Source organism: Pygocentrus nattereri, chromosome 6 (assembly GCF_015220715.1).
Source record: "Pygocentrus nattereri isolate fPygNat1 chromosome 6, fPygNat1.pri, whole genome shotgun sequence".
NCBI lineage: Eukaryota > Metazoa > Chordata > Actinopteri > Characiformes > Serrasalmidae > Pygocentrus > Pygocentrus nattereri.
This window is the reverse complement of record NC_051216.1, coordinates 451,694-523,782: the sequence shown is the minus strand read 5'-3', so window position 1 is coordinate 523,782 and position 72,089 is coordinate 451,694. Positions and strand designations below refer to the sequence as shown.

The 72,089-nt window shown below is 45.2% G+C and overlaps 1 protein-coding gene across 6 annotated transcripts; it reads right to left on the bottom strand.

Annotated features, from left to right (window-relative positions):
• Positions 1-29,753: 29,753 nt before the first annotated feature.
• Positions 29,754-69,222, bottom strand: LOC119263631 (sialoadhesin-like). 6 transcript variants are annotated; one of them, XM_037539466.1, is made up of 10 exons: positions 68,931-69,222; positions 64,323-64,562; positions 60,244-60,585; positions 59,756-59,977; positions 59,094-59,333; positions 58,682-58,772; positions 58,536-58,572; positions 54,208-54,282; positions 53,284-53,358; positions 29,754-30,296 (listed from the first exon to the last, which is right to left on the bottom strand). In XM_037539466.1, the coding sequence occupies exons 1-10, from the start codon at positions 68,986-68,988 to the stop codon at positions 30,147-30,149; spliced, it is 1,530 nt and encodes a 509-aa protein (XP_037395363.1). In that variant the 5' UTR covers positions 68,989-69,222; the 3' UTR covers positions 29,754-30,146. The 6 variants fall into 6 exon arrangements, with proteins under 6 accessions (XP_037395363.1, XP_037395365.1, XP_037395361.1 ...); XM_037539468.1 differs by having other exon boundaries at positions 29,754-30,280; positions 68,931-69,216; XM_037539464.1 differs by having other exon boundaries at positions 53,284-53,361; positions 68,931-69,214.
• Positions 69,223-72,089: the final 2,867 nt, after the last annotated feature.

Sequence of the window (72,089 nt, the reverse complement as noted above, 5' to 3'; positions counted from 1 at the left end):
AGTGGTTCTAGCTAACGTTAGCTAACACACCTGGATTCGTGTTAATTAACCTCCCTAACCTACAGTGGTTCTAGCTAACGTTAGCTAACACACCTGGAGTCATGGACAGAATGAGCTCCATATGGACGACAACAGAGTTGACCCTGTGCTTGTGGATGGGCTGAAAAGCGGTCTTCTAGCTGCCGCAACAGCCCTATACACTCTCAGAACATCAGGAGATGGTTCTTCTGTGTTGGAATGAATCTGATCTCCACCTGATATGATGCAAACTTGATAACTCTTATAGTGAGTGGAAGTGGTGCACCTGATCGTCCGTGTAGCGGGAGCAGGGTTGCCAGACAACTTCATAAGGAATGTTGCAGATGGCGAATTCAAAACGCTCTTCAAGAACCAAGACTCGAAAATATAAGCTACCATGAATGTATGGGAATATCTAAACATTAAAAGCACACATAAAGATACATAATTCTGTTTACTCTCATCCATTCTCATTTTATTATGAAAACCTTACCATTTTAAGCAGGTTGCAAACTTGGCAACCTTGGGTCTGTGGAGAGACTCCCACTAGCAGTGACAATGGGCACTATTGGATAGATTTAAACAAACACATTACTGACTCATTTGAATATATTTTTACTAGTAAAAATCCAATTCTTGAAATCCAGAATTGAATTTTTACTAGTGAAAATCAAATTTTAACATGTACTAATTTCATTTTTGCTAGTCAGAATTTAATTTCTACATGTGAAAATTTGATTTCTGACTAGTAAAAATGTTTCCCTCATTAAAATGAATGGGGAAACTCATGAATTATCACTAGTAAGAATTAAAATTTTACTAGTAAGAATTTTATTATTCCTAGTAAAAATTTAAATTTTACATGTGAAATATAATTTTTTACTATTAACAATTAGATTTTTACTAGTAATAATTACATTTTTACTAGTTATAATTATATTTTCACATGTGTAAATTTTATTCTTGATAACAAAAATTGGATTTCTACATGTAAGAATTGAATTTTTACTAGTGAAAATAATTTTCACATGTTCAAATTGAATTCCTGATATCAACTCTGACTCTCTGACTCGTGTACACTGCCAGTTTGGCCTGACCAAGAATAAAATTCAGTAACGGGCACTTGAACCTCTCCTTCTGGACATATTTAAAACCAAGGATAAGAGCCCCACTTAAAATAAAAAGAATAAGGCAGAAAAAGCCGCGTGGTACAACGATAAAACCCGGACCTTAAAACAAACAGCTCAGAAATTAGAGCGGAAATGGCGTCAAACCAAGCTGGAAGTGTTCCGCTCTGCCTGGAAGGACGGCCTTATAGAGGATAGAAATGCTCTCACTGAAGCTCGCTCAGCATATCTGGCCTCGCTGATCGAGAATAATAAGTATAATCCTAGAGTTCTGTTTAATGTGATTTCCCAAATCACACAAAATCAGGCAGGTACTGAACCAGAAATCCCAGCAACTCTCACCAGTGAAGTTTTTATGGACTTCTTTAATAATAAAATTGAAAATATTAGACAACAAATTCAACCCACAGTATCAAATTCAAATCCAGCTTGGCTGCCATCTGACTTGGCTGATATAGAACAAAACACAGCTGTAGAAAAGAATCTGGAAACCTTTTACCCCCTCCCACAGCTGGAGCTAGAGAAGATTATCTCCTCTGCAAATTGCACAACCTGCACACTCGATGCAATTCCATAAAAATTACTCAAAGAAGTCCTGCCAGTTATTATAAACCCTCTCTCAACTATTGTAAACTCGTCCCTTAGTCTGGGCCATGTACCCAAAGCTTTTAAACTAGCAGTTATCAAACCTCTGATCAAGAAACCAAATCTTGATGTCGCCGTTTTGTCCAATTACAGGCCTGTTTCTAACTTACCGTTTATATCTAAGATCTTAGAAAAAGCTGTGGCCCAACAACTTAGTTCATATCTACACAAGAACCATATGAAAAATTTCAGTCTGGATTCAGGCCACACCACAGCACTGAGACGCTCTAGATAAGATAACTAATGATCTTCTTCTTGCCTCTGATCAAGGCTACATATCTCTCTTAGTGCTACTTGACCTCAGCGTGGCTTTCGATACAGTAGACCACAATATTCTCCTAGAAAGGTTAGAAAACATGGTTGGAGTCACAGGGACGGCCCTATCATGGTTCAGATCTTACCTATCAGAACGTTATCAGTTCGTCAGGGTAAACAATTTATCTTCCACTTATTCAAAAGTGAGATTTGGAGTTCCGCAGGGCTCTATATTAGGACCTTTATTATTTACCCTATACATGTTACCGTTAGGCACAGTCATAAGTAACCATGGCGTAAACTTTCATTGTTATGCAGACGATACTCAACTGTACATATCAGCCAAACCTGATGACCAATACAGATTAAAGAAAATGGAGGACTGTGTAAAAGACGTGAAAGGCTGGATGTTACGTAACTTCCTCCTATTAAACAGTAACAAAACAGAGGTTCTCCTTCTGGGTCCAAAATTAGCAAGAAGTAAATCACCAGATTTAATCTTAAATCTCGCCGACTTTCCAGCCACACCTGGATCAGCAGCAAAAAATCTCGGCGTTATAATAGATTCAGATTTATCATTCGATCAACACACAGGCGGCATCACTAGGACAGCTTTTCTACATCTTCACAACATCGCCAAGATCAGAAATGCCCTGTCCCTGCCTGATGCAGAAACACTAGTACACGCCTTTATTACTTCTAGGCTAGACTACTGTAACGCGCTACTGTCAGGATGTACGAGCAGGAATTTAAACAAACTCCAACTAGTCCAAAACGCCGCAGCCAGGGTCCTCACTAAAACTAGAACATCTGATCATATCAGTCCAGCGCTATCATCACTTCATTGGCTGCCTATTAAATTCCGTATTGATTATAAAATCCTTTTATTGACGTATAAAGTCCTACATGGTCTCGCTCCTGAGTACCTGCAAGACCTTATTTCTCATTATGAGCCATCACGACCACTCAGATCCCAGAGCGCTGGCTTATTAATAGTCCCCAGAATTCCTAAGGCTGCAGCTGGGGGAAGAGCTTTTTCTCATAAAGCCCCCAAACTCTGGAATGATCTTCCAGAAACTGTTCGGGACTCAGACACAGTCTCAATCTTTAAGACTAGGCTGAAAACTCACTTGTTCAGTTTAGCTTTTGGTAGCTAATGTTCCCCCTAGATAAAGGCAGCAGATCCAGGGGTCCATGGACACAGGGAATTATAGTAAACTGAGACGCTGGTGCTGTCGTCCCGCTGCTCGCACGCGGTCACTCAGGCTTGTGGACGGTGGAGCGGAGGGATGCCAGACTGTCTCAGAGAGCTGCCGTGTCTGTGTGTCCTTCTGGTTCTCTCCTGTTAGTTAAGCTATCATAGTCAGATCTGCCGGAGTCGTTAGCCTCACTCTGGAAATGTTTACATTCCCTGTTTATGTACAAACGGATAGAATAAAACTAATTCCCTCTCCCTGCTTTCTTTCCAAGTATACAACCGCCCACATGTCCGGCTGGACACTGAAGGACGACTGACTGCCGAGCCCCCCTGCTACCCACTTCAGACCAGCTGCCCACGCCTCAGCTACCACCAACTACCTTGGATGAGCTGCCCACCCTACGCTGATGTTCTCATAGACTCCTAGATATTCCTAATACCAATATTACTGCTGATAATATTAGTAGTATAATCACTTGTAGGTAGTTTGACCAGAGGAGGATGGGTCCCCCCTGGTGAGCCTGGTTCCTCCCAAGGTTTCTTCCTCAGTTCTGAGGGAGTTTTTCCTTGCCACTGTTGCCCCTGGCTTGCCCACTGGGGGGTTTCTGTACATTCTTTCAATCTGTACATTCTTTGAAATCCTGTAAAGCTGCTTTGTGACAACATCCGTTGTAAAAAGCGCTATACAAATAAATTTGATTTGAAAAGCATGAGCATTAAAAATCGCATTAAAAGAAAGAAACACAGTCTTTAAAACATCAAAAAGGGGACGCAGCCTAAAACAGTGCATAAAAGCGTGAAACACTGTTTCCCTCTCAAAACAAAAAGGGCATCCTGGAGTGACCTCTGGATTTAAAACAGAAATAAACGAGTTAACAGAAACAATTCCATGTAAAACCCTCCACTGTAGATCTGCCACTCGTTTAGTTAACGGTGGTTTATACAGTGCTCCCCACTGTGGCTTCACCTCGTGAAGGTGGAGCTACACGGGACACTGATGAGGAGGCGGGGCTACACGGGAGACTGATGAGGAGGCGGAGCTATACGGGGACACTGATGAGGAGGCGGAGCTACACGGGAGACTAATGAGGAGGCGGAGCTACACGGGAGACTGATGAGGAGGCGGGGCTACACGGGGAGACTGGTGAGGAGGCGGGGCTACACGGGGAGACTGATGAGGAGGCGCGGCTACACGGGGAGACTGATGAGGAGGCGGGGCTACACGGGGAGACTGATGAGGAGGCGGGGCTACACGGGAGACTGATGAGGAGGCGGGGCTAAACAAGGAAACTGAAGAATCTCTCAGCTGTTCATTAAACAGGAAACAGAAGCTGCTTCCAAACTTTATTATCGGTGTTTTAGCAGCACATTCAGAACAACGACAGCACAGCTAGAAAAGAGTTTAAGAGGATCTACTAACCTAAACAATGAGAACAAGAGGAAAACTACAGAAAAGCAACTGAAAATATACAAACTCTACATTAATAAATCTGATTTACACAGTGACATTTTTACTCAAACTGGATCCAAATCATCTCAACTCTGTTCACACTGAGTGATCAGAACCGCCTGGTTCTGGTCCGTGTTTGGATCATCATGGTGTATAACAGCACTACAGTGAATAAAGACCCTTCATAAACAGAAGCTCCTCTGACTGATCTGAGAGAATCTCTCTGACTTTAGGAGATCATCTGATGTGTTTTGAGCTCTAGAAGCCTCTTTAATCCTCAGAAATCCTCCGTACGCCTCTTTAATGTTCTGTCCATAGAGCTGAAGCTGCAGTGGTGAATGAAGAGTAAATGAACAGCTGTTAGTTCTCGTTCTCTGGAGCTCTTCTCATCGCTGGGTGAGGACGGACAACCTGGAAAACAGGAGATCTTAGGGACTTTTATGAAGCTCAACCAGAGAATGAAGGAACACACAGAGTGCAGACTTAGTCAGAGCGTCGTAATCAGACGTCCTGGTTTCAGGGTTCAGGGCTGAGTACGTGTCACTGGGAGAGTCTCTAACAGGCTGAGGGTAAAAACACAAGCTCACAGAACTGAACGCCCCCTGCAGGCTGACTGTCAGAATCAGTGACGGGCATTTCAGTCAAATCTGATCTTCAGTCTGTAATAAAATTCTAATGTCTTTTCTACACGATTTCACCTTCAGTGGTTTAGACTACTGTAACTCTCTACCTGCAGAATCAGCTCTTCCCTTCACAGGAACTCTCGTCTTTCCCTCATTTTTTGATGTTGGTGTTTTAATGTGGATTAGAACAGAGTGAATGAGCTCAGCGCTGCTGGCTGGTTTAACTCCATTATTTTTAGATTCACCATGTGGTCTGGAGGCCATGTTTTGTCTTCACCACCAGATGGCACTATTTCATATTTTACCTTGATGATGTTCCACTAACTGGAAAAGGATGTAGCTGTAAACATAATTCATATTGATACTGTGACAATTGACCCTGATGTGAATGTAAAATGTAGAGTGGTATAAATCTAAAAACTGAACATATGAAAACACGAGCACTTCCACCACTACACCATCGTAGCGGTTTGTAAAGGTAATTATATTATGATCATGAATTATACGTCTGGTCATTGGTTTATTCTGGAGATATTTAGACCACTGCAGTCCTGGGCAGTAGAAGGCCGTGTTGAACGCTGACCGGAGCACGAACAGAAACTCATGCTGTGGCTGCCAGACTCATTACAGGCTAATAAAACTGCATCATCCCAATCTGGTGTCCATCACTGACCAGGGCGGACAAACACCCAGTAGAAGGGTCACATATGTACGTCATATCTTTGACTGCTGAGGCAGGAGTTCTTTAAAACGTCGGCTCAGATGCCGACTGGAGGCAGGAGTTCTTTAGAACATCGGCTCCGATGCCGCCTGGAGGCAGGAGTTCTTTAAAACGTCGGCTCCGATGCCGACTGGAGGCAGGAGTTCTTTAAAACGTCGGCTCCGATGCCGACTGGAGGCAGGAGTTCTTGAAAACGTCGGCTCCGATGCCGACTGGAGGCAGGAGTTCTTTAAAACGTCGGCTCCGAATGCCGACTGGAGGCAGGAGTTCTTTAAAACGTCGGCTCCGATGCCGACTGGAGGCAGGAGTTCTTTAAAACACCGGCTCCGATGCCGACTGGAGGCGGGAGTTCTTTAAAACGTCGGCTCCGATGCCGACTGGAGGCAGGAGTTCTTTAAAACACCGGCTCCGATGCCGACTGGAGGCAGGAGTTCTTTAAAACGTCGGCTCCGATGCCGACTGGAGGCAGGAGTTCTTTAAAACGTCGGCTCCGATGCCGACTGGAGGCAGGAGTTCTTTAAAACGTCGGCTCCGATGCCGACTGGAGGCAGGAGTTCTTTAGAACATCGGCTCCGATGCCGACTGGAGGCAGGATTGGATGCATTTGAAAATTAGAGGCAGCAGCTCAGCAACATGTATATTTGAGAACAAAGCTCAATAAGAAAACAGTGAAAAAGTATCCGTGGTATTTTCGGCCTGTTTCAAGCTTCACATATCAGTGATTTAGACTTGGCATCAGATGTAATTCCACAAATCTCCACAGTGAAGCCAGCAGAAATTAGTACCAGGCTAATCTGACATTATAAGGCTACTTCAAAGGGATTTCTGAAGGTGCTGCATTAAACAATGTAACGACTCCCAACTGGCAGATCTTTTTAAATTCACACCTGTTTCACAGCAGAAACTAAACTACGGAGTTGATGATTTGATCCATTAGCAGCTGAACTTCCTCCTAAACTCCACAGGCTCCAACCCGTACAGTACAGGCTCCTGCACGCTGAAATATGTTCTCTCCTGCTGTTCTAGACCAAGAGAACCAACTGCCGCTTTCTTCATCTCTGCGGGTGGTGGCCTTTGCTCCTGTTATGAATATTAAATATTACTCATGTCGTGCTGCATTTGCTGCTGGAGTGTGTCTCCAAGGTTTGACACTACACTGAGTCCTGACGTGTGACGTGCTGTGAAATGATGATCAATCTAAACACACTAATAACCACAGTAATGTTCACACACACACACACACACACACACACACAGACACACACACACACAGAGCAGACTCACAGTCAGAGTGTCGTAGTCGGAGGACCTGGCGTTGGGGTTCAGAGCCGAGTACGTGTCGTCTCCACACTTCAGAGCCTTTCAGAGAGACGAGGAGAAACAGCTTCAGTTTCTATTCAGGACCAGTCAGAGATTCTCACACAGGTACAGTGTTTAAGCTGAGGGTGCTGAAACGTTAAAGCCCCTGTCTGCTCATTTTCAGGATTTTCTTTTATGATCTAGAGTTTGTGATATTTTTATTCTGAACTGTCAGAGAAAAAGTTTCTTTAAAATTACATTTTTGCCTTTTGTCTCTGTTTGATTTGAGTTGGGTGGGACTACATTTGGCACAGCTGATCTGTCAGAGTGCCACTCAGAGTTAGTAATCAGTATTACAGGAAGAAAAGAAAAGAAAATCCAGGTCGGAGCCCCAATGAGCGTCGCCAGCGACGACAGGGGCACGGAAAAACTCCCTAAAGAGGAAGAAACCTTGAGAGGAACCAAGACTCAGAAGGGGAACCCATCCTCCTACGGTCCACACCGGATAGCAAACGTTATTAGTATAAAGTTTATAGTACAAAGTGGGAAAAGAGAAGCAGCGATTAACTTGATTAGTTTATGATTGTGCAGCAGCATCTGAGGGTGAGGAGCATCTGAGGGTGAGGAGCATCTGAGGGTGAGGACTGCACAGCGTTGTAATGCACAAAGTTCAGCGGTGGTCAAGCCGGTCCAGAAGGCTGGTGAGCAGTGGCGCCCGATCAAGGCAGAAGAGGCAACAGCATCAGACGCACAGGATGGGCAGCTGATCAGCTCAGCAGAGAAAGGAAAGAAAGACGCGGTCAGTTCTGTAGAGAGTGGCTGACCACAGAGTCAGTTCTGTAGAGAGTGGCTGACCACAGAGTCAGTTCTGTACAGAGTGGCTGACCACAGAGTCAGTTCTGTACAGAGTGACTGACCACAGAGTCAGTTCATTACAGAGTGGCTGACCACAAAGTCAGTTCTGTAGAGAGTGGCTGACCACAGAGTCAGTTCTGTAGAGAGTGGCTGACCACAGATTACAGTATAACAGGGCAGCAGAGACTCCAGCAGGTCCAGATCTGACAGGGAGACTAATCACCAAAGGCTCCACTAAACAAGTGAGTTTTTAGCCTTAACTTTAGACTTAAAGACTGAGGCTGAGTCTGAGTCCCGAACATTAACAGGAAGATTATTCCAGAGCTGGGGTGCTCTGTATGAGAAGCTCCGCCCCCTGATGGAGCTTTATTAGTTCTAGCTACCAGTAGTGAGCAGCACCTTGTGATCCAAGTAGGCGTGATGGTCCATAGTGGGAGAGAAGGTCACTCAGGTACTGAGGGGCGAGTCCGTTTAGAGCTTTATAGGTCAGTAATAGGATTTTATAATCAATGTTCTAGTGATATTAGTTACATGTGCGTTGAAGGACAGATCAGCGTCCATCACGACACCAAGATTTAACAGAGGAGCTTGAAGCAGCTGAGAGGTTGTTAAGTTTAAGTGTTGAGTTAGACAGTTTGTTTCTAGTTGCTTTTTGACCAAGAAGCAGGACCTCTGTTTCATTAGAGTTAAGTAGCAGAAAGTTACTCGACATCCAGTCTTTTATGTCTTTTACACAGTCCTCAATGTTGTCATCTGGTTTGCTTGATATATATAAGGTGTTTACTGACAATGGTGCCTAATGGTAGCACACATATTGTGAATAATAAAGGTCCTAAAACAGAGCCTTGAGGAACACCATACTTTACTTTTACAAGGACAGATGATTCGCCCTTTACATTAATGAACTGATAGCAATCAGTGAGGTAGGACCTGAACCAGGAAAGAGCTGTTCCTGTTACCTCTACAGGGTTTTCTAGTCTATCTAGTAGGATAGAGTGGTCTATTGTGTCAAATGCTGCACTAAGATCAAGGAGGACTAGCAGAGACACATTTCCTTTGTCAGAGAAAAATAAAAAGATCATTCACAGTTTTTACTAGTGCTGTTTCTGTGCTGTGATGTGGCCTAAAACCAGACTGGAATTTTTAATGTAGATGATTCCTATGAAAATAGGAGCTGAATTGTTTTACTACCACTTTTTCCAGGATCTTAGATATAAAGGGGAGATTCGAGATGGGTCTATAGTTTGATAGATCACAGGGGTTGAGGTTCGCTTTCTTAACCAGCGGTCTAATTACAATTAAAACACAATGAGGACCACAGAAATTCCTCCACTGTGTCCGCTAATCTGACCGCTGACTAATAACGGGAGCAGAGTCCAGCAGTTAGATGGTTACAGGTTATGGATATAACGTTAGTGCTGAGCGTTCAGTATCAGACATGATCCGTCTGATCTACCCATCGTCAGATAAAAGCCTGAGTTCTCCAACATGATCTGGAAATGTCATTAAATCTCTAAAATGACCAGCAGACAGTTTCTTCTCCTTTCTGCACTTTGGTCTCTCCAATTCGGAGAGCGGCTGAGTAGAGTGAAGTGGTCCGTTTTTCAGGGCGAGGGCTTAAACGTGCAGGGCTGAACTTCTGCTACTGGGTGGCTCTCTGCTCATGATTTAGTGACGCCCACAAGGCGAACAACAGTTCACAGATTGATCTGGGTCCACTGTCGAGTCTTGAGTGTCCAGTAGACAATACTCTAGCCCTAAATGATGTGGAAAAGCTGGTGCCTTTAGAACCTCCAGGCTGGACTCCTGTTACACCATTTTAGCTGGACGCTCCAACACCTTATTAAATAAGCTCCAACTGGTGCAGCTGCAAAAAACTTTGACCATATATCCCCAATCCTGTCATCCTCACACCGTCTGCCTGTTAAATTTGGTGTAGAGTATAAAATCCTTCTGATAAAGTGTGAATCATTAAATGGCCCTGCAGTATCGTAGTGAATTCATTCAGTCATATGAACCCAAAATAACGACTCGCTGACGGTTCCTCAGATTAGAAAAACCACAGCAGGGGCTCAAGCTTTTTCCTACGTATCCCCAAAATTGTGGGATCATCTCCCGACCTCTGTTCGGGACTCAGGCTGATCTGCACCTCACCATCATGAACTGACCCTCATGAACTGACCCTCCTGCTGCTGCTGCACAAACTCAGTGTATCTAATTAACCGGTGCTCCAGCTGTTTTCCCTCGTTGTGAACTATAATACTTTATACTAATGCTGCTTGCTATCCGGTGTGGTCCAGAGGAGGATGGGAGCAAAGATGTCCTGTTGGTCTCAGCTGTTTTTTCCAGCAGGCTGAGCTGCAGGCATTACACTGTACAAATGTAAACCTACTAAACACCTGGCAGGTGTGACGGCTTCAGATAGGAGTCTGTGTACAAACTACATTCCTCACTGTTTCAACATGTTTTGCCTCTTTTCTTTCAAACCATATTTACTGTGTGTAGCGCTTCAGTTCTGTCCTTCAGACTGAAGGTTCTTCTATAATGAAACGCTTATTTGAAGACGCATCACACCTAAAACTGCTGCGAGCTGCAGGTGAACAGCATTGTGGGAATGACAGACAAAGTCCTGCACATCAAATTGGAAAGGAAAGGTTGTGTTAACCTGTTGGAAGCTCTAATCTAATGTGTTTTGTTTGGGTTGATTCTCAGTACCTGAACATCTGCTCCTCCCTCTGCTCCTCTCTTCCTCCTAAACACACAGATTAAACACAGACAGGCTGTTTTAGGAGTTTCCATTTGAGGATAAAATTGAGCTCCTGATTAAAACTGCATTTCATAGTAATAACCAGCTCACTCACTGAAGACAGACAGCAGCAGTAATAAGAGACAGAACCAGAGCAGAACCGACTCCAACGGTTCCCCACACAGCAAACTGCTTCCACAGCCCAGCTGAACAGAGATGAAGAACCTTTTAGAACATTTATACAGATAAACCCTTTTAGAATAAAGTACTCTACAGCAGTTTAACTCCACCCATTCAGTCTACAGTAATATAGCCCCGCCCCTTAGGCCTACAGCAATTAAGCCCCGCCTGGTCAGGCTACAGCTGTTTTGCCCCGCCCACTCCAAAAGTGATGCGATTGCTGTTCCTGCAGAAAATCTGTAGCAGATGCTACCGACCTGTCCTGCACTGCCCTGAGGAAAAACACAAAAGGCCTGATTTCTGACTAATAGTCTGATAAAAAGGCAGCATAACATCCCATAACACACCTGATGTAAGTGTCCATTCTGATGAGTTGGATGATCCGTATGGATTCTCTGCCGTACAGTAGAAAACTCCATCTGCTCCTGCAGCTAAAGTTAAACTGGCTCCTTCTCCAAACTGTGTGATGTGTCCTCCTGTCTTCCTGAACCAGGTGTAAGAGCTGGCAGGGTTGGAGTCGCTGACACAGACCAGCGTGATGGAGCCGTTAACCTCAGTCTCAGATACAGATGGAGGTCTGGGAGAGTCTGAACGAGACAGAGACTCGACTAGTTACTGAGCTTCTTACACTCAGAGAAAAACATCATACAGAACAAACTGCTCTTACATAACACATCCAGACGGGAGGGTTCAGAGCGGCTCTGTCCGAGCTGGTTCTGAGCGGTGCAGTAGTAGAGTCCGCTGTGCTGGGAGCTGATGCTGGTGATGCTGTAACTCTGTCCTGTTCCCAGCTCTACGTCTGAGCTCTGATTAAACCAGGAGTAGGAGAGAACAGGAGGGTTTGCATCACTGCTGCAGGTCAGAGTCACTGAATCTCCCTCCACTCTCTGTCCAGGGGGAAGAATGACCGCTCTGGTGGTCTTAGGGGAGTCTGAATGGAAAGGTGATGAACATTCAGGTGTTGCGTGTATAAATCAAGCTGTTCTACAATGAAGCAGGATCACTGTTATTCTTTATTAAGTTGTTTGGTGTTTGAAAAGCTGCTGAATTTATAATTATTACGTTTATTAACACGGCGGCATAGACAGAAATGCATTTTCAGGCAGGCCTGTTAAAAAGGGCCAGTTCATGTCCCACAACGTCTCAACATCAGGATACAGCTTGTTCCTGACAGCGGTACAGTCACCCTACATATTCCAAGGCTTCTGCTCAGCAGTGATAAATAAACAATAATAAGACTTCATCAAACCATCAGACATCTTAGGCTAAAGCGTACTGCCGCAGCGGGCATGAAATATGTTCCTGAACCATTTATAGCAGTGCAAGTCTGAGGTGTCACTCAGCAAGACACCTAACCCCCAACTGCTCCCCGGGTGCCGTGGATAGGGCTGCCCACCACTCCGGGCAAGTGTGCTCACTGCCCCCTAGTGTGTGTGTATTCACTAGTGTGTATGTGGTGTATCACTTCATGGATGGGTTAAATGCGGAGGTGAAATTTCCCTGTTGGGATGAATAAGTTTCACTTAAACTTAAAAACTTAACTAGACATTTAATTTTTAAATGTCCTTTATAGCTTTTACTGTAAAAGAGCTTTGTAAGGACCAAATTCACCAAAAATCAACAATGACAAAAAATTTAATTCATTTTGGCTTTTTCAGATCTTTGTCTGTCAAAGGCAGGACTCACAGAAAACCAATCAAATTTCATCTTTAATGCAGCTTAATAAACATTCTATGGTCATTTGATTGGGTAGGTCTGCAATCGATTTGGGTGAGTCCAGGCCTGCCGCGGCCTAACAGTGGTAACGTGGCTGGTGTGGTTTTTCCGCTGGGGCGGTTCTGTTATTCCAGTCTAAATCAGAGGCCCAGTCTCATACCTGCACTCTGCTGCCTTGTTCTACCCACACTGTGTCAGTTCCACTCTTCCACATCACCTCTACTGCTTTAATACCTGCGATCCTTCACAACCTGGATTAGGACCTTCCTCACACCATCACTCGACTCGGTTCTAAAACTCTTATTCATGCAGGTTCCTCTATTCTACTTCAGTGCTATTTACTCCCTCTTGTGGAGAACCTTCAACCTGATCAGCTTAGGTGAGTGTGAGGTACAAGTTGGTCCATGAAGTGATTTACATCTAAAACTGGAGCCCCAAATGTATTAATATGCATGTTTTGTAGTTGATACACATTTAAAATGACAGACAGGCAGCATGGAGAACATGATAAAACCACCCATGACTAAACGGCTGCACAGCCCATATGACCAGCATCACCTCATCTGCTTGGAGATAAACAGCACAAGACCTACTGAGCTCCATCACAACCAGCCTGTTCAATCAGCACAGCATTCAACACCTTACACTAAATAAGAGACCAACACAAGAGAAAAGGGATTGTAGCAAAATCACACCAACATATACAGACCTTTAGCTAAAGAGTTCAAAGTTCACAACAACCAAAATCACAAATCCTCACAGCAGAAATAAACCAGATTAAAATACTACAGCATATAAAATCCCTTCAGTGTTACTGACCAGCACTGGCCTCTGTCCCATTTACACTTGATTTAATCTGCTTATCAATTAATCTTCCAGCATGAATTTTCTCCAATAGATTAAACATCAGTCCCTCAGCTGCATCAGCAGCTGTTATATTAGCTGGTTCTGCTAAATCTGGCACCAGAACCTTCTGATAGGAAAAAACGAGGCCAGTTGTTCTTAAACCAACGTGTAAATTTGGCCTATCAGCACTGACTAGACTGGTCAAGACCGTTTCCTTAAGCGTCCTGAGCCAGTGTTTCTCTGCACTGCTGACTGGCTGAGGGCAGAGCACTGAATCTGATGGAGGAGTTAGGAGTATAAAGGGTTCTGTAACCGGCGCCCAGTGACATGGACGGAGATCACGGCCACAGATCCTACAGCTGTAAACTGGACCGCCCCTCCGGTTTCACTGATCAAAGGCCTCAGTGTTTAGGAGAAAACATTGTGACTTATTTCAACACAATTATTTCTTATTTTTTGCTCACTGTAATGAAAAGGGTGGCGTTCCACTGCCCATAATGGAGGCAGCGTCTCTGAGCTCTGCTCTGATAAATCATTCCTGACCAGTGGTTCCACTGGTTAATAGTAAATAAGTTGAGTCAGATGTGCTGTAGAAGGAAAAACACCCCAAACACTGCTTAAGATTACTGAACAGATTATTAATACACGTGATAATCTGCACTCACACACTGGAGGAGAGTGGAGACGACTCCCTCTAACAGCACAGCTGTAGCTGACCGCTTCACTGACCACAGCTACAGGGCAGGAGGCAGATTCACACTCAGATACAGGCTGTCCGTTCCTGTACCAGATGTAGGTGGGGTTGTTGGGCAGAGTGCAGGTGGAGCTACAGGTCAGTGTTACTGTCTGTCCCTCTGACGCTGTGACTGCAGGACCTTCCACTTTCACCTGCAGGACTTTATCAAAAACACCTGAAATACAATAAATGAATTATAGATAAAAACATTATGCATAAAAAATTAAACAATCAAAACCACAAACTGAATTATATTAGAACTGTATAATCAGCGTCTCTCAGAGTGACTGAACATGAGTTCACTGTAATCCAGTGGAAGCTGCCAGTGAGATGATGGAGTGAGTGCAGGATGTTCTGGAGGTTCTGTTCTGTTCTGAGGGCAGATTAAAGTGAGGTCTTACAGACGGCAGGAGAGCCGAGCTCCTCGTATCCTTTCACAGCGCAGGAGTAGCTGCCAGCATCCACAGTTCTGTCTCTCAGCTCCAGTTCATTTCTGTTCTGGTCAGATACAGGCTGACCGTTCCTGTACCAGATGTAGGTGGTGGTGTTGGACAGAGTGCAGGTGGAGCTGCAGGTCAGCTTCTTTACTCCTCCATCTGTATCTGACACTGTAACCTTCAGATCTGCAGGTGATTTTAAACAAGGTTTAATAATAATAATAGTAATAATAATAATAATAATAATAATAATATTAAATTACATTTATATAGCACCTTTCACAAAGGTCACTTCATAGAGCATGGGCAAAAAAAACACTAAGCAGTGGAGGAGGAAGAAAAATGTGCATTAAACAGAAAAATCTTTAAGTCAGATTTAAAAGAGGAAAGAGAAGAGCCTCCCTGAGGGATTGAGAAAGAGAATTCCAGAGTTTTGGGCCGTGGCACTGAAGGACCTCCCTCCCAAGGTGGAAAGTCTGGTGCTGGGGCTGCAAGTAAGTTATTGCTAGAAGACCTGAGAGAGCGAGAGGGAGTGTAGGAGGTCAGCAGTTCTCTGAGGGAGGGGGGAGCAGGTTATGTAAAGCTTTGAAAGTGAGAAGTAAGATTTTAAACTTTATACGGGACGGGACCAGCAGCCGTTGTAGCTGAGACAGAACGTGGGTGATATGAGCTGAACGCTGAGTGTGGGTGAGAACTCCAGCTGCTGAGCTCTGAATGTCCTGTAGCTTTTGGTTGGACTTTACAGGGAGACCAACAAAGAGGGAGCTACAGTAGTCGATGCGGGACATGATGAAGGCCTGAAACAGAGTTTCTGCATCTTTATCGGTCAGGAACGGTCGGAGACGAGCAATGTTATGTAAATGAAAGAATGCAGTCTTGGTGAGGAATTTGATGTGCAGATCAAAATTGAGTGATGAGTCGAGTAAAACACCAAGATTTCTAATGACAGGTCATCAAATCAAATCAAATTTATTTGTATAGCGCTTTTTTACAACGGATGTTGTCACAAAGCAGCTTTACAGAGTTTCAAAAAAGAAAAAGTTTCAAGAGAACTCTAAGAATGTACAGAAACCCCCCGGTGGGCAAGCCAGAGGCAACAGTGGCAAGGAAAAACTCCCTCAGAACTGAGGAAGAAACCTTGGGAGGAACCAGGCTCACCAGGGGGGACCCATCCTCCTCTGGTCAAACTACCTACAAGTGATTTTATTACTAATATTAACAGCAGTAATATTGGTATTATGAATAACTAGGAGTCTATGAAAACATCAGCATAGGGTGGGCAGCTCATCCGAGGTAGGTGGTTGGGGCATGGGCAGCTGGTCTGAAGTAGGTAGCAGGAGGGCTTGGCAGTCGGTCGTCCTTCAGTGTCCAGCCGGTCATATGGGTGATTGTGTACTCGGAAAGATGCAGGCTTAACGAGCAGGCCATCAATACTAACTGAAAAATCGGATGACTTTGATAGTAGAGGTTTAGGGCCAGCCAGTAAGACTTCAGTTTTATCAGTGTTCAGCATGAGAAAGTTATTATGCATCCAGAGCTTTAAATCAGAAATACAGTGAATTATTGTACTGGCAGGGGAATCTGAAGGTGTGAGTGTACTGAGATATAACTGAATATCATCAGCAGAACAATGGAAGTTTAGGCCATGGCTACGAATGATCTGGCCAAGGGGTGAAATGTAAATTAGGAAAAGTAGGGGTCCAAGAACTGAGCCCTGAGGGACACCACATCTAACAGGAGAGGAGGAGGATGTCTGTGGGCCTAATGTAATAAACTGGTGTCTGTCTGTAAGATATGACCTGAACCACTGTAAGGCTGTGTCAGTGATGCCAATAGAGAAAACACGAGAAATGAGAACATCATGATTAACAGTATCAAAAGCTGCACTTAAGTCGAGGAGAAGGAGAATACGGAGTGAACCACCATCAGCAGACTGGAGAAGATCATTAACGACTGGCAGAAGAGCGGTCTCAGTGCTGTGGTGTGTACGGAAACCAGACTGGAATGGCTCATAGACGGCACTATCACTCAGAAATGTCTGGAGTTGGGAAGCGACCACTCTTTCCTTTACTTTAGCTAAAAATGGAAGGTGTGAGACGGGTCTGTAATTAGAAAGAGAAGTCGGGTCCGATTCAGGCTTCTTAAGTATCGGAGTAACAGCAGCAATTTATCACTGTAGCAACTGGGGTGTGGATTACAGATGAACAGGCCTTGAGTAGAGGGGTGGGGGCAGGATGAACAGGCCTTGAGTAGAGGGGTGGATGCAGGATGAACAGGTCTTGAGTAGAGGGGTGGGGGCAGGATGAACAGGTCTTGAGTAGAGGGGTGGGGGCAGGATGAACAGGCCTTGAGTAGATGGGTGGGGGCAGGATGAACAGGCCTTGAATAGAGGGGTGGGGGCAGGATGAACAGGCCTTGAGTAGAGGGGTGGGGGCAGGATGAACAGGCCTTGAGTAGAGGGGTGGGGCAGGATGAACAGGCCTTGAGTAGAGGGCTGGGGGCAGGATGAACAGGCCTTGAGTAGAGGGGTGGGGGCAGGATGAACAGGCCTTGAGTAGAGGGCTGGGGGCAGGATGAACAGGCCTTGAGTAGAGGGGTGGGGGCAGGATGAACAGGCCTTGAGTAGAGGGGTGGGGGCAGGATGAAGAGGCCTTGAGTAGAGGGGTGGGGGCAGGATGAACAGGCCTTGAGTAGAGGGGTGGGGGCAGGATGAACAGGCCTTGAGTAGAGGGGTGGGGGCAGGATGAACAGGCCTTGAGTAGAGGGGTGGGGGCAGGATGAAGAGGCCTTGAGTAGAGGGGTGGGGGCAGGATGAACAGGCCTTGAGTAGAGGGGTGGGGGCAGGATGAACAGGCCTTGAGTAGAGGGGTGGGGGCAGGATGAACAGGCCTTGAGTAGAGGGGTGGGGGCAGGGTCAAGCTGACAGGAGTTTAGACTTAGTGATGAGCTCAGAGACAGAAAAGGAGTCAACAGGTGTGAAACAGGTCAGCTTTGTGTTCAGAGAAGGAGAATCTATAAAGGAGAACGGCTGGGAAGCAGAAGAAAAGAGGCTGTAGATCTGATTCATTTTCTTTTCAAAGGAATATAGAAAAGCCTGACATCACTCAGGTGAATGGGGGCACGCTGATACAGGAGGATGGAGGAGTTTGTTAACGGTTTGAAAGAAAGCTTTTGGCCTAGACTCAGCATTATTTATGATGGAGTAGTAGTTGGAGCGGGCAGTGTTAAGGGCATCCCTATATTTGTGGGTGTGTTGACTGTAAAGTAGAGAGTGGACAGTAAGGCTAGTTTTTTTATAAAGGTGCTCAAGACGCCGACCAATAGCCTTCAGTACCCTTAGTTCAGGGGTGGACCAAGGACAGGAGCGGGCGGCAGGGAGGAGTCTATTCTTAAAAGGGGGAAAATCATTAAGGAGTCCAGAGACAGTGTCATTATAGAGAGAAACCATGCTCTCAGGGGATGATGGGTTATGAAGGTCAGACAGGGCTGAAGACTGAACAGATTGAGATTGACAGACCTAATATCACAATAGACAACAGGGATTTTTTCACAGGGGGAGGAGTAGAAATATGAGAAGTACATTCAATGAGCTTTTGGTCAGAGATACCAGAGACTGGACCAGAGATAGAGATGTCATTCAAACCAGTAGAGCAGAGTAAATCAAGAGTATGACCATGAGTGTGAGCTGGAAAATCAACATGCTGCACCAAGATAAAACACTCTAAAGCTGAAAGGAACTCAGATGTGGAAGAGCAATCAGTATCAACATGGATGTTGAAGTCACCAAGCACAGTTACGGCAGAGCAAAGAGGTGAGATGATTGTGAGGAGTTCATTAAGTTCAGACAAGAAGTTAGCAGCAGGTTTGGGAGGGCGATAAACTAACAGGAACAGTAAAGGTGAGGAGGAAACAACCTTCAAGGCAATATATTCAAAGGTTGTAGTACTGAACAGGGAAAGTTCTTTGACCGTTAAACCGGAATGGTGAACCACAGCCAGACCACCTCCTCTCCCTGTCAGTTGGGGTTTTGAGAGATAACTGTAGCCTGGGGGGGTCAGCATGTTTAAATGTAGGTAGTCACCGGGTTGTTGCCAGGTTTCCGAAAGAAAAAACATATCCACGTTTTTCTGGGTGATGAGGTCGTTGATTAACGAGGCTTTATTGGTTATGGATCGTGCGTTAAGATGGGCGAGGTTAAAGCAGCGACGGCTGGGAAGAGAAGGTTCAACCAGTTTTGAAAGTGGACGGAGATGGCCATGATTTACTCCACGGATGGCTTTAGTGTCATGCTGCCGAGCACGATTATATGTCCATATAGTCGGGATCCGCGCATCAGAGCCATCACAGCCAGAACTAAACGAGGGTCCTCTTTTAGAGCGCTGGATGTAACGTGGACGTCGAGCAATTCCGAGTGTCCGGCAGAGATTATATGACGCGGAATCCAAGCGCGAATGACAGTCTAGGGGTGTTAGTTCAGTTTGTGAGTATTTAAACATTTCCAGAGCGTAAAAAATAAAAATGAACAGCGCGACTCGAGGCCAAAAACAAAAGCTCTGGACACCGGCTGTGGACATGATGGAGCAGACTGAACATGCCAGAGCTCAGACCGCGCAGGTTAGCCAACCACACCCACTACACCACCAGCCAAGACTGTGAGAAGCACAAGCAGAAATGCTGCAGCTACCACAGAACAAACTGGCAACAGCAACGAAGCAAGAGGGCACAAACACACTGACCACAGGTGCGGTCACGGTGCAGGTGAAGAGGAAGAGGGCTCGTGCAGGTGAGGAGCAGGTGTGTCATAGGCTTTATCACAAAAAAAGTCCCGCAAAAAGGAAAGAAAAGAAAAACAAAACAAAACACCGGCGAGTAGCGGCAGCCAAACGCGCACAGCGTACACTCAACCAGGAACCGGAAGCAAAAATCTGTTTAGTGTTATTTTCATCTGTAGACACTCTTCCAGTTAACTCCCCTCACTGTATGTTATCTAGTAGGGGTGTGTATGGACACTCGGTTCACTGTTCCAGGGGTCAGTATCTGAACACTGAAATCACTGCTGGGGTATTTCTTACGCTGCATAATGTAAAGTCAGGGAGGAAATAATACAGGTCAACTTCCTTTTTCCTTTCCTGAGATTATCTGACTATCCACTCATTCACCCTTACAGACACTGGAATATCGGAATTAGTCAGAATGCAGGTCTTTATTATCCAGAGTTACCTGTGACGGACAGAGTGACTCCAGGTCTGCTAGAGTATCTGCCGTCAGGATGATCAGTGTAGAATCTGAAGCTGTATGTGTGAGCGTCGCTCTCTCTCAGGTCAGTGATGGTCATTCTACAGGAGTTCAGGGTCCGGCTGTACTGCACTCTCCCCTCATACTGATCAGACCGTCGTACATCCTCAGGCTCAACACCAGACTTCCACTGACTTTCAATGAACCAGAGTGATTTAGTCACTGTGAGTCCTTCAGGGTGTTTATAAGTGCAGGACAGATTAACTGATGATCCTTTCAGAGCACAGACACGTCCAGGAGTGTAGATCACAGCCCAGTCCAGTTTACCTGGAACACAGAGTCACAGTCAGGAAGGAGGAATTTTATAATATTAGAATATCAGTCTGCTACTGAGTAACAACACTATCCAGCGTTATACCCTCAGAAACAACCTTTGCTTTATAAAATGATGAATGTAGCTCTTTATAACTGTTTGAAGTCCCAGTCGTTCTGCTGTCTAACATCTCCAAAGAATGACCCTCATTAAAAGTCCATGTAGAGGTGTAACTAAAGCTCTTCCTCTCAGAAAAGCTGAGGGAACAGCAGAGAGACACTGGCAGTGAGACAGACAGAGACAGTGAGAGAGAAACGTACTACAGTAAATACACATTGCTATGACCTCAGGGAAAAGCCTGGACCCCGACTGGACTGGGAGCAGATCGGAGGAGTGAAGATGGGATTATAGACGCCCCAAACCACAGGATAATCTGGGGACATCGTTGTTTAGGATCCCTCTGATATTGGAGACCTTCTGCAATTTCAGATTTGGCCCAGTTATCCTGTAGTGTCTGTGTGGCTACCTGTCTGTCTGTGCCTGTCTGTGCCTGTCTGTCTGCCCTGTGATGGACTGGCAACCTGTCCAGGTTGAATCCTGCCTTCCACCCAATGCCAGTTGGGATGAGTTCCAGCTCCTCCGTGACCCAGAAGGATAAGCGGTTTAGACAACGTGTGCATTTTATTTTATTCACTACATTTAAATGTTCTGGGGCTTTTACCAGGGGGCGGGGCTTAGAGGAGGGCGGTCACCTGCAGTCTGTATTTGTAGCCTGATTTTGAGTGACAGGTCTTCTGAACAGCCTCTCAGCATTAACCGCCTCCAGCACGGGAGAACATGTGGTACTGAGAGCCGCTATGAGAGCTGCGCTGTTCCGATGTTGTGGACTGTGTTTTAAATTATTGATGAATCATGTTTATCAGTCTTGTGTCCAGCTGTGAAAAATGATGTCATTTGGGAAATTATATTTACAGAAATCAACAAAGTCTGTAAGATAAGATAAAAATGTCTCTTCTTTTCCATCAAACCCCTTTAAACCAGTTTATAAATCACTGCTTGTGTTGGTTTTCACCAGCTGGTCCAGCATTTCTGGATTCCCAGTCCTTCACCATCTACTCTGAAGCACTGACGCTGTGGAAACGTGTGTTTAGTGGGCTTTAACTCCGGCTGTGCTCGGCGTCTCACTCCTCCTGCAAGTTCATCAACCAGCTCATCTGAGTGTCTCTGATCATCATTTTCATCCTGCAGCTCCAAATTAATCTGAGCTCTGTACAAATTTAAGGAGCTTCAGAAGAAGAGAGATGAAATCTCCACCGGTCACTAAAGCAGCAGCTGAACTCATAATTAATCAGTTATTAATCAGCCTTTGATCAGCTGATAGCAGCAGCTGGCTAGTGCAGCATCCCATAATGCACCTTCTGTTTAATTTCCATGTGATTGATCCGGTAAAATCAATCATTTGAAATGCGGTTCTGTGTGACGTCGTGACGAGTTCTCAGGGTTCTGATCGATTTCAGTGTGTAAATCCAGACCAACGGGAACTTCATGGCTGTTTGGAGCGGAAATGGAATGACTAAGGGGGGGGGGGGGGGGGGGGGGGGGGGGGTGGGTCTGACTGTAAGGGGGGGTCTGACTGTAAAGGGGGTATGACTGGGTGTAAGGGGGGGTCTCTGGCTGTAAGGGGGGGTCTGACTGGCTGTAAGGGGGGGATCTGACTGGCTGTAAGGGGGGGGTCTGACTGGCTGTAAGGGGGGGGTCTGACTGGCTATATGGGGGAGGGTCTGACTGGCTGTATGGGGGAGAGTCTGACTGGCTGTAAAGGGGGTTCTGACTGTAAGGGGGGGTCTGACTGAACAGCACTGACCATATTAAGGTATTCCTGAGTCCATACAGTGACAGACATGATGTGGTTTATTATCACTGAGAACAATTTCCTGCGTGTGTTTTAAACATTTTATAATTTAATAGTTGGTCTCTGGAAAGTTCTGGTGAAGCTTTAAGCAGACTGAACCTCTTCATTCTGAACATCATGAACGTTTACTAGAATTAAAGGTTCTGTCTGTGTTCTGTCCGGGTCATCCTGGAAAAGCTGCTTCCAGTTATCTGAGGATTTTATTGATCAGTGATCATGAAGTATCTCAGTATCTCAGTTTGCAGTGACAGCGTTCAGATCTCGAAGAACGTTCTTCCTCAACGGAACGTCTGAAATCAGCACTGAAAGCTGCTTATTTGGTTCTGAATTTCTTCTAGAATTACTTTTCTTCAGTTTTGCTGACAGACTGACTGACACTCACACTTCTGCTGAGGGGCGGCGCGGTTCTGGACCTCACAGTATCTGTCCTGAACAGGTGAGCTGGTGGAGATGAACCAAACTGTGGCTTCATATGAACATCCTATTATTTCTCTATTCCAGGATCCTGGATATCTGTATCTGTACCAGCTGTAGTAACAGTTCCCTTCAGGCCAGCAGGTGGAGCTACAGGTCTGTTTCACCACTGTCTGTCCTGCAGGTTTACAATCCACCTTCACCTGCAGAACTGAACACACACACACACACACACACACACACACACACACACACACACACACACACACCCCATGTATCAAAATGTTGTGAAGCAGAAGTTTTATTAATGTGTTTATGAGCAGAAAAGACTTTGATCAGCAGTGTTTAACACTGTAGCTCCACTCAGAACATCAGATATCAGAGATATGAGCTTCACCTGCAGACAGTCTGAGTGGAGCCACAGTGTGAAACACTGCTGAGAACATTCAGAACATTCACTGGACAGTCAGTAAAGCTCCAGCGCTATGATTATATTTCATAGATTTCATTTCATATCAGAGAGAAAACATTTAAAGGGTCAACACACTACAAATTTCTCCTCTTCTGCTTTTCCCTCTGATGTCCACTTACACTGTTTGAGTGGATTAATGTCCCAAAACGTCTTCAGAATCTATTCATTTATAAATGTTTTGTTTAGTGACATCACAAAGAAAACGAGCAGTAAACCGGCCGCCTGTGTCGTTTATGTGGACTGTCTGCGCTGAGGAGTGAATCCTATGACCCGGTCCGGGTTCAGAGACCAGCACACGACAAAATACCAAACAAAACTACTAACGGTTTAAAAATCCAACAAACCTGAAAACAAAGACAGAAAATATTAAATCTTCCTGAACAAAAACACAAAACCCAGAGAAACAGAACCAAACCCAAACAATGGCAGCCAAACCCTCACCTGGAGAAGTTCTTACTAAAACACACTGAAAGGGGAAATATGTACAGAATATACCACAGGCTAGCGGGTTTAAATGGGCCGGGCTAAACCGGGTCAGAAGGCCGATTAGTCTGGGGCGACTGCTGTCAGGTCCAGGTTTAGAGTCACGTGGGCCTTAAACTCCACCGCTGTGTCTTCAGAAGCTGCAGTTTAAACTGAACCCAATTCCTGGGTCATTTACAAACAACATGTCTGCCACTAGATGGCGCTGTAACTCAGGTTTAACTGAGGTTCATCTTAAACCTGGAAAAACCTGGTTTAGCTGAGTTTTAGGGTGAGGTTTCTGTAGTTTGATCAGATCTTCAGCTCCGTTGTTTAATATTCCATATCTGGACTCATATTCCTCCCACTACAGTGTTTCTTCACGGCATGTTCTAATTCCACGCTGTATCCCACACCTACAGTACTGCCCTCACCTGGAGGAAGCGTTAATCACAGCAGGACTGATTAGGCGTTCCAGAACGTGCTGCTCAGAGAAGCTCCAGATGACCCGAGTTAAGGCTAGTCACTGTTTCTGACTCTGAAGGGAAATTTAATTCATTCAAATATTTATTTTTATTTCCCCTGAGAAAGAAGAACAGTGGACTATTCAGACTGAGCAGCTCAGAATGATCAGCGATGTTAAGCAGAACGCATCACCTGCAGCGCCTCCGGCCCGGGATCAGCGCCTTCGGCCCGGGGTCGGCGCCTTCGGCCAGGAACACAGAGACACAAGCAGAACACGGACAGGGAAAAGGAGCAGAGCGTAACGATGTGTTTAAGCTCCACCGCAGCGCATTTCTGTCCCCAAACTTCTGCTTTTAACTGAGGAAGATCTGAACAGCGTCTGTTCTGTCACTTAAGCTCAGTTTCTACTGACTTGCTCCGCCCTGTTAACAGAACCGAGAGCTGCTCAAAGACGTGTGAAGATGGTGGAGACCTCACAACCACAGAAGAGCTGACCTCAGTTTAAAACAGCTCCAAAGCTTTAACAGAGTTAATCACACAAATAAGCTCTGATGAAGATCTTCAGCTTAAAGCTGCAGTTAGTCTGAATGTTCTGGAAGTGTAAGAGATTATAAAACGGTATCAGTTATTAATCTTTAGCTCCTGCAGCTCTGCTGTTCGTTCTAAAGCCACTTCCTGAGACTGAATCGCGTTAAATGTATTAAAATGTTCTGAAAAACACTGAAACTGTTAAATGTTGAAGGGTTTTTAGTCTCTACACGTTAATCTGACGCAGATGTAGATCAACGCTGTGGAGCACAAACACATTAAGAGCAGAAATGGAAATAAATGGAAAGTTTACCTGCCAGTAAAATGAGGATCAGCGCTGCTGGAATATTTACTGAGCTCTGGGAAAACATGGCAGCATCGCTCTTCAGACCCAGCGGATACCTGAAGGTCCAGAAGGTCCAGAAGCTCCTCACTCTGACTCTCCTACACTTATGAACTGCTCTGATCTCAGCAGAGAGAAAGTCAGCAGAGACACTGAAGACGTGATCTGCACTGTGTGGTCTGTCGTCGCTCCTCCCCTTTCAGCTCAGAGTCGCTTCCTCTTCCACTCGACTCCCTCAGAAAGACGTCTGAGTGAGATCATTTTATTTCTGTGATTCTCTGTGAGGATCATCTCATCACGTCACATCAGAACCCACTGCCATACATTAAAGTCCAGAACGCCGCCACTTCAGAGAGGAAGGGGTCAGTTATGATAGCAGTGATATGAGATGAAGCTCCTCTTCTAAACGGCTCTATTTCTGTCCTTTTATCTCCAGAAAGGTTCATGATGTTCTAGCAGGTTTCGACTCTCCTGGGTCCTGATATTCAACTTCAAACACCTTCACCAGTTTGGTGGCCATCATAAACGCTGCTCTCTCACTGTTACAGTACAGTTCCTATTTTTTTTGCTGAGTTTAGATTAGATTCAGTTGTCACTGTGCAGAATAAGAGAAATAAAACATTTGATTTTTTGTGTTTTACTTCGGCCGTTTTCCTTTTCTTTTCTTTTTTTTCAATTCAGTAAATTACAGTAAGACAGAAACTACAGATTTTATAATTTTCTCTCAATAATCATTTTAAGGAATATTTCAAAACAGGCATTTTAGGATGTGCTTTTAATGAAAACTGGTAACTGAAACTCTGAGGACCAGCACATGAGAGATGAGCTTATCTTACACCATCAGCTGTTAGATTATATTTACACTAATGTTCGCCCTCAATCACGTGACCAACACTTCACACACGCAGAGCGGCTGCTGTGACCGTTTACCAGAAACAGACGTCTTTATTTTGGTCATTTCAGAGAATCTCATGCAGGCTACATCCATTCATGCCTAAACATCTGAACAGCAGCAAACAGCTTCTTTAATTTGGTTCCACACAACAATAGTCTGAGTGTAGAGAGCTAAAGCCAGCTTAGAGAACCTTTAGATGGGAGCAGGTTTAAAACTAAGAATCCAGACTAAAAACAGAGCCAAATGATGTTAAAACCTCCACTGTTCAAGCTCTAAACACGGTCGTCTGTTTGGTGGGAATGACCATCAGAACAAACGCTGCTCTCTCGCTGTGCATCAAGTTAAACACTAACAGTCCAGAGTTTCTGCTACCGGCTCGTTCGGTACGGCCATGGCAGTGGAGATGGACTTACATGTGTAGATAAGCAACATATGTGCTTACTGAGTTACCCCGGGTTGGGTTATGGGGTAGTTGTGCAGGGTTAGTGCCAAACGGCAGTGTTTCAAATCACCCTGGGGTCCTAACTCACTCATCATAGGGGGACTGATGCTTTGGTTTAACAGTTCTTCTTCTGGAAATGAAATCTTACACGTCTCTTCTGCCTTCAGTGTGACAAATGTGGAAGAGGTCACTCTTTACACCAAACTCTTGGTACATTTGGGTAAGTTTTGCAAATATGTCATGGCAGGGGGATCCAAGATGCCTAGGGCTCCCCGTATTTCACACCTAGCCAACGGTCATGTAGAGATGTGTGGTTATTGATGACCTACCTGCTATCCCGGCAGTTTCAGCCAGCACTGAGCGGTGGGTTTCCCCTGCTGCTGGGTCAACGAGCCGAGCCAAGTACTACAAAAGAGAGGAGGAGCTGGTGATGGAACAGAAGCTCAGAAGACCAGCACGAGAGAGATGAGCTTATCTGACATCAGCGTCTAGAACTATTAAACTAACACTGTCAGTCACATGACCGACCCTTCACACACACAGAGCCGCTGCACTCACCATTTAGCAGAAACTGTCATTTTTATTTTACGGTCAAGCTGAAGGTCATAAGCAGCCGTTCTGAGTCTGCAGGACTTTAAAACCGTCCATCATCATTCTCACATTATGAGCTGATCGGCTGTCACACTTTATTTGGTGACAGTGCAGGTGTGGAGAGTTAAAACCAGCTTAAATCACTTTAGATGCTTTTCAAAACATTCCAGCCAATAAAGAAGAACTCATTGGTTGATCACTGATCATTATGGATGACTATGGGTGTGATGAAAACCACATTAGCTGACATTAATTGTGAAGTGTGTAAAATACTGCAGTCAGTTTAAAAAGCTGCCATCAGCTCAAATAACTGCTCCTCACTTCAAGTAAGCGGGAGATGATGCAGTAATTGTAACAGGCCTAATCATCTCACAGTGGAAGCTGCTCAGCTCACTAACAGACTGCATCAGTACTAATTAGGGACGCATCGATACCGGTACTGATATCTGGTATTGGGCTGATTCTGCGCTCATTTACTCCACCTCATATAAATTCACCAATACCAACGTTCTGATACCAGCTGATCCCGTGTGCCGTGAAGTCGACATTTCCTACCAAAGTCCTTCTGAGTGACTTTACTTTTACTGTTTATTTGTATTTATAGTAATATTTTTGGTTCTTTCAGTACTAAAGTAGAATTCGGTGCTGCTGTTAAGCAAACACAGCTGTAAATAAGTACTGATCAGCTGCTTCTTCACATGGCCAATCTCTCCTTCTCCACCTTCAATTGCTTTTATTTCATGATCTCAGATGGTTCCCTGCTTCCTATGTCGTGAACTACACAGGTCTTAATGACTCCGGCATCCAAACAGTGTATAATGTCTAACAGAGCCATTTGAGATGCAGCCACACTTGCACAATTCCCTCCCGGCAGTGCACAACGTTTGTGTAGAGTCCTAATTTCATAACACACATAGTGCACTATGTAGGGAGTCAGGAGCCACTGGGGACAAAACCAGCAAACACACAATGTTGTCTGCTTTCTTACAACGTTGTGAAAATGTGGTGCTGTTTACGTTGTTTGAACAAGGTCGTCTCAACACTGTCACAGCCTAATTATTAAGTGACTCCTCCACACAGTGTCATCACTACACACACCATATAATGGAACTTATGATGGATTCTAGGAGTTCATAACAACGTTCTGACAACGATGCCACTACATTAACACTCCTTCCTAGAATGTTCTCAGATAACAGCACAACATTCTGAGGAGCTGCATTTCAACACTGTGGGCACCAACAACAGGTCGTCACAACGCAGCCACAATGTAACCGTGTGTGCAGCGATGGTGTTTGAGGGTTTATAGAAACCGCCTTCTGTGCCCTCCGAGTAATAAACACAATACACAGCAGCTACTGAGCCTCTCGACCACCGTGTCACATCATATCCAGGGCTGAGTGGGCGGGGCTGCAGCTCTGCAGCTGGACCCTTCTCTGTTCACCCAGTACTCAGTGCACAGCACATTATTCTGAGTGAATCAGCTTAGACCACGATTTCTAAAGCCACGCAGCGTCTGTCTGGATTTAGAGGACATTCAGCTACAGCTCAACCGGCCAATCAAACGACTCCAACAAGACGGAAAACTGGAAGCGTGAGCTCCTCGGATGCGTCGGCATCGGATGGGATTCCTACTGTCGCTGAAATAGACAGATGAGGATCAAAACTATGAAAGCTACTTACAGTAGAGCTTTTCTGACAGGGAACTAAACCTCCACTGCAGCGCTGCTCGATCAGAGATCACTGATGCAGCAGGACCAGATAACACACTTCGTTTAAAATAGATCGATTTTAATTCCAAATCTAATGGTTAAAGTACACGACACTCATTGACACTAACAGCCCAAGGTTTTACCTGAAGAGCTCTGTGCAGTGCAGAGTTCCACCACTGAGGGGCGCTAAAGAACACAAACTGTAAGATCCAACAAGGAGAACAGAACATTTTCCTCCACGGCTTTCAGTGGAACCGGCCTTAACCCAGTGAAACGGGTCGGTACCGTGTGGGTTTAGCGCGTTATATTAGCGTTTAGCCGAGTTAAACCCGCTTTACACTGAGCCGTCCTGCCAGGAAAGCTAACGAGGATTAGCGTGATGAGCTGCTGAGCGCTGAAACAGAGGAGGTGGTTTTCTGAGGAGAAACAGTGAAATAAACTCACCCAGATGTCCTGCTGAGCCAGGGGCTGAACTTCTGATCAACATTAGCGGGAGACTGATGAGGAGGCGGGGCTACACTGATGAGGAGGCGGAGCTACACGGGGAGACTGATGAGGAGGCGGGGCTACACGGGGAGGCGGGGCTAAACAGGGAGACTGATGAGGAGGCGGGGCTACACTGGGAGACTGATGAGGAGGCGGGGCTACACGGGGAGACTGATGAGGAGGCGGGGCTACACGGGGAGGCGGGGCTAAACAGGGAGACTGATGAGGAGGCGGGGCTACACGGGGAGGCGGGGCTAAACAGGGAGACTGATGAGGAGGCGGGGCTACACGGAGAGACTGATGAGGAGGCGGGGCTACACGGGGAGGCGGGGCTAAACAGGGAGACTGAGGAGGAGGCGGAGCTACACTGGGAGACTGATGAGGAGGCGGGGCTACACGGGGAGACTGATGAGGAGGCGGGGCTACACGGGGAGGCGGGGCTAAACAGGGAGACTGATGAGGAGGCGGGGCTACACTGGGAGACTGATGAGGAGGCGGGGCTACATGGGGAGACTGATGAGGAGGCGGGGCTACGCGGGGAGGCGGGGCTAAACAGGGAGACTGAGGAGGAGGCGGAGCTAAACCGGGACACTGAAGAATCTCTCAGCTGTTCATTAAACAGGAAACAGAAGCTGCTTCAAAACTTTATTATCGGTGTTTTAGCAGCACATTCAGAACAACGACAGCACAGCTAGAAAAGAGTTTAAGAGGATCTACTAACCTAAACAATGAGAACAAGAGGAAAACTACAGAGAAGCAACTGAAAATATACAAACTCTACATTAATAAATCTGATTTACACAGTGACATTTTTACTCAAACTGGATCCAAATCATCTCAACTCTGTTCACACTGAGCGATCAGAACCGCCTGGTTCTTGTCCGTGTTTGGATCATCATGGTGTATAACAGCACTACAGTGAATAAAGACCCTTCATAAACAGAAGCTCCTCTGCCTGATCTGAGAGAATCTCTCTGACTTTAGATCATCTGATGTGTTTCGAGCTCTAGAAGCTCTTTAATCCTCAGAAATCCTCCGTACGCCTCTTTAATGTTCTGTCCATAGAGCTGAAGCTGCAGTGGTGAATGAAGAGTAAATGAACAGCTGTTAGTTCTCGTTCTCTGGAGCTCTTCTCATCGCTGGGTGAGGACGGACAACCTGGAAAACAGGAGATCTTAGGGACTTTTATGAAGCTCAACCAGAGAATGAAGGAACACACAGAGTGCAGACTTAGTCAGAGCGTCGTAATCAGACGTCCTGGTTTCAGGGTTCAGGGCTGAGTACGTGTCACTGGGAGAGTCTCTAACAGGCTGAGGGTAAAAACACAAGCTCACAGAACTGAACGCCCCCTGCAGCCTGACTGTCAGAATCAGTGACGGGCATTTCAGTCAAATCTGATCTTCAGTCTGTAATAAAATTCTAAAGTCATTTCTACACGATTTCACCTTCAGGGGTTTAGACTACTGTAACTCTCTACCTGCAGAATCAGCTCTTCTCTTCACAGGAACTCTCGTCTTTCCCTCATTTTTTGATGTTGGTGTTTTAATGTGGATTAGAACAGAGTGAATGAGCTCAGCGCTGCTGGCTGGTTTAACTCCATTATTTTTAGTTTCACCATGTGGTCTGGAGGCCATGTTTGTCTTCACCACCAGATGGCACTATTTCATATTTTACCTTGTTGATGTTCCACTAACTGGAAAAGGATGTAGCTGTAAACATAATTCATATTGATACTGTGACAATTGACCCTGATGTGAATGTAAAATGTAGAGTGGTATAAATCTAAAAACTGAACATATGAAAACACGAGCACTTCCACCACTACACCATCGTAGCGGTTTGTAAAGGTAATTATATTATGATCATGAATTATACGTCTGGTCATTGGTTTATTCTGGAGATATTTAGACCACTGCATTCCTGGGCAGTAGAAGGCCGTGTTGAACGCTGACCGGAGCACGAACAGAAACTCATGCTGTGGCTGCCAGACTCATTACAGGCTAATAAACCTGCATCATCCCAATCTGGTGTCCATCACTGACCAGGGCGGACAAACACCCAGTAGAAGGGTCACATATGTAAGTCATATCTTTGACTGCTGAGGCAGGTGCTATGTTCTGTACCTTCTTGAAATAAGGTAAAGACGAAGGATATAACAGATAACGTGACCTCTTTATTCTTCAGCAAACAAACGCGTAACTGCAGGCGGCATGCAGCATAACTGTGTCGTCACGTGATACGCAGATCACATAAATGATGTACATCACATCCCTCCTGTTAAGAACATTGTTTATACTAGTGTGACAAACAATCAGTAGCATTTAATTTTATAAAAAAAATACAGTTTCACACGATAAACAAACGTGTGATCTCAACACCCAGAATGTTTTAATTAACAATCAGTGTATTAATTAACCTTAAGTACTGTGTTCCCAACTTTACGTGCTTTGATTGTTGCTAGGAATTTTGAGTATTTACATTTGCTCTATTAGCCTTTGAGGTGCTTTAATGGTTCTGCAAGATCTCCTGACTTCCATTTGTGTCTCTGTTTTCCCATTAATTTCAGTTACAGGTGTCTTGTGTACCGGGCTGTCTAATCTGTGGTTTGCACCCACGTTTGTTTCCTCTTCCTTATTCTGTTCTTTTTCAGGTACTTGCAGCAAATGTCTACGATTTCTCCTGTAGGTCATTCCTTCTTGTGTTTGGACCACATAGGACCTCGGAGCTACATTCTGTAGCACCTGAGCCTCTAGGCTCCAATGTTTTCCATCATGCAACCTCACTGTAAGTGCCAATTTTGATGGTATTTGAAATGTGTGTTACCTCTAGGCGCCTGTAGGTGGCAGTAGCGATTGAGATTTGGTTAATTACTGTTTGTTTGAGGATTATGTCAATAGGCACGTTCAGGAGACAAGACATGCAGTTCAAGGTGACGGAGCCTCACCTTTTCTGACCGCAGTTTTAGGATTTAGGAATTAGAAACATGAATATAAATACCTAGTTTTCAGTTTATAAGCATTTTTAATCGTTTTGTTCAGATTTCTTGTCTTTAATTTTTGAAGAAATAAAGCTTTCGTTTGGAAATCTAAAACGCGAGTTGGACTGTGAATCAAAACTGCATGTGTGGATCTTCACAAAAAAGTCAGAAAAGTGCTCCTAATGGATGAAGAAACCCCGTGGATGTCCTGAAGAGTGGATTCAGTCATCTATGTGCAAGTATTGACCACAAGTTTGGATTTTTGTCGAAGGAACAAGTAAGAAATGTGTCTGGCTTTGCTAATGGAGTTAGCCAATGACTCAGCTAAATTGTCAATACTGCTGTCTGCTAATGCTAGTTCTGAGGAATATGGAAACTTCCCTTATGGAAAATGACTACATATGACGATTATTGGAATTGTGTTTGTGGAAAAGAGGAATATCTGAGGATTTAATATGTATGAACAAAGTGATGCTGTTGTTCGTCCTAAGAGGACGTTAAAGCTAACTGCTAAAGGCATTGAACAAAAGCTTAGCATGACATTGGCAAATAGAAAATCCAAGTTTGCACACCTCTGTCGAATAATGAAGGATATTGATGTCCTAATGGAAGATGAAAATAATGCTCATACAGTTTCCCGGAAATTGTCAACAGAGTTTACAGAAGTGAACATGGAATTTTGCAGTCTGAATGAAACGGTAAAAGAATATATGTCTGAAGAGGATATGATTAAAGACCAGAAAACCTGGTATGAATCTATGACCAAACATCTTAATGGGTTTGTGAAGGATGTTGAGAGATGGTTAAAAAGAGCTGCTGAGCAAGATAAAGAAGCAAGACAGTATGATTCTGAAGTAAGCCCTGCAGATAGTGCTTCAATGGTCAGTTTATCACACAAGTTGGGTAAATCTCCTCATAGCAGAGCAGCTTCAGTTGTGTCTTCAATTGCCTCATCCACAAAGCTTAAGTACGAGGCTGAAAGAGCAGCTTTGATTGCACAGGCTACTGCATTGAAACGAAAACAAGAAATTGACAGAGAATTGGCCCAGTTGCAAGCAAAGAAAGAGGAGCTAGAATTGCAAACAGCTATTGATGCAGCAAATGCTAAAATTGCGGTGCTTGATTTACATGAGTCTGATGTGCAAGAGCAAGAACAGGGGAGGCCTCGTGTGGTGAGGAATTTGCATGCTGAAGCGGCATTCTCTGATGATTATGAGAAGGGTGAGGAAGATGATGTGGCTTTTCTTCTACAGCGACCAACAAGGCATTCTCCTCAGCCAAGGTCACATTGCTGTGTGAGTAGAAGGCAAAACGCACACAGTAATGTTGTATCTCCCCCACGCTCACATGCTGACAGTGGTCCTCATGTTGGTGGAAGACTACGTGATATACAGATTAGGGACCTGCTTGGTGTTATGAAACATCAGAATGATATCACTGAACTGCTTGTGAAACAGCAAAGGTTGTCATCCTTACCATCAGTGGACATTCCTGTTTTTAGTGGAGACCCAACTGAATACAGATTTTTTACTAAAGCTTTTGAGCATGGAATTGAAGACAGAACCTCCAGTAGTAAAGATCGTCTATTCTTTCTGGAGCAGTACACAAGCGGTCAACCCAAAGTGCTGGTACGAAGTTGTCAGCACATACATCCTGACTTAGGGTACAAAGAGGCTAAAAAGCTATTGCACCAGCATTATGGTAACGAATACACCATTGCTGTGGCATATGTGGAGAAGGCATTAAAGTGGCCCGTCTTAAAATCAGAAGACGGAGCATCTTTGACTGAATTGGCTGTTTTTCTTACAAGCTGCCTGAATACAGTGGAAGGAATGGAGTTTAAAGAAGAAATGAACAGTCCAACTAACATACGTGCAATAATAGCAAAACTCCCTTTCAGGCTGAGAGAAAGATGGAGGGGATTCGCGTGTGACATACAGGAAAGGACTGGTGTCAGAGCCAGGTTTGAAAATTTGGTGTACTTTGTGGAGAGACAGGCAAGAATAGCTACTGATCCATTATTTGGCAACATCCAAGAGCCTGTGAGTTCAAAAGACAAAGGTATAGCTAAACCTGGCCACCCACAAAGGTTCAAAGAAAAGAAAAGCACATTTGCCACAATTGCTGAACTCGTGACTGACACTAAACAGTCAATAAGCAAGGCAAACGACTTGAGTTCCTCCAGTGATAAATGTCATTTCTGTCAAAAAGAACACAAGTTGGCATCTTGTAAGTCCATTGTGCAGAAACCTCACAAAGAGAGGCTGCAATTTCTGAAGTCCAAAGGCTTATGCTTTGGTTGCCTGTTACCTGGGCATATGAGCAAAGCTTGTGAGCAGAAAATAACATGTAACAAGTGCTCATTGAAACATCCTACTATTCTGCACATAGCCAGCAAGCTTACTGGCCAAGCCGAGAATAACAAGACAGTGACTGACAGCAGTCCACCATCATTGGATAAGGAAACTTGTGGTTGCACCGGGGCCGGAGATGCAAAATGCGCCCTTGCTGTCGTCCCAGTGAAAGTTAAGTCTGAGAAAGGAACACATGTTGTGCAGACCTACGCAATTTTAGATTCAGGTAGTTCAGCTTGTTTCTGTTCTGAAGACTTGATGCGTGATCTCAATGTGACCGGAAGAAAGACCAACATCTTACTTCGCACTATGGGACAAGAAAGACCTGTTAGCACGCATGCTGTCACAGGACTGGAGATTTGTGGGTTGGAAGGTGATTCCTATGTGCCACTTCCCCAGGTGTATTCACAAAAGGAGATTCCTGTCAAGGACGACTGCATTCCTAGACAAGAAGATGTGGATAAATGGCCACACCTGAAGGAAATTCATGTCAGGAAGATTGAGGCTGGCATAGGATTATTAATAGGAACCAATGTGCCGAAGGCTTTGGAGCCATGGAAAGTTGTGAATAGTGCAGGTAATGGGCCTTATGCTATCAGAACTGTCCTTGGGTGGGTTGTAAATGGTCCTCTGCAGAAGAAGGACGAGGAATGGCCAGAAGTAGCAGTGAACAGAATTTCCGTGGCGTGTCTTGATGATCTCATACACCATCAAATAAAGCTTGACTTTCCTGAAGCTCAGCAAGCAGAGAAAATGGAAATGTCTGTAGAAGACAAACGATTCATGGATTCTGTGTCTAAGTCAGTACAGTTGATCGATGGACACTTTAGCATTGGTCTTCCCCTGAAAGCAGTGGATGCCAAGTTTCCGAACAACCGTGTGATAGCTGTGCAAAGGGCAGAACACCTGCGAAGGAAATTCATGAGAAATGAGCAGTTCTGTCAGGATTATGTCAAGTTCATGAGTGACATGCTTGAGAAGGGCTATGCAGAGAAAATTCCCGAAGATGAGGTCCACAACGACGAAGATGAAACAAGGACGTGGTACATCCCACATCACGGGGTCTACCACCCTACCAAGCATAAGATCAGGGTAGTCTTCGACTGTGCAGCCAAGTTCCAAGGAATTTCCCTGAACTCACAGCTACTTCAAGGGCCAGACCTAACCAACTCCTTGATTGGTGTCTTATTGAGGTTCAGGCAAGAACCAGTAGCCTTCATGTCAGATATAGAAGGCATGTTCCATCAGGTACGGGTCCCTGCCAAAGATGTGAACCTTTTGAGATTTCTGTGGTGGCCACAGGGGGACCACAGACAAGAATTAGAGGAACATAGGATGGTTGTGCATTTATTTGGGGCTACCTCATCCCCAAGTTGTGCTAACTATGCACTCAAGCAGTGCGCTGAGCACTTCCAAGATCAGTTCAGTGCAGAGGCATCCAAAACAGTGATGCAACACTTCTATGTCGATGACTGCCTCCGGTCAGTTGGATCCGAGGATGAAGCAGTGGCACTGATACAAGAAGTAAGAGCTCTGTGTGCTTTGGGCGGATTTAGAGTGACCAAGTGGACCTCTAATAGTCGCAAAGTCCTGGCATCAGTTCCAGAAGAGGAGAGGGACAAAGACTTACTTCCTCTAGAAAGGGCTCTAGGAGTCCAATGGTGCATTGAATCAGATGCCTTGAAGTTCAAAGTTACCATTAAGCGGAAAGTGCTCACAAGACGAGGTTTGTTGTCCATGGTTAGTTCCATCTACGACCCTCTGGGGATTCTCTCTCCCATAATCCTCCCAGTGAAAGGTATACTGCAGGAATTGAGTATGAGAAAACATGGATGGGATGATGATATGCCAGAACCCCTAGTGAAGCAGTGGGAACAATGGATAACTCACCTGCACAAGTTGTCAGAACTGGAAGTGAGGCAATGCGTTAAGACGCATGACTTTGGAGCAGTCACAGAAGCAAGACTGCATCATTTCACCGATGCTAGTGAGCGAGGTTATGGCACTTGTACTTACCTGGTCTTGAAAAATGAGAAGTATGAAGAACAGTGTTCTTTCATAATGGGAAAGGCAAGAGTTGCGCCTCTAAAACCAGTCACGATACCTAGGCTGGAGCTCACTGCAGCGACAGTAGCTGCAAAGATGGACAACATGATACGGGCCGAGCTAGATATTGACTTGGAGGAATCGGTATTCTGGACTGATAGTACCACAGTTCTTAGGTACATCCAGAATGAATCAGCAAGGTTTCGTACGTTTGTTGCCAACCGGATTACAACAATCAGAGAACAGTCCAAGGTAAGCCAATGGAGATATGTGGAATCCTTCAACAATCCAGCGGACCACGCTTCCAGGGGTTGCACAGTGGAAGCTTTCCTGAAGGCCAATATCTGGTTATAGGGGCCGGAATTCCTGCCTTCCAAAAGACAGAGTCTTACCCGATGAGCCGCCGTTTACTAATGTCGGTGTCGATTATTTTGGCCCATTTGAAATCAAGAGAGGCCGTACCATTTTGAAGAGATATGGAGTGCTTTTTACGTGTCTTGCAGTAAGAGCAGTTCATCTCGAGGTTGCAAGTTCGCTTGATACGGACTCCTGTATTCATGCCCTACGAAGATTTGTTGCTAGAAGGGGTCAAGTCAAAGTGATCAGATCGGACAACGGCACAAACTTCATCGGTGCAGAACGTGAGCTGCAACAGGCAGTACAGGAGTTAAATAAGGAACAGATTGAAGCTGAAATGGCACAAAGGAACATTAAGTGGATCTTTAACCCCCCAACAGCATCCCACCATGGCGGGGTGTGGGAACGCCAGATAAGATCAGTGCGGAAGATTCTGAATTCTGTCATGAAGCAGCAGACTTTGGATGAGGAGGGTCTGCAAACACTTGTGTGCGAGGTTGAGGCCGTCATCAATAGTCGCCCTCTCACGAAAGTGTCGGATGATCCTAACGACTTGGAGGCAATTACCCCGAACCATCTTCTCTTGATGAAGGCTAAACCTGTAATACCTCCAGGTATTTTCAATGCCAAGGATATCTACTCCAGACGCAGATGGCGCCAGGTTCAGTACATGGCAGAGTTATTTTGGAAACGCTGGACTAAGGAGTATTTGCCAGACCTGCAGCTAAGGCAAAAGTGGCTGCACCCGAGGCGTAATGTTGCAGTTGGTGACATTGTGCTGCTGATTGATGATTCTGCTCCCAGAAGTTCCTGGATCATAGGTCGAGTCATTGAGACCATCCAGGATAGTAAGGGGAGAGTTCGCCAGGTCCGACTGAAGACCAGCACGAATCTTCTCCTGAGACCGGTCACTAAGTTGTGTCTCTTACTTGAAGCGGATATGTAGCATATTGCTTGCTGTATGAGACAGTGGTAAAGACTGATCTCCAGCGGTGAGTCATGTGCTTGAACCTCTGACTCCATGTTTCAGTTTATGAAAACATATCGGACAATTGTACAATATTTGGTTGTTTTGAGCTGTTTAATAGGTTGTTTACTGCTATCATGTCTTTAGGAATTATATAGTTTAGTGTTTATGGTAATTGTTTGTTTATTTACAAGACAATTAGGGGCCGGATATGTAAGTGCCAATTTTAATGGTATTTGAAATGTGTGTTACCTCTAGGCGCCTGTAGGTGGCAGTAGCGATTGAGATTTGGTTAATTACTGTTTGTTTGAGGATTATGTCAATAGGCACGTTCAGGAGACAAGACATGCAGTTCAAGGTGACGGAGCCTCACCTTTTCTGACCGCAGTTTTAGGATTTAGGAATTAGAAACATGAATATAAATACCTAGTTTTCAGTTTATAAGCATTTTTAATCGTTTTGTTCAGATTTCTTGTCTTTAATTTTTGAAGAAATAAAGCTTTCGTTTGGAAATCTAAAACGCGAGTTGGAATGTGAATCAAAACTGCATGTGTGGATCTTCACAAAACTCACTCTGTCATTTGGTTTTAGTTCCTTTAGTTCTTTTGACCCTCCCTCTGTCATAGTATCTTTTCTGTGCGTTTTTTGCCTTCTGTTTGTCCATGACTATGTTCCTTTTTTGTACACTTTCTCTATCGAGCAGTTGGGGCATGCGGGTCCTAAGCTTTCTATTAAACAGAAGCTCTGCTGGCGACAGGCCATGTGACAAGGGAGTTGACCTGTAATTAAGCAGTGCTAAGTAAGGATCCGTTTTTGAATCCATAGCTTTCTTCAACAGCAGTTTGACTATTTTTACTCCATTTTCAATGAGCCCATTAGACTGCGGATAACGTGGGCTTGATGTCACATGACTAAACTCAAAAGTCTTAGCAAACTTATGGAACTCCACGCAGCTGAACTGCGGTCCATTATCAGTTATGACTACGTCAGGAATACCATGACGTGCAAAAAATGATTTGATGTGAGTTATAACCTGAGTTGCTGTGGTCTCTCTCAACTGCGCCATCTCAGGGTAGTGAGAGTAATAGTCTACTAGGAGTACAGAGTTTTTTCCATCAAGCTCAAACAAATCTATGCCCACCTTGCTCCATGCCCTATGCACCTCACTGTCCTCAATCCACATTGGCTCCTTGCTCTGCTTAGCCCTGTATTTCTGACAGGTTTCACAAGACCTAATGACTCTCTCAATATCTTGACCCATACCTGGCCAGTATAACACTGCTTTAGCCTGTCTCTTGGATTTCTGCATGCCAAGATGCCCCTCATGTGTTTTCAACAACATGTTATGCTGCAAGACCTTGGGAATTACAATCCTTGAGCCCTTGAATAGAACGCCATCTAACACTGACAACTCGTCTCTGTAATGGTAGTGTAAAACTTAGTGTTCGCTTCTTCACGGTCTTACCAAGACTCGGGGCTGTGGTTTAGTTCGGTTGGCGATAGGTAGCGAGGACGAGGAAACAAAGAAGAGTGAAGGACCCGGTGATTGAGTTCGGTGGAGCCACTTTTAATAAAAAACCACACAACAGCTTCGGCTACTCAGTGCTGCAGGTCTGAGAGAAAAAAACACAACCTCTCTCTACTGCGTCCTCTACACAACCTTTCCCTCTTTCTTAGCCCCACCCCCTTCACATACGTCACACCGATATCTTGCAAGGAACTAGAACTTTCACAGCTTATTCAAATAAACAATTATTGGAATCATTGCAAATTATTGCTCTTACATATACTCCCTCACCCAAAAAGAAATGTCCTCATTTCCAACACTAGCAACAATCAATCAAAGAAGAAATGAAAATGTCGCAAAAGCATAAAGTCAACAGGTAAGGGAGGAGAAAGGCCGAGATGAGGCCAATATCAACAACAAGAAAAAAAAAAAATCAGAACAATCAGATCAAAAATCAGAACGAGTAAATGTAATCAATACATATGAAAGTCTTTGAGGTGCGCAGGCACCCGACGCTGGCGGCGAGCCGAGCCCATGGGGGTAAGGGATTGGCTGGGGGATGGGTCCTGAAGGAGAAGACGGGGGCCTGGGGGAGCAGGAACAGGTTCCTGGGGGGCAGAGGTTGTGTGTGCCGGAGGGGTGTGTGTCAAGGGGCTGGGTAAAGGTGGTTGTGAGACTTCTCTGCGCGCAGAGCGTGGGAGCATGTTTGGCAGGGTCGTGAGGGGACGGGCCAGCTCTGAAGCTTCAGGTGGGTCAGGCCACAAGGGACAGATCAAAGAGGTGGGAGGGTTAGGAGGAGCGGACAGCGGAGCTCGGACAGCAGTGCCATGGGGGCCAGGGAAAAAAGGTTTCAGCCGATTGTAGTGTAGGACTTTGGGCGTATTTAGTGGACGGGCCAAGTCACGTACCCGAAAAACAACAGGCAAAGGATTTTCCGCTGACACGACTGGGCCCAAGATCTCATAAGGGCCAATCCAGCGTGGGGCAAGCTTATTACGGTGGTGGGCTGGGTCATCTACTAAAACTAAGTCACCAGGTGCATAAGTTCTATAGTTGAGATGGCGATCGTAGTACTTTCGCTGGCGCTCTTGGGCTCTGTCCCTGAAAGCCGTAGCCGATTCGTAGGCTTTCCTAAGCCGCATGCGCAGAGAAGAGGCATATGCAGCCGGAGTTGCAACTGACCCTGAGGAGACAAAATCAGGAGTGTTGAGCAAAGTGTCCACTGGGACATGGGCTTCCCGTCCATGGGCCAAGAAAAAAGGAGTAAATCCAGTACTGGCATGGACTGTGGTGTTGTAAGCCATTGCAACTTGAGGGAGATGATCATCCCACTCTTGGCCCAAGTCAAAGAGGTATTTGGCCAGTTCACCTTTCAGTGTGCGATTATAACGTTCCACTATGCCATCACATTGAGGATGGTAGGGCGACGTACGAAGCTTGTGAATTGACATCAGACTGCAAAGGTGTTTCACGAGGTCAGATTCAAATTGCCGTCCCTGATCTGAGTGCAGAGCTTCAGGGACACCATGCTGAGGGATGTATTGTTCAAAGATGCAGCGTGCCACAGAAATCGCTGTTTGAGTCTGCAGTGGGTAGAGGTTGACGAATTTTGTGTACAGGTCCATAAGAACCAATACATAACGGTTGCCTTTGGGTGACACAGGAAGTTCCGTGATATCAGCAGCCACCATTTGAAAGGGTCGGCTAGGTGAAATCGAGACCAGCGGAGCTTGGGAACTGGGAACCGGTGACCGCCGTGACTGACACGCGGCACACTGACGACAATATTGTGAGATGTCAGAGGACATGTAGGGCCAATAGAAGGAGCGCAAAGCCCTGTCCAGCGTTTTAGCCACGCCGTAATGTCCTGCTGCAGGGTGCCCATGCAAGAAACGTAGCACTTCAGGCACTAGTAGGCGAGGGACAACCACCTGGCCAAGGTGACCATTTGGAGAGGAGCAGCGTACATGCCTACATAAAAGGCCATTACATATCCTCAGACGAGGGAACTGCGACCACAACTTGCGAAGGAATGGGGATGATGTTCTGAGTTTCCAAAGGGGTGGGCGCCAGCCACGTTCCAACCAGCCAAACACCATTGCAATATCTGGGTCATTCCGTTGTTTTGTGGGGAGATCCCAATCTGCCTGAATGTGAACCAAGTTAATGGAAATGTGAGACGAGTCAGTCCCCTGCAAGTGGCAGGCTGGGGCCTGGAAATATTTCTGCCTAGAATGTTCAGGAGCTGTCTGGGTTGCCGTTGTGGCCATAGGAGGCTTCTCAGGCATGGAGGGAGAATGTATATCAGATGAAGTGTTGTGGGGGCGGCGGGACATGGAATCTGCATTGAGGTGTTTAGTGCCATCACGGTAAACTACAGTCCAGTCGTGGAGGTCCAGTTCAACAGCCCAGCGTGCACGCCTACCAGTGGGATCCTGATCCAATGGGAGCTTTTTGAGGCCCACCAATGGCTTGTGGTCTGTGATGATGGTAAATGGATGAAAAGCCAGGTAATGACGAAAGTGGCGAACAGACCAGACAATGGCGTATAGCTCGCGATCAAATGTTGACCACTTCCTTTCTGAAACTGAGAGCGTATGACTGGCATATGCAATGACATGTTCCTTTCCCGCCACCCTTTGAGACAGTACACTCCCGATGGCATGAAGGGAGGCATCCGTATACAGTAGGAAAGGAGCAGACAGATTGGGGAAGGCCAAAATGGGTGGTGAGGTCAAAGCATGTTTCAGTGTCTTGAAAGCATCAGCAGCAGCCAGAGACCAATCGAAGAGCACTCCTTTATGAGTGAGTCGATGCAAAGGTTCAGCAATGTGAGAGAAATGCTTAATAAATCTCCTATAATAGGAGCAGAGACCCAAAAAGGCTCTCACCTCTGTAGCTGAGTGAGGAACAGGCCATGACGCAACCTTTTCAGTGTTAGAGGGGTCAGGCCGAACACCTGCACTAGAGACTTGATGGCCCAAGAATGTGACTGAAGAGCAAGCAAGGTGACACTTGGATGGCTTTAATTTGAGGCCAGCAGAACGAAAACGTTGGAAAACCTCTCTCAAGTGCTGGAGATGTTGGGCAAAATCAGTACTATACACAATGATGTCATCAAGATAAATTAAACAAATATTCCAGTGGAGGCCACGGAGAACCAACTCCATCAAGCGCTGGAAGCTCGGGGGGGCATTGGAAATTCCCATAGGCATCATCCGGAAATGGAACAGCCCAGTCCCAGTAGAGAATGCCGTTTTTTCTTTGTCTCGAGGGTGAAGTGGGATCTGCCAATATCCAGCAGTGAGATCAATGGTGCTGAATACACAGGCACCAGCTAGCCTATCCAAAGTGTCATCCACACGAGGAAGTGGATGGGAATCCTTGATTGTTACTGCATTAAGTCGGCGATAATCCACACAAAACCGGTGGGTGCCATCTTTTTTCCGGACCAGCACCACCGGAGCTGACCAAGGACTATGGGATTCCTCTATGATGCCATGCTCCAAGAGCTTGTCCACTTCCTGCTGTAACAAGACCTGTGTGGCTGGAGATGCGCGGTATGGCCGCAGCTTAATGGGTTTAGCATCACCTGTGTCGATGGCATGATGGGTAAGATCAGTACGGCCATAGTCATAGGGGTGGGAGCTGAAAACATCAGCAAAATCTTTCAAAAGGGTCTCAAGTTGTGGTATTTCACTCGGAGTCAGACACGTATGAGATAGATCTACTGCCGGAGTTGGGCAACTGGAGGCGCTGGAGGTGGCAGCAACTGAGACCAAAGTGTATTCCTCTTGTGGACGGCCTGAAAGGGAAAACACCTGGCCTAATGGGCATCCACCTGCAAGGGAGACTGGTTCTGGGGAGGGGTTAACTACCCTAACTAGCCCTTGTCCATCATGAACTGTTGTGAGTGTCCTAGCAATGGCCAACGCAGAAGTCGAAGGGGGATGTGGTTCAACAATGCCTACGTAAGATTCAGCACAGGCCACCTTGGTATTTCCACAGTTAATAGAGACCGCAATCACCATTTCAGACAGAGGGGGAACAGTGACAGGGGAGGCAGCAATAGCTGCACATTGTAATGGAATAAGGTGTTGTGGGGAGGAGAAATGCACAACAGTGTCAAGTATCTGTAAATGTGCATGTGGTACTGACAGGGTGGCACTGTGTTGTGTAAGAAAGTCCCATCCTAAAATCACAGGGTGACTGGAGGTGCGCACAATGTGAAAGATATGGGACAGGGTAACATCACCAATATGCACAAGGGCCGTAATACATCCTATCATGTCCAGTAAATGTCCTGTCACTGATGAAGCCAGGACAAAGGACTTTCTGATGGGTTGAGAGGCCAGAGCAGGGATAGCCTTACAACACTCCTCAGTGATGAGGGATAGACCGGAACCAGTGTCTATCAAGGCATACTGTTCAGAGCCTGAGAGGGTAAGTCTTATGACAGGAGCAGGGAATGTGTCAACATTAGGGTCAAGGGACTGAGGAGGGGCCAACTGGGCTGGCGAAGCTGACATGTGGCCCACAATGCCAGCTTCTAATAGTTTCCCTGACGCTGGGAGGAGGAAGGGTCTACAGTATCATGTGGCATGGAAAAATGGACATGGCGTGAAGGGGAATAGTGAGAAGGGTAAGGAGGTCGATTATGTGAGGCTGAGGGTGGGGAAGGGGATGAGGAGTGTCTCGTACGTGCATACCGTGGGGCAGGGGATGGGGACCGGGCCCTATATGGCTTAGAAGTATGGGTTGTGTCAGAGGAGTGATGAACTGGGTGTGGGTGACGTTCCTGTGACGGGGAACGAGTAGGATACCTGTCATGGCGACGTCTGGGAGGAGAGAAGTCCTCCCAGTAACCTGGACGCTGGCGATGTGTGTCATAATGATGAGGAAGAGGGTGGCGTGGTCTTCGAAGGTGGGCAGAACTGTCGCCATCCAAGGTGTAACGCAGATCAGCAGGATGGCCAGTCCTCCCAGCTGATGGAGACAGATGCCGTGGTGGTGAGAGGTCATCCCGAAGAGGTTGACGCCCTCTGGTGGGAGCATGTGAAGATGTGACACAACGGTCGACGCAGCTGCAGTGATGAAGGCTCTCTCGCTCTGGATGTCGAACTGGCCAGCCATGGGTATTAGCAGAGCATGGCAGGAGCCCAGGATGAGCACAGTCTCGCAGCCCCCATGGGAACTCAGCAACCTGCTGCGCGAGTCGGTCCAGTCTACTGTCAGTCTGTTTCAGATGTGTCTGTCTCAAGTCATGCAGTTCTGCTTTCAAGTCAGCAACAGCGGCTGTTAAATCAGCAAGTGGAGACTGTAAACTGTGGCTGGCTTGTGATGTAACAGTCATTACAGGTGTATGTGAGGCAACAGTCAAGGCTAACTGCGCCCGCTCACACTGGGCTGCCACTTTCAGTGCAGCCTCTAAGGTGACTGCCCCATGTTCATGAATTTTAAGCTGAAGGGACGGGTCTAAACCAGTCACAAAACGGCGGAAAATTTCACAACTCTGTGCCTCCGGGCCATATTTTGGAAAAGCCTCAGCCACTAAGTTAGTGAGATCAGCAGCATAAACTTCGAGGGGTTCCTGGTTTCTGCGAGGGCGGGCATTTAAGTGTGTCTGAAAAGTAGCCAAAAAGGAGGTTCGCCCAAAAACAGCACTCAAGCGAGATTTAGCTTGATCATAGTCCGTTTTCACTCGCGGGGGTAAACTTTGCCAGTATGCGAATGCAGGGCCACTGAGTCTAGCAGCGAGTAGCTTTGCCTTTTCTAACTGCGCAGTGGAAACATCAAGAGCAACTTCAAATCGCTGAATCCATGAACTAAATGGCTCTAGTCCCTCGCCCGTGAACGGAGCGGGAAGTTCAATCCGAAACGGCAGTTGTGAATGCATCGCGGCGGCAGAAGCAGCAGGCTGTATCTCTTCGTCCGCCATTTCACAATGCAGAAAACAAGCAAAATACCAGCAGCTCGTAGCGTAAAAGTTTAAGCAGATGTGGAAAAAAAGTTCAACAGTCCACCTAGCAACTCTACAGTCCAACACCAAAACAAACTAAAAAAAAGTTCAATGCAATAATCGCCGGTCACCGCTGCCACCAGTGTAAAACTTAGTGTTCGCTTCTTCACGGTCTTACCAAGACTCGGGGCTGTGGTTTAGTTCGGTTGGCGATAGGTAGCGAGGACGAGGAAACAAAGAAGAGTGAAGGACCCGGTGATTGAGTTCGGTGGAGCCACTTTTAATAAAAAACCACACAACAGCTTCGGCTACTCAGTGCTGCAGGTCTGAGAGAAAAAAACACAACCTCTCTCTACTGCGTCCTCTACACAACCTTTCCCTCTTTCTTAGCCCCACCCCCTTCACATACGTCACACCGATATCTTGCAAGGAACTAGAACTTTCACAGCTTATTCAAATAAACAATTATTGGAATCATTGCAAATTATTGCTCTTACAGTAGTATGGAGCAGGTACAGACTGTACTGACCACCCCTGTGTGATTGCTTTAATGACCTGTTTCAGTGTTTCGTCCTCTGCTGTGGCTCGTGCAATCACAGTCCACATCTCATCAGAGACTGGACAGCTTTTCCTGACCAGATTTACATGTACTGTTTCATCATGCTCATAGTGTTGTACCGATACTGTGCTGTCATAAGCACATGACAATGTGTCAGCGACTAACAGTTCTTTTCCAGGTTTGTATTCTAGCTGTAGGTCGTACTTTTGCATTTTTAAGAACAATCGCTGCACCCTAGGTGGTGTGTTGGCTAAGCCTTTTTTAGCTATTGTAACAAGAGGTTTATGGTCTGTTTCTGCCCAAACTCTTCTGCCATATATAAATACATGAAACTTCTCACATCCATATGCAAGGGCTAATGCCTCCTTTTCTATCTGTGCATAGTTGCACTCTGAAGTCGTTAATGCCCTCGAGGCATATGCTATTGGGCGCCACCTTGTGCCATATTGTTGCAACAACACTGCACCTATCCCTGCTTTAGAGGCATCTGCTGAAATTTTGGTGTGACGTTTTTCATCAAAATACTTTAGGACAGGAGCTTTCATAATTAGACCTTTCAGCTCCTCAAACTCCTTCTGATGATTACTGTTCCAGCTCCACTCTGTAGTTGGGTTGCAGCGGTAACCGGTTCCACGGTATACCACGGTATTAAAATGCACGGTTATCATACCGTGGGCATTTGCTCATTACCGGTAAAACACAACCCAGCTCAGAAACTCACCCGCGCATGCGCAGCTCCGCTCCGTTTCAGTCACACAAGCACACAGCAGTGAGAATGGCAGAGAGTGCCACAGACTTAACAAATCTCCGTCCCCCTAAAAAAAAGGCTAAACTAAAGTCAGCAGTGTGGGACTACTTCGGATACCCGCCAAATGCACACGAGGATGGGAATCCGATTTGTAATCAATGTGGCAGGAAAGTGGCAGCTAAAGGAGGGAATACCTCTAACCTGTTCTCCCATTTCCGAGAACACCACCCCGCTGTGCTCGTTTATAATTTCAGTCCGACCCTAAATGCGTGAAATTTCGACTATAAAACCCATCTTTGTATTCGTGCACAGCCCACGCGTTAAGCGCCCGCAAAAGTGCTGAGTCATCCGAACTATGAGCATGCAGCTGCTGGAAGTAACGTTATGCCCGTGGCTATGAAGCGCGTGCTGTGGTGGATGCGCGTGTCCGTGTTCAGGTCCTCACAGACTAATTTGGATTTTTCCGGAGTCGGACTCAACGTGAAAGACGCCATTAATTTGCATGAGTTTATATTTAAAATCTGACGTGCCTCTATTGTGAGGATCATGTATAAAATAGATAGTCCCATCTTTCTGCAGTCTCTGGTTATATTAACTTGGCAGTAAAACGGACGTTTACAACAGTAGTTGGTCAGACACGCACACAGGCTCAGATATTAAATAATGAAATAATTAAACTTAAATAATTGTACTGAATATTTTAAATACAGGACCTTTACAGACACACACACACAATATATATATAAATATATATATATATATATATATATATATATATATATATATATATATATATATATACACACACACATACATTATATATATATATATATATATATATATATATATATATATATATATATATATATATATATATATATATATACACACATATACACATACATATATTTTTTATTATTATTATAAATATAATTGATTCATATTATTATTCTGTTATTGGTTTAGGGACAAGCTAGCTGTGCAAAGAAATTTCCTGATCCAGCTCAGCCAACTGTCACACAGTCATTTGCAAAGGGAATTAAGTTAGATCCCTCATCTAAACAAGCCCAAGAATTGAATCATGGTGTGGCGTATTTTATTGCCAAAGACATGATGCCCTTAAGAGCAGTGGAAAAACCTGGTTTCCTTCACCTGATGAAAAAAGCTGTTCCAATGTACCAGGTTCCATCAAGAACATACTTTGCCACCAGTGAAATCCCTCGCATGTACCAAGATGTGAGAGCAAGTGTTGAAGAACAGCTAAAGGAAGCTGTGTGTTACTCAGCCACCACAGACTTGTGGACCAGCAGCAGTGGAGGAGGGGAACCATTTATAAGTTTTACAGTCCACTACATCTCTTCAGACTGGCAGCTCAAGTCCCATTGTTTGGAAACTCATTTTTTCCCTGAAGACCACACCTCAGAAAACATCTCTGAAATGTTTGAAAACATGCTTCAGGAATGGAAACTTCCAAAGGAAGATCTGTGTGGAATTACCACAGATAATGCAACAAATATGAAGAAAGCCTTTTCAGACTTCCCTTGTGTTTGGCTCACTTGTTTCGGACACAATTTAAATTTGGCCGTAAACAAAGTTTTGAAGATCCAAAGGGTGGAATCTGCTGTCAGAGCATGCAGACACTTGATACAAGGTTTTTCTCGAAGTTGGAAGAAGAAAAGAGATCTCAAGAAAAAACAGGCAGACCTGGAACTCCCCGAGCATGCCCTAATCCATGATGTAATAACAAGATGGGGATCAACTTTTGATACAAAGATGAACTTTTGAGACAACAGGCCGTCTGCGCAGTACTGGCAAATGAAAGGAGTACTTGGCATCTCATGCCAAACGACTCTGACATAGCTATACTTGAGAATGTCAGCCAGCTTCTTCAGACCTTCTATGAGCTCACTGATGCTCTAGCCTCTGAGAAAAGGGTCACACTGTCCTCACTCTCACCAGTACTGGAGCACATCCGCAGTGAAATTCTCGCGGAGCAAGCTGAAGACAATGCACTCACCAGACAGATGAAGCAAGTAATGAGGGAAGACCTTGAAGTCAGATACACAGAGCGGCTGGAACGACTGCTGCAAGTATCCTGCTTTGTGGATGCTAGGTTTAAGGGAAGCTTCTCTAAAAACCTGGATGACACAGTTGAGGCATGTGTTGAAGATGCTGTAACCATTGCAACAGCAGTGTCTCCATGCCAAAAACAGCCTCAAGAAGAAAGGGAAGAAAATGAGGTAGGAGAGGGCAGCAGCAGCACCACTACTGCTACTAAGAGGAAAGGGAAAGGTCTGTCTGCGTTGCTACAACAAATAAGTTCATCCAGGCAAAACAAGGCAACCTCAGAAAATAAAAACATCCATGAAAAGGTCATGTCTGATGTCAAGACATACATGTCTCTTCCTACTATTGGAACTGATGCTGACCCTCTGGCTTGGTGGAAAATGCATGCCGAAGGAATGCCCTTTTTGGCAAAAGTGGCAAGAAAATATCTTTGTGTCCCTGCCACAAGCGAAAGAATGTTCAGTACAAGTGGACATATTCTGTCACCTCAGCGCTCAAGATTGAGCCCAGAAAAACTTGACATGCTTACGTTTCTGCATCATAATCTGGCTTGAATATTAAACACAAATGATTGCTGCAATAAAAATCTGATCTCAGGAAAACTGTTCAAGAATTCAGCTGCACTTTTTCTTTTTTTCTATAAAGACAAAGTATTTTTTCTTTCTAAAGAGACATTCATTTTTATTTAAAGATTTAGTTTTTTTCTCCTTCTAATATTGCAGTTTTTGCAAAAACAGGTGTACAGCTTTTTTTTTTAAGGAGATATTTTGTATATAATAGTTCCAGGTTTCAACTACAATAAATAGTTAATTAAACAAAAAAGACTTTCGTGGTAATTTCTTTAAGGGTCAGTGTATCTTTTAATAATATATGTAACAATCCATGATACCGTGATAACCGTGATACCGCGTATTTTCTGAGACGGTTATCATACCGTGAAAATCTCATACCGTTGCAACCCTACTCTGTAGTTTTACACAGTAGACTTCTCAACTGACTTGTGTGGCTAGTTAGGTTTGGTACAAATTTGCCTACATAGTTTACCATACCTAAAAATCTTTGAACACCCTCTTTGTCTGTTGGTGGAGGCATGTTCTTTATGGCAGCCACCTTGTTCTGATCAATTTCAACACCCTCTTGTGTTAGATTTTCACCAAGAAATGTAATTTCAGATTGTCTGTACTGACACTTGCCTGCGTTTAGCTTTAGACCACTAGTTCTAGCTGTGTCCAGTGCCATTTTCAGCCTCTGGTCATGTTCTTCAATTGTCCTGCCCCAAATCAGGATATCATCAATGTACACTTTAGTGTCTGGAATATTTTCAAAGATCTGCTGAATTGTTCTGTGAAACACTTCTGGAGAAGAAGTCAGTCCAAAAGGTAATCTTTTAAAAGAATACCTGCCAAATGGCGTATTAAAAGTACAGAGTCTGGTACTCTCTTTATCTAAAGGGATTTGCCAGAACCCTGTGGAGGCATCTAATTTTGAGAAATATTTGGCACCTGCTATATCACCAAAGATTTCTCCTCTTGTTGGCAGTTGGTAGTGTTCACGTCTCACAAATCTGTTCAATTCTTTTGGATCTATGCATAATCTTAATGAGCCATCTTTTTTCTCAACAATTACAAGTGAATGTACCCACTCAGTAGGCTCTTCCACTTTCTCTACTATGTCTAGGGCCTCTAACCTTTGCAGCTCTGCCTTCAATTTTTCTCTTAGGGCTAGTGGTACCTTTCTGGCAGCGTGAATGACTGGTCTGTTTGGCTTTTCTAGCTCTATTCTGTGTGTAACCTTGAGTTTCCCGATGCCTTGAAAAATATCTACATATGCGTCTTCTACATTTGTCTGCCTCTCTGCATCACTTTCAGTTTTCACCTCGTTTACCCGCTTCACCAGACCTAGCATCTTACATGTTTTTAACCCAATGATAGGAGGCTTGGTACCTTTCACAATCACAAATGGCACATCAAACCTCTCACCTTTTATGTACATGTGGTTGGCTAGTGTAGTGGGTAACACCTTTGCCTTCTACGCTGTAGATTGGGGTTCAATCCCCGACCAGGGCAAACACCCTACACTATACCAATAAGGGTCCTTGGGCAAGACTCCTAACACCACCTTGGCCTCCCTGTGTAAAAATGATCGAGGCACAGTCTATTTTCATTACGGAGGCTTTCCACTGACTACAGTCCATGGTTTTCATTCTGCTTTGTGTTGCTTCTCTTGCCTGACAAATTTGTAATGCTTTTTCAAGCGTCAGATCCGACTCTCCGAGTAGCTTTTCTCTCAGTCCTTTGTCACGCACCCCCATTACTATTCTATCACGTATCAACGAGTTGACAAGGTCTCCAAAATTGCACGTTTGACTCTTTAACTTCAAGTCCATAATAAACTCCTCAACAGACTCTGACTCTGTCTGTGATCTACTGTTGAACATGTACCTTTCATATGTCTCGTTTTTTCGGGGCGTACAGAATGATTGAAATTTCTCTATTACCAGCGCATAGTCCTTCTGTTGCTCCGCTGTTAGCTGCTCCATCTTCCCGGCTCGAAGCTAGTTCCCACTCCCGAGCACCGTAGCTAGCCACTTACAGGCTAACGTTTTTTTGTTGTTGTTTTACTCGCCTCTTGTTGCCTTCAACAGTCATTTGCTCATCTGCACGCGAGCTTAACGTGAGTTCGAAACTCCTGGTACCATGCTATGTTCTGTACCTTCTTGAAATAAGGTAAAGACGAAGGATATAACAGATAACGTGACCTCTTTATTCTTCAGCAAACAAACGCGTAACTGCAGGCGGCATGCAGCATAACTGTGTCGTCACGTGATACGCAGATCACATAAATGATGTACATCACAGCAGGAGTTCTTTAAAACGTCGGCTCCGATGTCGACTGGAGGCAGGAGTTCTTTAAAACGTCGGCTCCGATGCCGACTGGAGGCAGGAGTTCTTTAAAACGTCGGCTCCGATGCCGACTGGAGGCAGGAGTTCTTTAAAACGTCGGCTCCGATGTCGACTGGAGGCAGGAGTTCTTTAAAACGTCGGCTCCGATGCCGACTGGAGGCAGGAGTTCTTTAAAACGTCGGCTCCGATGTCGACTGGAGGCAGGAGTTCTTTAAAACGTCGGCTCAGATGCCGACTGGAGGCAGGAGTTCTTTAGAACGTCGGCTCCGATGCCGACTGGAGGCAGGAGTTCTTTAAAACGTCGGCTCCGATGCCGACTGGAGGCAGGAGTTCTTTAAAACGTCGGCTCCGATGCCGACTGGAGGCAGGAGTTCTTGAAAACGTCGGCTCCGATGCCGACTGGAGGCAGGAGTTCTTGAAAACGTCGGCTCCGATGCCGACTGGAGGCAGGAGTTCTTGAAAACGTCGGCTCCGATGCCGACTGGAGGCGGGAGTTCTTGAAAACGTCGGCTCCGATGCCGACTGGAGGCGGGAGTTCTTTAAAACGTCGGCTCCGATGCCGACTGGAGACGGGAGTTCTTTAAAACGTCGGCTCCGATGCCGACTGGAGGCAGGAGTTCTTGAAAACGTCGGCTCCGATGCCGACTGGAGGCAGGAGTTCTTGAAAACGTCGGCTCCGATGCCGACTGGAGGCAGGAGTTCTTGAAAACGTCGGCTCCGATGCCGACTGGAGGCAGGAGTTCTTGAAAACGTCGGCTCCGATGCCGACTGGAGGCAGGAGTTCTTGAAAACGTCGGCTCCGATGCCGACTGGAGGCGGGAGTTCTTGAAAACGTCGGCTCCGATGCCGACTGGAGGCGGGAGTTCTTTAAAACGTCGGCTCCGATGCCGACTGGAGACGGGAGTTCTTTAAAACGTCGGCTCCGATGCCGACTGGAGACGGGAGTTCTTTAAAACGTCGGCTCCGATGCCGACTGGAGACAGGAGTTCTTTAAAACGTCGGCTCCGATGCCGACTGGAGGCAGGAGTTCTTTAAAACATCGGCTCCGATGCCGACTGGAGGCAGGATCGGATGCATTTGAAAATTAGAGGCAGCAGCTCAGCAACATGTATATTTGAGAACAAAGCTCAATAAGAAAACAGTGAAAAAGTATCCGTGGTATTTTCGGCCTGTTTCAAGCTTCACATATCAGTGATTTAGACTTGGCATCAGATGTAATTCCACAAATCTCCACAGTGAAGCCAGCAGAAATTAGTACCAGGCTAATCTGACATTATAAGGCTACTTCAAAGGGATTTCTGAAGGTGCTGCATTAAACAATGTAACGACTCACAACTGGCAGATCTTTTTAAATTCACACCTGTTTCACAGCAGAAACTAAACTACGGAGTTGATGATTTGATCCATTAGCAGCTGAACTTCCTCCTAAACTCCACAGGCTCCAACCCGTACAGTACAGGCTCCTGCACGCTGAAATATGTTCTCTCCTGCTGTTCTAGACCAAGAGAACCAACTGCCGCTTTCTTCATCTCTGCGGGTGGTGGCCTTTGCTCCTGTTATGAATATTAAATATTACTCATGTCGTGCTGCATTTGCTGCTGGAGTGCGTCTCCAAGGTTTGACACTACACTGAGTCCTGACGTGTGACGTGCTGTGAAATGATGATCAATCTAAACACACTAATAACCACAGTAATGTTCACACACACCAGACTTACTGTGAGAGTGTCGTAGTCGGAGGACCTGGTGGTGGAGTTCAGAGCTGAGTACGTGTCGCTGGCAGAGTCTCTAACCTGCTGTAAAACACCAGAATATTGCAGCGTGTTTAATAAGTGTTTGGGTCATGTTAACCTCAGCTTGGCTTTTCTTGGCATTTGTTAACTTTTGTTAATATTTTTAAATTTTGTTAAATTATTAATAATTTTTACGGAGACTCTTATTGGGGAGGGCGGGGCTGGGAGACACCCTGGGTTGTGGGTGGGTGTCCCTGAGCTGAGAGGGAGACATAATCTGAGAAAGAAAACAAACTGAAGAATTCTGCTGATGTTCAGTTCAGCTGCCATGTACACATCAGGGCGCAGATGTAAACAAATCAAGCCCACAGGCAGCGTTTAACAGAAACCGTTAAGACTCCAAAATACTCCGCTAAAGCAGATTGGTAGGCTTTCCATGCTAAATTTGAACTGGACGCCAAGTAGCAAGAGTGGTCTGATGTTCTGGGCAGTGATGCGGCCCAAATTCCTTCGGTCTAAACCGTGAAACCGGTGAAGACAGGCAGGGGAACCATTAAGAAACCTCAGTTATATGGGCTCACGATCCCACGCCGTCTCCTGTACAGAGCAAATCTACCCAAGACCAGTTCCACTACACACAGTCTCCAGCTGGGCTGCTCATCCACACACAGCTGGCCCACCCACACAATGTGACTGAGGCCCTGGAGTCGGTGCTGGAGAGGGAAATGGTGAGTCCAGGAGCTTCATGGTGCACAGATGTCACCATTCCTGCAGTCGGAGTCCTGGAGTAGCCAGTGTGGATGCAGGAGACGACGTAAATGACCTGAAGACTGGCACTCCCGGGAGCCACACAGACAATGGCATGGTGCTCCACACACACACACACACACACACACACAGCAGACTCACAGTCAGAGTGTCGTAGTCGGAGGACCTGGCGTTGGGGTTCAGAGCCGAGTACGTGTCGTCTCCACACTTCGGAGCCTTTCAGAGAGACGAGGAGAAACAGCTTCAGTTTCTATTCAGGACCAGTCAGAGATTCTCACACAGGTACAGTGTTTAAGCTGAGGGTGCTGAAACGTTAAAGCCCCTGTCTGCTCATTTTCAGGATTTTCTTTTATGATCTATAGTTTGTGATATTTTTATTCTGAACTGTCAGAGAAAAAATTTCTTTAAAATTACATTTTTGCCTTTTGTCTCTGTTTGATTTGAGTTGGGTGGGACTACATTTGGCACAGCTGATCTGTCAGAGTGCCACTCAGAGTTAGTAATCAGTATTACAGAAAGAAAAGAAAAGAAAATCCAGGTCGGAGCCCCAATGAGCGTCGCCAGCGGCGACAGGGGCACGGAAAAACTCCCTAAAGAGGAAGAAACCTTGAGAGGAACCAAGACTCAGAAGGGGAACCCATCCTCCTACGGTCCACACCGGATAGCAAACGTTATTAGTATAAAGTTTATAGTACAAAGTGGGAAAAGAGAAGCAGCGATTAACTTGATTAGTTTATGACTGTGCAGCAGCATCTGAGGGTGAGGAGCATCTGAGGGTGAGGAGCATCTGAGGGTGAGGACTGCACAGCGTTGTAATGCAAGAAGCTCTGTGGTGGTCAAGCCGGTCCAGAAGGCTGGTGAACAGCAGCGCCCGATTAAGGCAGAAGAGGCAACAGAATCAGACGCACAGGATGGGCAGCTGATCAACTCGGCAGAGAAAGGAAAGAAAGACGCGGTCAGTTCTGTAAAGAGTGACTGACCACAGAGTCAGTTCTGTACAGAGTGGCTGACCACAGAGTCAGTTCTGTAGAGAGTGGCTGACCACAGAGTCAGTTCTGTAGAGAGTGGCTGACCACAGAGTCAGTTCTTTAAAGAGTGGCTGACCACAGAGTCAGTTCTGTAGAGAGTGGCTGACCACAGAGTCAGTTCTGTAAAGAGTGGCTGACCACAGAGTCAGTTCTGTAAAGAGTGGCTGACCACAGAGTCAGTTCTGTAAAGAGTGGCTGGCCACAGAGTCAGTTCTGTACAGAGTGGCTGACCACAGAGTCAGTTCTGTAGAGAGTGGCTGACCACAGAGTCAGTTCTTTAAAGAGTGGCTGACCACAGAGTCAGTTCTGTAGAGAGTGGCTGACCACAGAGTCAGTTCTGTAAAGAGTGGCTGACCACAGAGTCAGTTCTGTAAAGAGTGGCTGGCCACAGAGTCAGTTCTGTAAAGAGTGGCTGACCACAGATTACAGTATAACAGAGCAGCAGAGACTCCAGGAGGTCCAGATCTGACAGGGAGACTAATCACCAAAGGCTCCACTCAACAAGTGAGTTTTTAGCCTAGACTTAAAGACTGAGGCTGAGTCTGAGTCCCGAACATTAGCAGGAAGATTATTCCAGAGCTGGGGGGCTCTGTATGAGAAGCTACGCCCCCTGATGGAGATTTATTAGTTCTAGGTACCAGTGGTGAGCAGCACCTTGTGATCTAAGTAGGCCTGATGGTTCATAGTGGGAGAGAAGGTCACTCAGGCGCTGAGGGGCGAGTCCGTTTAGAGCTTTATAGGTCAGTAATAGGATTTTATAATCAGTGTGAAGTTTAACTGGTAACCAGTGCAGGGCTGATAAAACTGGGCTGATATGGTCGAACTTTCTGGTTCTTGTGAGAATCTGGCTGCAGCTTTCTGGACCAACTGAAGCTTGTTGAGGCTTTTGCTGGGACGTCCAGACAGCAGGACATTACAGTGTCCAGCCTTGAAGTAATGAATGCATGAACTAGCTTTTCTGCGTCCTGTAGAGATCATGCATTTCTTAATTTAGCGATATTGTGGAGATGCAGGACGGCTGTTCTAGTGATATTAGTTATATGTGCGTTGAAGGACAGATCAGTGTCCATCACGACACCAAGACTTTTAACAGATGAGCTTGATGCAGCTGAGAGATTGTTAAGTTTAAGTGTTGAGTTAGACAGTTTGTTTCTAGCTGCTTTTGGACCAAGAAGCAGGACCTCTGTTTTATCAGAGTTAAGTAGCAGAAAGTTACTAGACATCCAGTCTTTTATGTCTTTTACACAGTCTTCAATGTTGTCATCTGGTTTGCTTGATATATATAAGGTTTTTACTGACAATGGTGCCTAATGGTAGCACATATATTGTGAATAATATAGGTCCTAAAACAGAGCCTTGTGGAACACCATACTTTACTTTTACAAGGACAGATGATTCGCCCTTTACATTAATGAACTGATAGCGATCAGTGAGGTAGGACCTGAACCAGGAAAGAGCTGTTCCTGTTACCTCTACAGGGTTTTCTAGTCTATCTAGTAGGATAGAGTGGTCTATTGTGTCAAATGCTGCACTAAGATCAAGGAGGACTAGCAGAGACACATTTCCTTTGTCAGAGAAAAATAAAAAGATCATTCACAGTTTTTACTAGTGCTGTTTCTGTACTGTGATGTGGCCTAAAACCAGACTGGAATTTTTAATGTAGATGATTCCTATGAAAATAGGAGCTGAATTGTTTTACTACCACTTTTTCCAGGATCTTAGATATAAAGGGGAGATTCGAGATGGGTCTATAGTTTGATAGTTCACAGGGATCGAGGTTCTCTTTTTTAACCAGTGGTCTAATTACAATTAAAACACAATGAGGACCACAGAAATTCCTCCACTGTGTCCGCTAATCTGACCACTGACTAATAACGGGAGCAGAGTCCAGCGGTTAGATGGTTACAGGTCATGGACATAACGTTACTGCTGAGCGTTCAGTATCAGACATGATCCGTCTGATCTACCCATCGTCAGATAAAAGCCTGAGTTCTCCAACATGATCTGGAAATGTCATTAAATCTCTAAAATGACCAGCAGACAGTTTCTTCTCCTTTCTGCACTTGGGTCTCTCCAATTCGGAGAGCGGCTGAGCAGAGTGAAGTGGTCCGTTTTTCAGGGCGAGGGCTTAAACGTGCAGGGCTGAACTTCTGCTACTGGGTGGCTCTCTGCTCATGATTTAGTGACGCCCACAAGGCGAACAACAGTTTGATTGATCTGGGTCGAGTCTTGAGTGTCCAGTAGACAATACTCTAGCCCTAAATGATGTGGAAAAGCTGGTGCCTTTAGAACCTCCAGGCTGGACTCCTGTAACACCATTTTAGCTGGAAGCCCCAACACCTTATTAAATAAGCTCCAACTGGTCCAGAGTGCAGCTGCAAAAAACTTTGACCATATATCCCCAATCCTGTCATCCTCACACCGTCTGCCTGTTAAATTTGGTGTAGAGTATAAAATCCTTCTGATAAAGTGTGAATCATTAAATGGCCCTGCAGTATCGTAGTGAATTCATTCAGTCATATGAACCCAAAATAACGACTCGCTGACGGTTCCTCAGATTAGAAAAACCACAGCAGGGGCTCAAGCTTTTTCCTACGTATCCCCAAAATTGTGGGATCATCTCCCGACCTCTGTTCGGGACTCAGACACGCTCTCTACATTTAAAACTAGACTCAAAACTTTTCTGTTCACATGAGCGTTTTACTAATATCAGCTGTTGCACTATTACTCACTAATATCTCTCCATAAATGGACCTGTCCTGTTAATCAATCTCTCTCTTTATTTCAGCCTCTGAGCGACGTCTGCCTGAGTTCCCACATGGGAGTCACCAGAGCTGCTAGAGTCACCAGAGCGCTCTGTTGGCTGATCTGCACCTCACCATCATGAACTGACCCTCATGAACTGACCCTCCTGCTGCTGCTGCACAAACTCAGTCCATCTAATTAACCGGTGCTCCAGCTGTTTTCCCTCGTTGTGAACTATAATACTTTATACTAATGCTGTTTGCTATCCGGTGTGGTCCAGAGGAGGATGGGAGCAAAGATGTCCTGTTGGTCTCAGCTGTTTTTTCCAGCAGGCTGAGCTGCAGGCATTACACTGTACAAATGTAAACCTACTAAACACCTGGCAGGTGTGACGGCTTCAGATAGGAGTCTGTGTACAAACTACATTCCTCACTGTTTCAACATGTTTTGCCTCTTTTCTTTCAAAACCATATTTACTGTGTGTAGCGCTTCAGTTCTGTCCTTCAGACTGAAGGTTCTTCTATAATGAAACGCTTATTTGAAGACGCATCAAACCTAAAACTGCTGCGAGCTGCAGGTGAACAGCATTGTGGGAATGACAGACAAAGTCCTGCACATCAAATTGGAAAGGAAAGGTTGTGTTAACCTGTTGGAAGCTCTAATCTAATGTGTTTTGTTTGGGTTGATTCTCAGTACCTGAACATCTGCTCCTCCCTCTGCTCCTCTCTTCCTCCTAAACACACAGATTAAACCCAGACAGGCTGTTTTAGGAGTTTCCATTTGAGGATAAAATTGAGCTCCTGATTAAAACTGCATTTCATAGTAATAACCAGCTCACTCACTGAAGACAGACAGCAGCAGTAATAAGAGACAGAACCAGAGCAGAACCGACTCCAACGGTTCCCCACACAGCAAACTGCTTCCACAGCCCAGCTGAACAGAGATAAAGAACCTTTTAGAACATTTATACAGATAAACCCTTTTAGAATAAAGTACTCTACAGCAGTTTGACTCCACCCATTCAGTCTACAGTAATATAGCCCCGCCCCTTAGGCCTACAGCAATTAAGCCCCGCCTGGTCAGGCTACAGCTGTTTTGCCCCGCCCACTCCCAAAGTGATGCGATTGCTGTTCCTGCAGAAAATCTGTAGCAGATGCTACCGACCTGTCCTGCACTGCCCTGAGGAAAAACACAAAAGGCCTGATTTCTGACTAATAGTCTGATAAAAAGGCAGCATAACATCCCATAACACACCTGATGTAAGTGTCCATTCTGATGAGGTGGATGATCCGTATGGATTCTCTGCCGTACAGTAGAAAACTCCATCTGCTCCTGCAGCTAAAGTTAAACTGGCTCCTTCTCCAAACTGTGTGATGTTCCCTCCTGTCTTCCTGAACCAGGTGTAAGAGCTGGCAGGGGTGGAGTCGCTGACACAGACCAGCGTGACGGAGCCGTTAACCTCAGTCTCAGATACAGATGGAGGTCTGGGAGAGTCTGAACGAGACAGAGACTCGACTAGTTACTGAGCTTCTTACACTCAGAAAAAACATCATACAGAACAAACTGCTCTTACTCTGAACTATAAGAGAAACTCCTGAACAGTGTTTGGGGAGTCACTAAATGAAAGGAACTCAGTTTAAACTGTTGTAATGAATTCACTGTAACACTTTCTAACATGTCACACTGAGGATTAACAAACACCATGAATAAAACCTCACAAGTACAAACGAATGATATTGGACAGAATCAAAACCACAAACTGAATTATATTAGAACTGTATAATCAGCGTCTCTCAGAGTGACTGAACATGAGTTCACTGTAATCCAGTGGAAGCTGCCAGTGAGATGATCGAGTGAGTGCAGGATGTTCTGGAGGTTCTGTTCTGTTCTGAGGGCAGATTAAAGTGAGGTCTTACAGACGGCAGGAGAGCCGAGCTCCTCGTATCCTTTCACAGCGCAGGAGTAGCTGCCAGCATCCACAGTTCTGTCTCTCAGCTCCAGTTCATTTCTGTTCTGGTCAGATACAGGCTGTCCGTTCCTGTACCAGATGTAGGTGGGGTTGTTGGGCAGAGTGCAGGTGGAGCTGCAGGTCAGCTTCTTTACTCCTCCATCTGTATCTGACACTGTAACCTTCAGATCTGCAGGTGATTTTAAACAAGGTTTAGTGTTATTTTCATCTGTAGACACTCTTCCAGTTAACTCCCCTCACTGTATGTTATCTAGTAGGGGTGTGTATGGACACTCGGTATTTCTTACGCTGCATAATGTAAAGTCAGGGAGGAAATACTACAGGTCAACTTCCTTTTTCCTTCCCTGAGATTATCAGACTATCCACTCATTCACCCTTACAGACACTGGAATATCGGAATTAGTCAGAATGCAGGTCTTTATTATCCAGAGTTACCTGTGACGGACAGAGTGACTCCAGGTCTGCCAGAGTATCTGCCGTCAGGATCTTCAGTGTAGAATCTGAAGCTGTATGTGTGAGCGTCGCTCTCTCTCAGGTCAGTGATGGTCATTCTACTGGAGTTCAGGGTCCGGCTGTACTGCACTCTCCCCTCATACTGATCAGACCGTCGTACATCCTCAGGCTCAGCACCAAACTTCCACTGACTTTCAATGTACCAGAGTGATCTCTTCACTGTGAGTCCTTCAGGGTGTTTATAAGAGCAGGACAGATCAACTGATGATCCTTTCAGACCACAGACACGTCCAGGAGTGTAGATCACAGCCCAGTCCAGTTTACCTGGAACACAGAGTCACAGCCAGGAAGGAGGAATTTTATAATATTAGAATATCAGTCTGCTACTGAGTAACAACACTATCCAGCGTTAGACCCTCAGAAACAACCTTTGCTTTATAAAATGATGAATGTAGCTCTTTATAACTGTTTGAAGTCCCAGTCGTTCTGCTGTCTAACATCTCCAAAGAATGACCCTCATTAAAAGTCCATGTAGAGGTGTAACTAAAGCTCTTCCTCTCAGAAAAGCTGAGGGAACAGCAGAGAGACACTGGCAGTGAGACAGACAGAGACAGTGAGAGAGAAACGTACTACAGTAAATACACATTGCTATGACCTCAGGGAAAAGCCTGGACCCCGACTGGACTGGGAGCAGATCGGAGGAGTGAAGATGGGATTATAGACGCCCCAAACCACAGGATAATCTGGGGACATCGTTGTTTAGGATCCCGCTGATATTGGAGACCTTCTGCAATTTCAGATTTGGCCCAGTTATCCTGTAGTGTCTGTGTGGCTACCTGTCTGTCTGTGCCTGTCTGTCTGCCCTGTGATGGACTGGCAACCTGTCTAGGTTGAATTCTGCCTTCCACCCATTGCCAGTTGGGATGAGTTCCAGCTCCTCCGTGACCCAGAAGGATAAGCGGTTTAGACAACGTGTGCATTTTATTTTATTCACTACATTTAAATGTTTTGGGGCTTTTACCAGGGGGCGGGGCTTAGAGGAGGGCGGTCACCTGCAGTCTGTATTTGTAGCCTGATTTTGAGTGACAGGTCTTCTGAACAGCCTCTCAGCATTAACCGCCTCCAGCACGGGAGAACATGTGGTACTGAGAGCCGCTATGAGAGCTGCGCTGTTCCGATGTTGTGGACTGTTTTAAATTATTGATGAATCATGTTTATCAGTCTTGTGTCCAGCTGTGAAAAATGATGTCATTTGGGAAATTATATTTACAGAAATCAACAAAGTCTGTAAGATAAGATAAAAATGTCTCTTCTTTTCCATCAAACCCCTTTAAACCAGTTTATAAATCACTGCTTGTGTTGGTTTTCACCAGCTGGTCCAGCATTTCTGGATTCCCAGTCCTTCACCATCTACTCTGAAGCACTGACGCTGTGGAAACGTGTGTTTAGTGGGCTTTAACTCCGGCTGTGCTCGGCGTCTCACTCCTCCTGCAAGTTCATCAACCAGCTCATCTGAGTGTCTCTGATCATCATTTTCATCCTGCAGCTCCAAATTAATCTGAGCTCTGTACAAATTTAAGGAGCTTCAGAAGAAGAGAGATGAAATCTCCACCGGTCACTAAAGCAGCAGCTGGACTCATAATTAATCAGTTATTAATCAGCCTTTGATCAGCTGATAGCAGCAGCTGGCTAGTGCAGCATCCCATAATGCACCTTCTGTTTAATTTCCATGTGATTGATCCGGTAAAATCAATCATTTGAAATGCGGTTCTGTGTGACGTTGTGACGAGTTCTCAGGGTTCTGATCGATTTCAGTGTGTAAATCCAGACCAACGGGAACTTCATGGCTGTTTGGAGCGGAAATGGAATGACTAAGAGGGGGGGGGGTCTCTGACTGTAAGGGGGTCTCTGACCGTAAGGGGGGAACCTGACTGTAAGGGGGGGGTCTGAGACTATAGGGGGGGTCTCTGACTGTAAGCGGGGGGAACCTGACTGTAAGGGGGGGACTGACTGTAAGGGGGTCTCTGGCTGGCTGTAACGTGGGGATCTGACTGGCTGTAAGGGGGTCTCTGGTTGTAAAGGGGGGACTGACTGTAAGGGGGGGTCTGGCTGGCTGTAAGGGGGTCTCTGACTAAGGGGGGTCTGGCTGGCTGTAACGTGGGGGTCTGACTGGCTGTAAGGGGGTCTCTGGCTGTAAGGGGGGGGGGGGGTCTCTGACTGAACAGCACTGACCATATTAAGGTATTCCTGAGTCCAGTGATTTTCAACCTCTGTGCCGCGGCACACTAGATAGATCGTTAGATGTGCCGTAGGAAATTCTACAGTTTCACTTAATTGGTCATAAAATATTTAGTCACTATAAATGATTTGGCGTTGTTGAGTGTCTGCGCCTGTGCCAAAGTGTTGGCTGACTAATTAATTAAACACCCATCTTTGCCAGCAGGTGGCAGTAGGTAGCACAATAATAATGACTGACAGTAAGGAAGCCAGGTGCCGTGAAAACAAAAGAAGTGATGCGCGGGAGAGCTAACGGTGGCAAGACGTACAACAGCGATGGACAAAAAGGAAAAATTCAGACTCTGAACTGGGCCCTGGACAAAATTCTAACCCAGAAGAAGAGCCTAGTGTGAGTTGTGGTCAAAAGAAAGAAAAAGCGACACACGGAAAGTTACATTTCGTTTGGATTTACATCCACGGGGAGTCCAGCAGCACCCATTCCGTTATGCTTAGTGTGTGGGGAAAAGCTATCCAGGAGTGCCACGGTCCCAAGCAAGCCTAAAAGACATCTCCAAACTAAACACCTTCCCTTCAAAACAAGAACTCTGACTAATTTGTTCGGCCCTGATGCAGTTAAAGAAGTAGCTAAAATCCCTCTCTCAGACAACTGCCGGACGTATTGAGGACATGTCTGCAAAAGATGCGCATCAGCCGGAAAACTGCATTGCAACTTGACGAGTCTACAGACGTTAGCGGACATGCTCAACTTTTGGCCAGTGTGCGTTTTGTGGATGGAAACCATCAGAGAAAACTTTCTATTTTGCAAAGCACGGCCAGAAAAAACAACAGGAGAGGAAATTTTTCGGGTCACATCAGAATATCTAGAACAAAAAGGACTTGAGTGGGAAAACTGCATGAGCGTCTGCACTGACTGTGGACAGTTTTTGGTTGACTGCTGCTGAAGAGTTTCCCATTCTGGCAAACAGAGCCATTTCAACATTGCTCCCATTGTCCACAGCATATCTATGTGAGCTGGGACTGCTATAAAAACTAAAAGCAGAGGGAGACTGAGAGCAGGTGAGGAAGAGCCTCGTGTCTTCCTGTCTTCAATCCCTGCCAGGATATCAGCTTTGTGTTCATCTAAACAGGCACAGGTTTCACACTAAGTGAGTAATTCAGAAATTATATTGTCATTATATGTGCTGCAGAATTTTTAATGGAAAACATGTGCTGTGGCTCAAAAAAGGCTGAAAAACACTGTCAGAGTCCAGACAGTGACAGTAACGGGGGGGTCTGACTGTAAGGGGGGGATCTGACTGAACAGCACTGACCATATTAAGGTATCCTGAGTCCATACAGTGACAGTGACGGGGGTCTCTGACTATAAGGGGGTCTCTGACTGAACAGCACTGACCATATTAAGGTATTCCTGAGTCCATACAGTGACAGACATGATGTGGTTCATTATCACTGAGAACAATTTCCTGCGTGTGTTTTAAACATTTTATAATTTAATAGTTGGTCTCTGGAAAGTTCTGGTGAAGCTTTAAGCAGACTGAACCTCTTCATTCTGAACATCATGAACGTTTACTAGAATTAAAGGTTCTGTCTGTGTTCTGTCCGGGTCATCCTGGAAAAGCTGCTTCCAGTTATCTGAGGATTTTATTGATCAGTGATCATGAAGTATCTCAGTATCTCAGTTTGCAGTGACAGCGTTCAGATCTCGAAGAACGTTCTTCCTCAACGGAACGTCTGAAATCAGCACTGAAAGCTGCTTATTTGGTTCTGAATTTCTTCTAGAATTACTTTTCTTCAGTTTTGCTGACAGACTGACTGACACTCACACTTCTGCTGAGGGGCGGCGCCGTTCTGGACCTCACAGTAGTATCTGTCCTGGTCAGATGAGCTGGTGGAGATGAACCAAACTGTGGCTCCATATGAACATCCTATTATTTCTCTATTCCAGGATCCTGGATATCTGTACCAGCTGTAGTAACAGTTCCCTTCAGGCCAGCAGGGGGTGCTACAGGTCTGTTTCACCACTGTCTGTCCTGCAGGTTTACAATCCACCTTCACCTGCAGAACTGAACACACACACACACACCCCATGTACCAAAATGTTGTGAAGCAGAAGTTTTATTAATGTGTTTATGAGCAGAAAAGACTTTGATCAGCAGTGTTTAACACTGTAGCTCCACTCAGAACATCAGATATCAGAGATATGAGCTTCACCTGCAGACAGTCTGAGTGGAGCCACAGTGTGAAACACTGCTGAGAACATTCAGAACATTCACTGGACAGTCAGTAAAGCTCCAGCGCTATGATTATATTTCATAGATTTCATTTCATATCAGAGAGAAAACATTTAAAGGGTCAACACACTACAAATTTCTCCTCTTCTGCTTTTCCCTCTGATGTCCACTTACACTGTTTGAGTGGATTAATGTCCCAAAACGTCTTCAGAATCTATTCATTTATAAATGTTTTGTTTAGTGACATCACAAAGAAAACGAGCAGTAAACCGGCCGCCTGTGTCGTTTATATGGACTGTCTGCGCTGAGGAGTGAACGCTATGACCCGGTCCGGGTTCAGAGACCAGCACACGACAAAATACCAAACCAAACTACTAACGGTTTAAAAATCCAACAAACCTGAAAACAAAGACAGAAAATATTAAATCTTCCTGAACAAAAACACAAAACCCAGAGAAACAGAACCAAACCCAAACAACGGCAGCCAAACCCTCACCTGGAGAAGTTCTTACTAAAATACACTGAAAGGGAAAATATGTACAGAATATACCACAGGCTAGCGGGTTTAAATGGGCCGGGCTAAACCGGGTCAGAAGGCCGATTAGTCTGGGGCGACTGCTGTCAGGTCCGGGTTTAGAGTCACGTGGGCCTTAAACTCCACCGCTGTGTCTTCAATTCCTGGGTCATTTACAAACCACACGTCTGCCACTAGATGGCGCTGTATCTCAGGTTTAACTGAGGTTCATCTTAAACCTGGAAAAACCTGGTTTAGCTGAGTTTTAGGGTGAGGTTTCTGTAGTTTGATCAGATCTTCAGCTCCGTTGTTTAATATTCCATATCTGGACTCATATTCCTCCCACTACAGTGTTTCTTCACGGCATGTTCTAATTCCACGCTGTATCCCACACCTACAGTACCGCCCTCACCTGGAGGAAGCGTTAATCACAGCAGGACTGATTAGGTGTTCCAGAACGTGCTGCTCAGAGAAGCTCCAGATGACCCGAGTTAAGGCTAGTCACTGTTTCTGACTCTGAAGGGAAATTTAATTCATTCAAATATTTATTTTTATTTCCCCTGAGAAAGAAGAACAGTGGAATATTCAGACTGAGCAGCTCAGAATGATCAGCGATGTTAAGCAGAACGCATCGCCTGCAGCGCCTCCGGCCCGGGATCAGCGCCTCTGGCCCGGGATCGGCGCCTTCGGCCAGGAACACAGAGACACAAGCAGAACACGGACAGGGAAAAGGAGCAGAGCGTAACGATGTGTTTAAGCTCCACCGCAGCGCATTTCTGTCCCCAAACTTCTGCTTTTAACTGAGGAAGATCTGAACAGCGTCTGTTCTGTCACTTAAGCTCAGTTTCTACTGACTTGCTCCGCCCTGTTCACAGAACCGAGAGCTGCTCAAAGACGTGTGAAGATGGTGGAAACTTCACAACCACAGAAGAGCTGACCTCAGTTTAAAACATCTCCAAAGCTTTAACAGAGTTAATCACACAAATAAGCTCTGATGAAGATCTTCAGCTTAAAGCTGCAGTTAGTCTGAATGTTCTGGAAGTGTAAGAGATTATAAAACGGTATCAGTTATTAATCTTTAGCTCCTGCAGCTCTGCTGTTCGTTCTAAAGCCACTTCCTGAGACTGAATCGCGTCAAATGTATTAAAATGTTCTGAAAAACACTGAAACTGTTAAATTATTATTATTATTATTTTTTTTTTAAACCTTTATTTTACCAGGTAAAATGTTTGAGAACCAGTTCTCATTTACAAACATGACCTGGCCGAAAGGCCCCAATAAAAATAGGTCCACGGCACATAAAAACAGATACATACAAAAACAAGTATAAATACCAAAAGTAAAACATAACAGAACAAACAAAAAATACAGATTTACATAAAACAAACCAAAAAATATGAAAAAAGCAGGAGTAAGGATAGAGAAAAATGAGTATGTATGAGTATGTGCATTATTTTTATCCATGATTATTAACAAGAGCAACAGTTTACTATTGTATGTTTAATTGTATGCTTGAAAGTGGTAAGAGGTGTTAAAATGCAAGTCTAAGGGTGGTTTGTAAAGTATTCCAATCATTTGCTGCTGAAAAACGAAAGGAATTGCAGCCAAAGGTACTGCAAGTTTTGGGAATGGTGAGCTTGATGTATTCACTTGACCTTGTGCGATATTTATTATTGGCTACGTGAAGAAGAGACGACAGATATGGTGGTGTTATGGCCAAGATCGTCTTGTAGATGAAGTGAAACCAATGATGGAGCCGCCGAGTATGAAGTGAGGGCAAGCCCACCAGTTTATAGAGATCACAGTGATGAGTATTGAAAGGTGCATTAGTGGCAAAGCAGATGGCAGAATGATAAAGTTTGTCTAGTTTTCGAAGAACAGTGCATGATGCCATTTTATAGATGATGTCACCATAGTCCAAAATTGGAAGTATTGTCATTTTAACAAGAGTAAGCTTGGCTGCATAAGTAAAAGAGGCTTTATTACGAAAAAGAAAAGCTAGTCTAGCTTTGACTTTCTTCTGGAGGTTATTGATATGTGTGGAGAAAGACAGAGACGAGTCCAACCAGATGCCTAAATATTTGTAAGATTGAACAAATTCCAAAGTAATGCCATTAGCACAGCTGATCTTGGGGGGGGTTAGCAGCATTTTTTTCGACTAAAGATAATGCATTTGGTCTTATTAGTATTAAGGCGGAGATGAAGGTTATGAAAGGACTGCTCTACTGAGGTGAGACTCAATTGAAGTGTAGATGCTGCAGAATGAAGTGATGGGCCAACTGAATAAAGTATGGTGTCATCAGCGTATAGATGGATTTTAGAGTTACCAGCAACTTTGGCTACATCATTAATGTAGATGGAAAACAAAGTTGGTCCCAAGATGGAGCCCTGAAGCACACCTTTGGAGATGGTTAATGGTTCTGACACTATGTTTTCTGTTTTCAGCTGCTGGACACGTTCAGATAAATAGCTGGCAAACCAATCACAGCAAGTAGTAGACAGACCAATGCTGGAAAGTCGACGTAGAAGGATCCTATGATCAACTGAATCAAAGGCTTTGGCCAGGTCAATAAAAGCAGCTATACAGGCCTTTTTGCTGTCCAATGCTGTAATAATGTCATCAAGGACCTTTGTAATAGCAGTCAAGCATCCATGACCAGCACGAAAACCAGATTGAACGTCAGATAGGATATCATTTGAATCAAGAAAATGGGTTAGCTGTTTATAAACCAACCTCTCCAAGATTTTCGCTAAGCATGGTAAAATAGAAATAGGTTGATAACAGTCGGGGTCTGAAACAGAGCCACCTTTAAAAAGGGGAAAAATCATGGCTGATTTCCAGTCAGAGGGAAAAACAGAGAGCTGTAGAGACAAGTTAAATATTTTTGTAATGGGAGCAGCAATGATGTGAGCAGATGCTTTTAAAAACATGGGATCGAGTCCGTCAAAGCCAGACGATTTATTTGGGTTTAATTTAGTGAGTTCATCCCGCACCTCTAATATAGAAATGGGTTTGAAAGAGAAACCAGCATTGCTGGAGCAGGAAGGCTGAGCAACTGACAAAGCAGCGACTGGGTCGGGGAGAGTAAAAGGTTTGGTTGAATTAATAAAATAATGGTTAAGAAGTGAAGCCATACGAGGCTTATCACTAACAACAACATTATTGAATACCATGGACATTGGCAAGTGGGGGGAAACAAGTTTGTTTTCCAGAGACTTTACTGTTTTCCAGAACTTCCTTGCGTCAGAGCCACAAGTAGAAAATTTCTCCTTAAAATGGGAAATTTTTGCATTCCTGATTGCTTGTGTTGCTTTATTCCGACATTGCCTGAAGGCAAGCCAATCAGCAGGAGATTGAGAGGAACGGGCTTTTTGCCAAAGGATGTTCTTTTTATGGATTAACTTTGCCAGGTCATTGGAAAACCAGGGACTATAACGATTTTTAGTCCTAAATCTTTTCATAGGAGCGTGTTTATCTATGAGCAGACTAAATTTACTCTTAAAAAAAGACCTGGCATCATCTAAGGAATGCATAGAATTGATTGTTTCCCAAGGCACTGCCGCAACATCTAGAAGAAATGTTGAAGGGTTTTTAGTCTCTACACGTTAATCTGACGCAGATGTAGATCAACGCTGTGGAGCACAAACACATTAAGAGCTGAAATGGAAATAAATGGAAAGTTTACCTGACAGTAAAATGAGGATCAGCGCTGCTGGAATATTTACTGAGCTCTGGGAAAACATGGCAGCATCGCTCTTCAGACCCAGCGGATACCTGAAGGTCCAGAAGGTCCAGAAGCTCCTCACTCTGACTCTCCTACACTTATGAACTGCTCTGATCTCAGCAGAGAGAAAGTCAGCAGAGACACTGAAGACGTGATCTGCACTGTGTGGTCTGTCGTCACTCCTCCCCTTTCAGCTCAGAGTCGCTTCCTCTTCCACTCGACTCCCTCAGAAAGACGTCTGAGTGAGATCATTTTATTTCTGATTCATAAACGCTGCTCTCTCGCTGTTACAGGGCAGATTCTATTATTTGCCGAGTTTAACAACTTTAAAGAAATAAAACACTGAAAGTTTTAACTTTGGCACAGGAAACATGTTAAACATGTTAAACTCAGTAAATAAGCAGTAACGTGTGTTCTCTGCACTTTTATATGCGACTGACTGTACATGAACGTGGAAATGGGTCAGAACAGCGTTCCAGCTCAGGTGAGTAAAATCCAGCTGAATGCCCAGGTCCAAATTTCATCCCGCATGTTAAATCCTCTACAGAGAACGGCCTCAAGATCAGAGTCCTTTATTAGTCCCCCAGCAGGGAAATTCACAATACGGCATTTTAGAGCAGCTCAGGTTTATTTACTGAGTTTATGATAATAATAATAATTATAATACACTTAAGGACAAAATGTAGGGTTTATATATATATAAAAAAAAACATCAGCTATTTTGAACAGGTGAGTCTCGAATCTCATTCGAGAACTCTCCGATTGCTCCGTCTGTAGAGGCAGGAAGTCTTGGTGAGATTCTGGATGGCCAGTTATCGTTCTCAGCTCATACACTGTACCTGACTCAGACATGCTGATTTCTCCTGTACAACGTCTGGAGGATTCGACCCTTCCTCACTCGAGAGGCCACACAGGTGCTCGTTCAGTGTCTTCTGATCTCAAGGCTTGACTACTGTAACTCGCTCTTGGGTGGTCTTCCTATGGTTTTCTTACATCAAGCCTCTGCACCTCATCCTGAATGCAGCAGCACAGCTCGTCTTCAACCGCCCTGAGGTCAGTCACGTCACTCCACTGCTGCTCTCCCTTCACTGGCTTCCTGCATCAGATTTAAAAGCTTGATACCTACAAAGCCCAAAACGGACCAGCCCCTCCTTCCCTGATGACAATGGTCAAAACTCCAACTGTACTTCGAGCCCCCTGAGCTTCAGGACAGTACAGCTCAGCTTGACCTGCCGTCCTTCAAGACGTGTGGAAGACAAGCATCAAGACTTTTCCCTGTAAACGGTCCCATTTAGCAGGAATTTCAAAGCACAATATTAATTCAACCGTGGTACACCGTTATATATAGCTCATATCACGGCTTTTCCATTCCACGTTAAATGACGCAGCAGGTGCGCAGGTGGCGGAACGTACATGCAGCACCATTTAAGGTGGACAGGAAAATTCTAATAAGAAGCTGGAGAAAATCAGTGTTCTGTGAAAAACGTTTAATCTTGACTATATTTTAATTTTCTTTCCTTGTACTGTTTCTAATCCTTGTTTACTGCAACTAAATGGAGAGTCTGGTTTTCTGTAAGCAGAGTTTGGGGGGTTCTTAGAGCAGCTGGTGAGCAGCGCTGCCTTAGTATAAAGCCTGGAATCAAACAAACTCACACTAATAAAACTCGTTCCTGCATTAAACACACCTCCATTAACAAAGCCCTCGAGCCAATTACAAGGAAAACACAGTCGACAGGGATAAAGAGGGAATCGACTCCCCATCGCCAGTGGAAACGGGTCAGAACACATTAGAACAGAACAGAACCTCAAATTCAGCCTACAGCCGGTCAGCCAATGGGAGCCCACACTGTAGCAGGCTCCGCCCACCCAGTCTCCATGGCGACGACTGTCCACACTGGTCCACAGTCAGTAATACAGGCGAGGGTTGTGTTTGGAGATGTAATCTAGTCCAGTAATGTAATCTGAGGTGTGTTTTTGGTCAGTGAGCTCAGTTTAAAATGTCCACGATAACTTTAGTTAACTAATGTGACTCAGACTGAAGGCAGTGACTGATACTGACCGCTATCAGACACTCACTCTGAGCTGGCCGGTACCTACATATAAACTTATCTATGTCATAAGTAACTGGACAGTTAACAGTCCGAGTCAGAGAGATTCAACTGTGGTGCAGGACCCCTAAAGGGGCACAAAGGAACTGCAGGGGGGATGCAGGTGAGAGCGGAGACGGAAAATTTTAAAAATAAATATTTAAAGGACATTTATACATTTATAAATATATAAATGTAGTGAAACCGGGTTTTATAAGCTCTTATTCTCATCTGCTGCTTTTTATTCTATTTTGGCAGCCAGTTAATAACAGGCATTTAAAGTTCTGGTCAAACGGGACGACTGACCTGATATACGTACACACGCTGTAGTAGTTTGCATATTGACATGCTGCTTTAGTTGAGTGGAGCCCAGTTTGAATACCTCTGGTCTACGTCATGTGACGAGAGGTAGTTCAGCACCTCTAACTGTCAGATGTCCCTATGGTGAGCTCATCTATGGACCCACTTCAGTTTGCCTACCAACCTGGCATCGGGGTGGATGATGACGACGGAGAGAACAGAGAACTGATTCAGGACTTTGTGGACTGGTGTCTGCGGAATCACCTACAGATCAATGCAGGGAAGACCAAAGAACTGGTGGTGGATTTCCGCAGGCGCACACATCCCCCTCCAGCAGTGAACATCCAGGGAATGGACAGTGAAAGACTGGACTCTTATAAGTACCTGGGCGTGCACCTTAACTGTAAACTGGACTGGTCAGACAACACAGCTGCACTTTACAGGAGAGGACAGAGCAGACTCTACCTGCTCAGGAGACTGAGGTCATTTGGAGTGCAGGGGCCACTCCTGAGGACCTTTTTCGACACAGTGGTGGCATCAGCCATCTTCTATGGAGTGGTCTGCTGGGGCGGCAGCATCTCCACTGCAGACAGGAAGAGACTGGACAAACTGATCCGGAGGGCCGGCTCGGTCCTAGGGACTCCTCTAGACCCAGTGCAGGCGGTGGGAGAAAGGAGGATGCTGAACAAGCTGGAGAACAACTCCCACCCCATGCGTGAGACTCTGGCAGCAC

Coding starts and splice junctions, on each gene's coding strand:
- LOC119263631 (XM_037539464.1), bottom strand. CDS start 68,988: ATGTTTTCCCAGAGCTCAGTAAATATTCCAGCAGCGCTGATCCTCATT. Junction 59,978..60,243: donor AGTCACTCTGTCCGTCACAG/GTAACTCTGGAT, acceptor AATCACCTGCAG/ATCTGAAGGTTACAGTGTCA. Junction 30,297..53,283: donor CCGACTACGACACTCTCACA/GTAAGTCTGGTG, acceptor AAAGTCCCTAAG/ATCTCCTGTTTTCCAGGTTG.